The sequence below is a fragment of the Peromyscus eremicus genome, chromosome 4 (assembly GCF_949786415.1).
Source record: "Peromyscus eremicus chromosome 4, PerEre_H2_v1, whole genome shotgun sequence".
NCBI classification, from domain to species: domain Eukaryota; kingdom Metazoa; phylum Chordata; class Mammalia; order Rodentia; family Cricetidae; genus Peromyscus; species Peromyscus eremicus.
The window spans coordinates 124,428,867-124,489,814 of NC_081419.1; the positions used below are offsets into that span (position 1 = coordinate 124,428,867).

The 60,948-nt window shown below is 49.9% G+C and overlaps 3 protein-coding genes across 5 annotated transcripts in view; 2 read left to right on the forward strand and 1 right to left on the reverse strand.

Annotated features, from left to right (window-relative positions):
- Nucleotides 1-4,749, forward strand: part of Fkbp1a (FKBP prolyl isomerase 1A) — a 21,195-nt gene extending 16,446 nt beyond the window's left edge. For both annotated transcript variants that reach the window (XM_059261602.1, XM_059261601.1), the window contains 3 exons: nt 441-553; nt 2,502-2,666; nt 3,681-4,749. In XM_059261602.1, coding sequence (XP_059117585.1) covers nt 441-553; nt 2,502-2,630 — 242 coding nt within the window. In that variant the 3' untranslated portion in view covers nt 2,631-2,666; nt 3,681-4,749. The remainder of the gene's footprint in view (nt 1-440; nt 554-2,501; nt 2,667-3,680) is intronic.
- Nucleotides 4,750-24,021: 19,272 nt separating this feature from the next.
- Sdcbp2 (syndecan binding protein 2) lies at nt 24,022-40,245 on the forward strand. 2 transcript variants are annotated; one of them, XM_059259654.1, is made up of 9 exons: nt 24,022-24,231; nt 29,680-29,752; nt 29,995-30,064; nt 30,795-30,895; nt 36,233-36,391; nt 36,979-37,154; nt 37,235-37,406; nt 39,424-39,515; nt 39,775-40,245. In XM_059259654.1, the coding sequence occupies exons 1-9, from the start codon at nt 24,161-24,163 to the stop codon at nt 39,827-39,829; spliced, it is 969 nt and encodes a 322-aa protein (XP_059115637.1). In that variant the 5' UTR covers nt 24,022-24,160; the 3' UTR covers nt 39,830-40,245. The 2 variants fall into 2 exon arrangements, with proteins under 2 accessions (XP_059115637.1, XP_059115638.1); XM_059259655.1 differs by having other exon boundaries at nt 29,680-29,734.
- A 556-nt stretch (nt 40,246-40,801) lies between these two features.
- Snph (syntaphilin) lies at nt 40,802-49,406 on the reverse strand. The gene is made up of 2 exons (XM_059259656.1): nt 48,804-49,406; nt 40,802-44,812 (listed from the first exon to the last, which is right to left on the reverse strand). Exons 1-2 carry the CDS (start codon nt 48,944-48,946, stop codon nt 43,645-43,647), a joined length of 1,311 nt encoding a protein of 436 aa, XP_059115639.1. The 5' UTR covers nt 48,947-49,406; the 3' UTR covers nt 40,802-43,644.
- Between the last annotated feature and the right edge of the window lie 11,542 nt (nt 49,407-60,948).

The following is a 60,948-nucleotide window of genomic DNA, read 5'->3' on the forward strand; positions in this document are numbered from 1 at the left end:
CGTCTATAGTCGTAGACAGCCATGAGAGCAGGGTTGAGAGAACATGCTGTATACTCGTCACACGTGTACTGTGGCAAAATTGGGGACTGCTGCCTCTTCACTGGAGGCCCTTACAGAACAAAGGAAACCACATTACCAATTGTGAACGTCCATGGTGCTGGGAAGGCCATGACAGGGAGCTTATGCTCTAATTCCAGAGCAAGGTAGTAGCTGTGCCTCAGAGTGAGGTGACAGACTGCATGGCTTCAGGCCAACTACATAGCTCTCCAGTGAGGCCACAGGAAATCCTCCAGAGATAACACAGTTCTCCAGGCTAGAACCTGACCCCCAGGCACACTGGCGCTGCTGTGGGCATGGGACCTGTGTTGCTGCTTTCTGACCTGTTTTGTATCATTTCTCTTGGTTTCTTATGTTAAACTTGTATATATATTTTTTTACAGGGATGCTTGAAGATGGAAAGAAATTTGATTCCTCTCGGGACAGAAACAAGCCTTTTAAGTTTATGCTAGGCAAGCAGGAGGTGATCCGAGGCTGGGAAGAAGGGGTAGCCCAGGTATGCTCTCCTTTGCCTTGTTTCCTAGCATCTGCCTAATACCCCACAAGTAACTCTCTGTGAGGATTCATTCTTTATTTCTTTTCAAAGGTTTGTTATTTTTATCAGCATCGGGAGTGTTTGCCTACATATATGTATACCTATTGTATCTGTATCTGGTACCATCAGGTCAGAAGAGGACATTGGATTACCTGGAACTAGGATTAGAGATGGTTGTGAGCTGCCATGTGGGTGTTGGGAACAGAACCCAGGTCCTCTGCAAGAGCAGTCAGTGCTCTACTACTGAGCCATCTCTCCACTCCCATGGGGTTTCTTGCATAGTTCTGCACACTTTCCTTGCCTTTACATACACAAAATTGCCTAGAGTTTACTTTCTTCTTTCATTAACTTTGACCATACCTGAACATGACAGGACCCATACAGTTGAATGCTCTCTGGGGGACATGGGTGCTATAATTAGTTAACTAGAACTCTAATGAAGGCCATTTAAGTCTTTCCTAGTATTTTGGTAGAGTAAACAATATTGCATACCTGTCTTGCAGTTTTTGTTTCACATGTGTTCAGGTATTACTGAAGGGCAAGTTTGAGACAGTAGACTCAGTTACAGCCTTTGTAGAGTTATACATTGAAGTGTCACCAGGTAGTAAAGGTGCCATCAATCTTTAGGTCATTTGTGACAGAAGGGGTTGGGGGAGAAAAAGACAGAGTGGGTGGGGGAGGCAGATACCTTGTCTCCATTTCTTGATGCTTATTTAGCTCAATGTTTCCAGGTATAAGGTCCTGCTACAGGTGTAATTTTGGAAGATTCCCTTTTCATTTAACAATGTTTTGGCCATGTTTCCATGTTGTATCTTAAAAGCCCACTGGGATCTTTCTGATGGCTAATCTGTGATATGGGCATGTGTATGAAGTCATTATCCTTTGTCATGGGCATGTATAGGTTGTTAGCAGAATATCCAAGAAAGTAGAATTGTTGAGTCAATGGAATGATTGTTTTGAATTTTATTAGATAAAGCCATGGGCTTGAACCAGCCATGGTAGTTTATACTTTTTTGTTTGGTTTTTTGAGATAGGGTTTCTTGGTGAATCAGTCCTGGCTGTCCTGGAACTCACTCTGTGACCAGGCTGGCCTCGAACTCACAATGATCCGCCTACCTCTGCCTCCCCAGTGCTGGGATGAAAGGTGTGCACCACCACCGCCCGGCTGGTAGTTCATACTTGTAATCCCAGCACTTGGAAGGCTGAGTGAGGGAATCACCCTTGAGTTGAAGCCTGCTTTGGCTGCATAGTAAATTACAGATTAGCCAGGGCTACATTTAAAGAGTCTCACTATAAGATGATAAGTATAAATATGGTAGCAAATACCTGTAACCCTAACTTACCCTGAGGCAAGGGTATTACTGTGAGTTTGTGGCCAGCTTACACTACACTAGATTACAGAGTGAAATGCTGCCCCCTCCCCCTCAAAAAAAAGATCTAAATATAGTACAGAATGATGGACTCTCCTCAGATACTAATCTTTGTTGTTTTTAAGGTTTTTTTTTTTTTTGTTTTTTTTTTTAAATCAAAGTACAGTCAGCTCTGTGTACAGAGTTGCCACATCCGTGGATTACACCAACCATAAATGTAAAGGTTACATCTGTATAAACACATGCTGCCTTTCCCCCTTTGTTAATTATCCAGATAATACAGTATGAGAACTGTTTGTGTGACATTAGTAAGTCCTGAAAAGTCAAGAGGGGTTTTTAATTGCCATTGGGTTCCATCTAGTTTAACTGCCAGCCTCCCAAGTTTTTCACAGTATGGGTGCTGCCTGCTGGATGGGCAGCTGCAGTCACTGGAATGTCTTGGTCAACACAGTCCTGGGTAGGGACACCCAGGAACCAGCTTGGCTTGTGAAGGGATTGGGAGTTTGTCCAGCTGAATTTAATCCTTGTTTTTTTCACAGATGAGTGTGGGTCAGAGAGCCAAACTGATAATCTCCCCAGACTATGCCTATGGAGCCACTGGGCACCCAGGCATCATCCCTCCACATGCCACTCTGATCTTTGATGTGGAGCTTCTAAAACTGGAATGACAGAAGTGGCCTCCTCCCTTGGCTCCTTGCACATGGGTAAGAGTACTTAATGCTGAAGGACTCTAAGTGCCTTTGTTGTTCCCTTTTTAGGCCAGTGTTTGATAGAGGTGAGGGCAGAAAATACTACAGAGCCCCCCTCCCCTCTCTGTGACATCCCGTCATTGTTGATATTCTAAGAAAGGATGGCATGTGTTTCTGAGGAGCTCGTGGGGATGGCAACTGTTTATATGTAGCTTATTGAACTGAGGTTTTTTGAACCACAGGCCAAGTTCCTAGTGCTAGCATTTTGGACTTCTAGAAGTAAAACTTTCTGGCTTTGTTCTGCCCTGTGCTTCTAGAAGCTAGTAAGAAAAGCACTTATAGGAGCAGCATGTCAGCTTGAACAGCCTCAAGGAAGAAGCCTTGAGATCAAGCAGTCCTAGGAAGAGACCTTAGGATCCTGGGTTGTCCTTCCTAGTCACATCCATGTGGTAGCAAAGTAGATCTGAAGCCTGTTTCCTGGGTCCCCTCTTCTTTCATTCTTAGAACGTTAAGCTCAGCATCCTAGTTGTATGGCGTTTTTCTTGTGACTGTTAGAATCTCTTCACACATGAATGTCACCCTTCCAACTGGCCCAGACTTTCCTATTTGTTCTTACTCCCCCCCCCACCCCACCCCCGGAATCCAGAGGCCACAGCCAGGGGCTGAATGAGAATGCTTTTAGAAACCTGAAGCCAAGTTGGATCCTGGTGATCACTGTGTTGTCAGCAGCACTGGGGATGGGAGGCGGGTGGTAGGGGCAGCCTCCTTCTGTTCTTAGAAAGATAAACTTAATGTTAGGTTAACAAGAGAAAAGCCATATATGAACCACTCATGGCAAGTTGAGCACAAGAAGGTTACTTGCTAGGAAATGGAGTCAATCTATCAGTTTTTTCCAGCTGTAAGAAGTGGCCTGATCCCAAAAGACCTCTCAGCTGCTCAGGATGGGACTTGGCATGATGGATAATGTTGTGGTTGTCTACGAAGAGAACAATGAGTTGCTGGAACTCACAGATTTTCTGTCCCCAACAGATCTGCCATGGAGGGATCTGGTACCTCCAGACGGGTGCACATGAATCCATGTGGAGCTTTTCCTGATGTCCTACCACTCTTTGTATAGACACCTACCCGACTGAATGTGTTCCGTCACTCAGCTTTGCTTCGGACACCTCCATGTCCTCTTCCCCTTCTGTATGTGTGTTGACTTAAACTATATGCCATAAACCTCAAGTTACTTTGTTTTGGGGTGAAGATTCAGTTTCAGTCTTTCAGATCTAGGTTTCCAATGAAGTATATTGTCAAGTATTAACAGCACAAGCGATGGGTTAACTTTAGAATAGGAATTGGTGTTGGGGGTGGGGTTTGCAAGAATTTTTATTTTATTTTATTTTTTTTTTTTTGGATGAAAAATTTATCTATTATATATTAAGACATTCTTGCTGCTGTGCTGCAAAGCCATAGCAGATTCGAGATGCTGTTGAGGGCTGGATTTTTCTCCAGTGAGGGAGGTCCTGTTAAATTGAAAGCCCTATCCAAACTGAAGTGGGAAGGGAGGGAGCGAGCCTTTGCTTCTGACAGTCCTCCCACCTTCTGAAACCGTCTGCCTTTTAAAGCAGGTCCCTTTACTGCTGTGTTGGACACTACAGTAGGGTCGGTAGGGACCTCTGAAGCCTTCTTTGTGACCTGGCTTAATTTGTTTTTCATCCTATGGTTTTTCTAGTGGATTTTCAGGACTTTTGTAATCTTGTAACTATCCAAGCTCCACTTCCTAAATTTTAAGAACTTTATGGAAAGTTTAAATTGAAGGTGCTGTTTGTAGACTCACCACCCAACGGACGCCCAGTCATCACTACAAATCCTGAGTGTTCTCTAAGAAAATGATGCTGGTCATCACAGCTTCAGCATCTCCTGGGTTTTGATGCTTGGCTCTCTCTGCTAATCTCGGCTTCCCAGCTATTCCTCCTCCAGTTGCTTCTCACCCTCTGCTGTCCTGTGTAGTGATTTGGTGAGAGAAAGTACGCTTTTGTCCCCTGCCCTCTGCACCACATATGCGTTTCAAGTTTATTATTGCAATAAAAGTGCTTTATGCTGGCTTTTCTCAGCTCTGTGTCCTGGTGGTTGCTTGCACATGCCCCATACCCCTTTTAGCACAGAGATTGGTAGGTATGTAGGGTCCAAGGTTATATCTTGACAGCATAGCAGTGAGCAGCTTTTCCCCCTTGGCCATGTTGGGGTGTGTGTGTGTGGGAGCAGTAGGCTTAACTTAAAGGAACTGCCTGGGGCCAGGCTAGGGCAGTCATGGGTCCTACTCTCCTGTCTCTCACATCCCTTAACCGTTCTGGGGGCACAGAGAAAAGAAGTAGAAGATCAACCTGTTTTCAACAGGGAGTCCAGATGGAGAAGTTTTATAAGCAAATGTGTGAAGGATTGTGGATAGGATGTAATCTCTGTCCTGCATGAGATAGTATGGAAAGACTACCTTGTAATTTTCCTATCTTACCCTCTCCCCTTACCCTCCCCCATCCTGTAAGTGCCAGTAATGTTTCTCTTACTAAGAGTTAACACTGATCACCAAGATCCCTTAATACCTTGACAGACACCTTCTAAAGTTGCACTGGAGCTGGGCGTGGTGACGCACACCTTTAATTCCAGCCCTCAGAAGGCAGAGGCGGGTGGATCTCTGTGAGTTCCAGGCCAACCTGGTCTACATATTGAGACCCTGTCTCTTAAAAAAAAAAGTTTTAATAAGTCATTTTAAATACAGAGGTTGTCAAGCACTGGAATAATGGTTGATTTTTATTTTTTACGTTGATGTGGAGGTCAAAGGACAGCTTACAAAAGCCAGTTTTCCTACCGTGTGGGTCCTGGGGGTTCAGCACCTTCATCCAGAGCTATCTTGCTAGTCTGAATAATGGTTTTCAAAAGTACTTTCCTTAAATTACTTCAATTTAGACTTGTGGAGTAATAGCCTAGAATTACATTTTAATTTTCCTCAAAATTATTTTATCAGATTTGTCAAAATGATATTTTTGGCGACTACTTATTTAAAAACTGTTGGTGCTTTGGTTTTTCGAGACAGGGTTTCTCTGTGTAGCTTTGCGCCTTTCCTGGGACTCACTTGGTAGCCCAGGCTGGCCTCGAACTCATAGAGATCCGCCTGGCTCTGCCTCCCGAGTGCTGGGATTAAAGGCGTGCGCCACCACCGCCCGGCTTGTTGGTGCTTGATACATACCATCTTTTCTGTCACATTTCACTCCAGTTCCCCAAACACATATAAAGTAGAGGGCAGTATTTGTTTACATTTTTGTGCCCCATCAAGATCACTGTCAACCCAGAAAAGTCTCATGCCGTTTCCAACTCATATCCTACCATACCCCCCAGAGACTTTTTCATGTATGTTTGTGTGTGAGTGTGAGCAGCATGTGTAGATGTCCTGGAGGCCAGAATACGGTCTTGGATCCCATAGAGCTGTAGTTACAGGTGTTTAAAAGCATTGGCTGCTATTCCAGAGGACCCTAGGTTGATTGCCAGCCAACATGGTGGCTCACAAGTGTCTATAACTCCAGTTCCAGCCATTCCAGTGCCCTCTTTTGGCCTCTGTGGAGACCAGGCACCAAGTGGTGTGTAGACATATGTGCAGACAAAACACCCATAAAGGTTTTTTTAAAATGCACTAAAATTAAAGTGCCAAAGATAGCACCTGTCTTCTGCTCAGAGTGTGTGATGAGATCATCTAAGTTGCTTAGATTCCAGATGTGTGTGCCCCACGTAGCTGAGCTTTGTACCCATTGGAGGCTGGGTTTGCCCGACTGAGCTACATGGCACACACAAACCACTGTCAGCTTTTGGAAAGGTCGAAGAATATTCTGATGATGTATGTGTGGCTGATACAAGGTCAGATCTACCTACTGATGGTCAGTCTCTTAACATTAATTTCTAGTACTCCTCAAAAATGTTTGCCCAAGGTTTATTAAGGAAAGTATATCCAGTTAATTGCAGAGTGTCCTGTAATTATTATGCAGTCATGTGACCCAGTGCATGCTGGGTGCTAGGAGTGAATACAGCGTGAGACAAGACAGTGCTGCTGTAGGCTCTTAACATCTAGTGAAGAGAACCAGCAGGTGAGTAAATGGTTGCATGCACCATGAACGCAGCCGAGAGCAGGGAGTGGCCAATGGAACACCAAATACGAAGGCTCTGAGGGCTGTTGTGCTGGGTTAGCTGGTGGCAGCAGTGAGACTACAGGGACTAGCAAGGGTATGTAGGCAGTGTTATGTCACAGGTCAGTGACTTCTATAGTGGTCTTTTATGGGTTTCAGCGTATTTCCAGCTCCACTGTACATATTTTAGATTTCTTTTAAAAAGTGAGCTATAATAGAATTTTCAAAACTTAACAAAAATCTTGTACCCTAAATACTACATTTCTAAGGGGAAAAAATACTTCAGATTAGTTTTAAATTTCAACATTTTTATAGCATATTACTGTGGTAATCATGTCCCAGGCATCTGTGGCCTACCTCTCAGTAAACATGCCCAGGCTTTTGGGCCTTGTGGCCTCAAGTTCCCAAGACAAGGAGCTTCAAAGACTGTCAAAGCTGCAGAGCACACAGTGGGACTTTGGTGCTCTCTGTCAAGGTAAACTATGGCCATCCCAGGTTAGAAGGGATGAAGGAATAGAGCCTCGTCTACTGGAAGGACCAGCTATGGTAACAGGTAAAATCTCATACAGCCTTGCCATGGGTGTTTTGGTTCGCTTTTGTTACTGCCCTGGTCTCTGTGATGGATCTCCAGAACTTACATAAAAAGCTGGGCATTGTTGTGTGTGTCTGTAATCCAGTGCTAAGGAAGTAGAGACAGGCCAGTTATTTCTGGGCCTCCCTGGTGAACTAGCTTAACCTATTTGGCAAAACTTCAGAGCTATGAGAGACCCCTGTCAAGGGGCTCAGGGAACCAAGGTGGATAGAAAGGAGGAGGAACTACAGCCAAGTCTGACCTCCATCCTCCACATGCATACTCGTGTACCCACACAATTACCACACTCGGACAAAATATAACAGGCAGGAAATTACAGCCCCAACCCGTGAAATGGAAATAGTTATAGTACTAATTTATAACTGAACCTCTTTGTAGACAATTTAGCAAATGATTTGAGCTATCACCATCTTTAAGATAAGACCCAGATTTAGGCCAAATCGAAAGTGGACCCAGGAATAATGGCCTTCAAGAATGAGAACATCGGGCTGGAGAGATGGCTCAGCGGTTAAGAGCACTGGCTGTTCTTCCAGAAGTCCTGAGTTCAATTCCCAGCAACCACATGGTGGCTCCCAACCATCTGTAATGAGATCTGGCGCCCTCTTCTGGCATGTAGTCAGAACACTGTATACATAATAAATAAATCTTAAAAAAAAAAAAGAATGAGAACATCGCCGGGCAGTGGTGGCGCACGCCTTTAATCCCAGCACTCGGGAGGCAGAGCCAGGCGGATCTCTGTGAGTTCGAGGCCAGCCTGGACTACCAAGTGAGTTCCAGGAAAGGCGCAAAGCTACACAGAGAAACCCTGTCTCGAAAAAAAAAACAAAACAAAAAAAAAAACAAAAAAAAAAAAAAAAGAATGAGAACATCCCCTCAGTTGGAGAATGTTTCCTCCTTGGGGTATCCAACAAGTTGGGTGCACTAAAGCCTTTATTGACATTCCCACCCGTTAGACAAACAGCCTAGTGCCCAAAGGCAGATTCTTTATAACTACAGAGTTTGATGGGGAACCAGAACTCATTAAAGCCCAAGAATCCTTCTCTATCAAGCAGGACCCCAGACAGAGTTTCTCTGTGCCCCTGGCTGTCCTGGAACTTGCTCTGTAGTCCAGGCTGGCCTCAAACTCAGAGGTCCTCCTGCCTCTATCGCCTGAGTGCTGAGATTTAAAGGGCGTGGCATGTCTGGCAGAATTTGTTTTTTTGTTTTTTTTTTTTTTGTTTTTGGTTTTTCGAGACAGGGTTTCTCTGTGTAGCTTTGCGCCTTTCCTGGGACTCACTTGGTAGCCCAGGCTGGCCTCGAACTCACAGAGATCCTCCTGGCTCTGCCTCCCGAGTGCTGGGATTAAAGGCGTGTGCCACCACCGCCCGGCCTGGCAGAAGTTTTTTGAATGATGCTAAAGTAGAGTATTTTCAGCATCTCACCCAAAATAATGAGCTTCCTTGGAATGTCAGCATTATGATGGACAGGTCTGAAACTGGGAGGACTAGAATAAAACCTAAGGCCTACATGATATGCATGTGAGTTACACAAGATAATCCTAACTGCCTTACAGGACCAGAAACATCCATGGTGGGTTCTCCAGAGTGGGATTGTCACACAGCAATGGTGACACTTGATTGTGTTCTTGAGGGCCTAATGATCAGTGAAACCCAGGAATCAAAGTGGCAACTGTTGACCCAGGGCCTAATGAAAACATATCTTTTCTAGAGTGCCTTTGGGAGACACTGTAGAAGTGTTCTGATTCTCTCTTGGAGAAATCATCTCCAGGACAGATTTCTTACTTAATCTACTCTGAGATCAGAAGAAAATTACAAAAATTATCATTGGTTATTATTGTATATAGCAGGACCATCTGCTATATACAAGTTCTGCTTTCTGCAACCAGAATCTAGAGGAGGAAGTGGGAACACAACCCAAAGCTGGGAGAACAAGGGTATGCGGACTCACACTCAGATCAACCAGCTCTTCTACTGGGGGAAATAAACTGACAAATGCTATGTCAGATTGGTCACAGAAGGGAAACTACCCACGTCTGTCCTCTAAGACCTCTTGCCCTCAGTGTGACAAGATGACACTGAAGAGCTGACTGCTCCCAAAGACTGATGGATTTATGGTCCAGATCCCAGATGTTGTCCCTGGAATGAGAAAACCTTTGGCTCCAGTTGGCCTCTGACCCTCTCCATTAGTGTTACAGAGCCTTGGGTAAATCTTGGAGTCCCTGGTAGGACCAATAATTTTCTCCTTGTTAGTAGGGCTTTCTACTCGGTTTTTTTTTTAACTCATTTTCTAGACAATTTTGTCTCCAACTCTTGGATTATGGCCATTGGCAAGACTCCAATTGCCAAATAATTCCTTCCACCTTAATGCTGTCTAGAATATTGTATTCTTTCCAAATACTTCTGGTAATGCCTGGGTATCTTTCCCCTTAATTGGACACAGACCTAGTGACAAAAAATGGAAGTCCCACGTATCTTTAGCTCCCTACAGAATTCCACAATAACAGCTCTCACGATTCTAAAAGGACAATGATCCAGTCCTTACGGGCCTCCCCACTAGCCCCTGTGTGGACTACTGACACGTCAGACAGGGTAGTACCTAGGTATTAGCAGATTAAAGGATTCTTAGGCTTCTCTTGAACACAATACAGGAAATCTGGAGAGTCAAGTGAAAAGAAAATTAAGAATAAAGTGAAGATGAAGGCACAGCTTAGCAGGCCCTCTGGAATAGCTACAACTGTGGCAGATCCAAAAGGATCATTCATAGCTGTGAGCTTGCATTAAAGACCAGAGAAGTCAAGTGAAGGTCCTAGAGAACTAAGAATAATATAATCCAAACGTCAAACGACCAAAATGGCAAGAAATAATAAGGAACATGCAGAAATTAATGAAATGGAAACTCAAGGAATACACAGAATCAATTGAGTTGATTTTTTGAAAGAAAACAAAAACAGAAAACATTTACAAACCCTCAGCTCAACTAACCAGGAATGTTGGAAGAGATTCTTCAGGGAGAGACATGATGTAGGTAAGTGACTCAGATCCACAAAAAAGAGCATCTGACAGTGCAGTAATGGTCGATAAAATACTTTAGCACGCCTTCCTGGCCCTATAAATAATTGTTCAGAGTAGTAAAAGTGACCTCAGGAGCATATGAAGCGGGGAGGGAGGGTGTGAGCAGCTGTAAACGACTTGCACTCCAGCGAAGTGGCCCCTGTTGAGTTTTAATGATGTTAGCATATTTTAACAGTGCTTCCTGTAATACTGGAATCTATAAGAAAGCTAATGTGGCAGACTTCCTGTCTATGCTTGGCCCTAGCGTGGACAGCCTTGGACACTGGTGACGGTTTGGAGCAGCCCATTTGACTTGGCATAGTCCCCTCTTCCCTGTGCTTTCCACACCTCTGCGTTTAAGCAGCTGGAAAGCCTGCTGTCGAGGTACACGGATATAAGCAAAGCACTTGGGACGTTTAGGCAGGAGTGCTGTGAATTCAAGTCCAACCTAAACTACAAAGTGAGACACTTCTCAAGAAAAGGTGAGGAGTGATGGGTGCTAGAAAGAGGGCTCGGGTCGGGAGTGCTTGCTGCTCTAAAGAGGACCCAGTTTCAGTTTCCAGCACCCATTCACTATCATCTGTAACTCTAGTTCCAGCGGATCTGACACCTTTTTCTGGCTTGTGCAGGTTGGTGCGTGGTGCACACACATGCACATGCAAGTACACATGTGTAAAATAAAAATCTTTAAAGAACAAAAACGGGATGAAAAGAATGAGCACATGCAGTTGGGAGAGCATTTACAGCTCCAGCACTGTCCCTCTGTGTGCCAGCCACGTAGGACCTCACAGGCTCACTCTTAATGTGTTTTCTCCTCTCGTGGGGGAAACTCTATGTTACAGTACCGTGTTTATGGAGAGTGGGAGGAAGCCTCAGTTGGTCAGGTGCTTCCTGTGCAAGTATAAAGAACCTGCACTTGATCTCCAGAACCCACATGAAAAAGCTGGGCACGGTAGCATGCACACGTGTAAGTCCAGTGAGGGGAAATAAGCAGATACCTGGACTCGCTGCTGGCCAGTCTAGCCTACTTAACTAGCTCCAGACCCTGTATCAAAAAACAAGGTAGATGATACCTGATAGATAACATCCAAGGTTGATTGATCTCTGGCCTATACATGGACACACACCACAAATAATAATACTGTGTTTGTTTATTTGGTTATTTTAGACTGGCACGAAATTAGACTGAAATTCAATACAAGAAAAAAAATTCAGTCCATATTTTCTGGCCATTACTATGTTGTGTAGAGAAGAGGGGGTGAGGCTACCCTTCTCTGAAACTTAATATCAACACCATAAGGTAGATATCATAGCCTTTTTTTTTTTTTTTTACAATGGAGAGCCGTCAGTCAATAATGTGGGGGAATGGGCTAAAGGTTGCATGGCTGGGAGTGGGAGAAAGTCTGGATCTGGCTCCGAAGTCAACATCAGAAACAGCGAGCAAGTGCCAGTACTCTGCCATGAGGCACACACCCAGACCAGGTGCCTGGGAAGGGCTTTTTGGATCCAACAGGCCAGGTTAGGATGGGTGTATATGAGGAAGAACACCAAAATACGAGGGCCAGGGCTGGAGACATGGCTCTACAGTTAAGAGCACCTACTGCTCTTCTGGAGGACCTGGCTTTGGTTCCCAGGACCCACACAGTGGCTCACAACCATCAGTAACTCCAGTTCCAGGTGTTGACACACTCTTCTGGCCTCCATAGACAGCAGGCATGCACGTGGTGCACATACATACATGTAGACAAAACATACATACACATATACATACTTTGTAATAAAAGTAATAAAAAATATAAAACTATGTTAAAGTATAAGAGCCACATGAGGAGGGGGTGGGGCTGCCATTCTACCCCTGCCCCTGATGGCCATGTGCTTGGACAGTCTTCCCTCCGTGGGCCTTGTGATTCTTCTGGACTTTTTAATTTCAGAAAGAAGTTACTTGAAGTTGCTGTTAGAAAGCAGTAATGTTGAGGCTGGATAGATGGCTCAGATGTTAGGAGCACCGGGTGCTCTTCCAGAGGACCCAGGTTCAATTCCCAGCAACTGTGTGGCAGCTCACAACCGCCTGTGACTCCATTTCCAGGGGATCTGACACCTTCACACCAATGCACATAAATAAATTATATTTTTAAAAAAGCAGTGCTGTCACCAGCCTACCGTCACATCTCTGTCCTGCTGGGCTCAGTAGCTGTCTCCTGGAAAGTGAACTACTGGGTCATGACTAGTTCTTACACACTGCCTCCCAACCCCACTGTCTTTAGTATCTCTGGGATGAGGATGTGTCAGATGACTAATATCGCAGGAACATGACAGCCAGCAGGTGGAGGGTGAGTTAGGCGTCATCACTGTCAGCTCTCCAGTTTGGGGACCAAGCAGGAAACAAGCATTTCACCAGATTGGATCCCTTATAACTTCATTATCTGAAATGATGTCACATGGAAATAGAGCTTGCCAAGTGTGCAGAAGACTGATTCCCACAGCCAGGCTGTAGCCAGGCTGTACCCTTAGAAGTAGAGCTTTCAGGGATCGTTTCTATAGTTTGTGATTATAGCAAGAATTGCTAAATGAAGTTTAGATGTGAAGAACTTTGGTCACCTCACTAAGGGGACTATGAAATGCAATTTTATAAACAAAAATGAACTTTTGAATAGGGTACATCAAATTTGGTTTAAAACTTACACTATTATTAGGTAGATTTGGTATTTTTATTTAAAATTCAACTTGGTGTCATTGAATCCAGGAGAGCCAACAAAAAACAGGTGTTCTGGACACAGCCCAGAACCCCATGGTTCTGTACAAGACAGCTGAGTGGCTCTGCACTAAAGCACTTCACGCCTGTGCTGCAGGGGCTCAGCTCTCAGTGGAGGCAGGGTAGTGGTCAGTAAGTATCTACAGCCTGGAGTCCTCTGTAGTTGGAAGCTTTTAGACTTCCCTGTAGTTGGGCAGTTCTGCCTAGTACTCCAGCTTTGGGAATGAAATGCAGGGCCTGTGCTTGACCTGGTCCTTCCTTCCTCCTGGAATCAGAGGCAGAGGAGGAGAAAACTGGGACAGCCTCCACAGAGGGAAATGGGACCCCCTCTCTCACATCCCCCCCCCCAACACACACACACACACACAATAGCAGTTAAGAGCATAGGCTCTGGAACCAGACTGCCTGGATTCTCTAATCTGGCTGTCAATTCCTACCTTGGGTGTGAAACCTAAACTCTGTTCCTCAATTTCTTCATCTGTAAAGTTTGACTTACACTAGGGCTAGGGTGAAGATTCTGAGATAATCCCTTGGATCCAGGGACTCAGGTCCTGGTGTATAGCTAAGTGCTCAAAAATGGTTCATTTTACTGTTATCCCACAGGAACCTTGTTTCTCTCTCTGGTGCTGCTGGCCTGTACAGCCCCACCTTAGCTCATGAACCCTGGTTCCTTCTCCTGAAGGGACCCATTCTTCCAATCTTCAGCATGGCCTATGCAGGCCCCAAGTGGGAACTCTCAGTCCCTGCCACCTCAAGCAGCCACCTTAGGATTGTGAGTCCTGAGACCATTCTACCCATTGATCTCATTGCTAGAAACAGGAATCAAAGGAATAAATCTGACAGGCCAGGGCTTAAATGAGATGTAGGACACAAGGCTCGACCACCTAGAAACAGGAATCAAAGGAATGAATCTGACAGGCCAGGGCTTAAGTGAGATGTAGGATACAAGGCTCGACCACCTGTTAGAGTACACCTGACTTCTCTCTCAGAAGAGGAGCTGGGCCAGTACATGATCCTTGGTGTCCTCTCCTGTAGGAATACAAGTGTCCAGGGTTCCTAAGAGCATGAGTCTCATTCACAGTTGGCTCCACCTCCATGCTTAATCGTACTACAAAGCTTCATATGTCACTGGGGATTTCATCCTTGGAGCAGCAGTTGCTCTACCAACCTTGAAACCTGACATTAGGAGACATGGAGATCTGCCATTGGCAGGCATGTGCATGTGTGAGAAATGAGCTTTGTGTTTGTTACCTTAACATGGCCTTGCCTACCCTGGCTAGAACAAACTGCCAAATAGCAAAAAAAAAAAAAAAAAAAAAAAAAAAAGCACACTTTGGTGCTCACATGGGCATCTGTGGCTCCTAACAGGGAGTCAGGTGGCACTGTGTGGCCCTTTTTGGGACCTTAGCATGGGGAAGTCTGGGATAATCCACCCAAATTGTTCCTTGAACAAATGTGGAAACTGAGGCTCAGAGACCAAAGACTTGATAGTGTGCTTCTAGAGGACTCCCGAAGCAGAGCTCTCTCTGATGGGGTCAGAAATCTGTCAGTCATGATCTTCTTTTGACATATAGGAAGATGGAGGCCTGAAGAAGGATGAAACAGATTAGGAACAGTCCCCACTTGTGACTCTTCCATGCCCTTTTTTCTTTTTTTTTGGTTTTTCGAGACAAGGTTTGTCTGTGTAACAGTCCTGACTGTCCTGGAACTCACTCTGTAGACTAGGCTGGCCTTGAACTCAAAGAGATCCACCTGACTCCGCTTCCTGAGTGCTGGGATTAAAGGCATGCACCACCACCACCACCACCCAGCACCATGCCCTTTCTTGTAGCAGATGTTCTCAGGACAGTGTCTGGGAAGGACAGACAGGCACAGTGCCAGGCAGGATCAGTCAGCTCAGGCCCTATGCACACCTGGGCAAGGTGGCTAAGGCTGTTCAGTGCCTGCCTCATGCCCATGTTCCTCCCTTTGCTTTGCATTTTTCCTCCTCTTCTAATTTTTTTTTTTTTTTTTTTTTTTTGAGACGGTCTTACTATGCAGCCCTGGCTGGCCTGGAACTTGCTGTATAGACTAGACTGGCCTTGAACTTGTAGAGATCTGCCTGCCTCTGGCTCCTGAGAGCTGGTATTAAAGTCATGCACTACAATGTCTGGCCTCCCTTTTCTTGCTAAAGGAACCCCAGTGTTATTTGGTAGTAACCTAGCCAAAGGATGTCATTTCTTGGCCTCCCATGCATGTGGCCATGAAGTGAGATTCTTGCCACCCTTTAAAGCTGAAGCTGCTTAGACCTAGTGAAGTCTTCTAGGAAAAAGGCTGTATGTAGCCCAGCTGCATGGGGCTGGGAGCCAGGCAACTGCATTCTGCTGCAGCCAAGCTAGACTGTGTGCCCCAAGCAAGGTGCTACTGTCAGCCTGGAGATTTCTGAAGAACGTTGGAGACCAGCTTATGAGAGTCAAGGAGAGCACTCAGCTTATCGGAATGCCATGAAGGCACCTGGCCCACCATTACCTCCCAGCGGGACGGGTGCAGCTGTGGCACACTGGCCTGGGTTGCAAGGCTCCTTCCATGTTCCTGGGGTGGGTCAGAGGGCACAGCAGCTCCTTCCCTGTTGAGCAGCCTCTCCTTTCTTGCAGTAGAGAATGCTGTCACTGAAATCCTGGTGATCTTTTGACTTCCATTACCAGAATGCCCTTGATGTTTTTATGTCTGAAGGTTTTTTTTTTCCACTTTATGGTAAAATTTATAATTTGTATAAGGAAAAACCATTAAATCTCTAGGTACGGTAACTGGCCACTATTAAATAAACAGTAGATACAACATGCAAGGAAGGTCAGACTTCATAAACCCCTGTCTTCCCTCTGCTGTAGTCAGACAAGTTCCGAGACAAGCTCCCAAATACTAATAACCTTGAGAAAGAGAAGGCTTGGAGGCCACCATTAGACATGCTGCCCTCACTTGATTATCAAATATCGCAGTTGAAGGTGCTGTCTGGGGACAAACTGAAGGAGGCAGGACTGGTACATAGAGCTGTCAGTGTCGGGAACCCATGGTCACAGTGATGACGTGATATGGACGTTAGTCTCTTAAGCACTAGGTCACATTCTTGACACTCATGCAAGAAAAGGTCACCACACCATGAGCCACCAGCCCACAGTCCACACGACTAACAAGTTCATCCTTCCTACATTCTTCAGACTTCAGCTGAAGAACTTTCATTTTCATTTGAAATTCCAATTTTCAGCTAAAAATGTCAATCTTCAGATTTTCATAATATACTCCCTAACCATGTCTTGAGTTTAAAAGCTTAAGGCTTAGAAGGATGTTCACATAACCATTAATTTCTGAAGGGTCTCAAGTTCGCTAAAAGGCTTTTCCAAATAAAAGTAGCTCTCAGACTGGGCACGGTGGCGCACACCTTTAATCCCAGCACTCGGAAGGCAGAGGCAGGGGGATCTCTGCGAGTCCTCTGCTAGCCTAGTCTGCATAGTGATTTCCAGGCCAGCCAGGGCTACATAGTGATACCCTGCCTCAGAAAGAAAGAAAGATGGGGGAGAGGGAAGGCGAGAGGAAGGAAGGACAGAAAAAGAAAGGAAAGGCAGGGGAGGGAGAAGGGAGGGAAGTACTCTTGCATCAGTTGCCAATAGCTCCTCAGCTCTGGGTAGGGCCTCAGGTAGGTCACTCCGTGATCCATATTGGAATTTTAACTGGCTTGAATGCACGGAGGCAACCACAGCTCCGGTGGATCTGTGTGTGCAGCAGCAGTGTTCTGTCCAGAGGACAGCATTTCACAGAACTCCTCCCCATCGTCCATGTTTGCTGTTTTGAGACAGTCTTGTTATGTATCCCTGGCTGGCCTGGCATTCGCTGTAAGCCCAAGATGGTCTCCAACCCAAGGAAATCATTCTACTTTAGTTCCCAAATGCATGCACTACCATGATCAGCTTTAGGAATATTTTCAAAATTAGCTTTTTTTTTTTTTTTACAACTCTAAAGTTTATGAATAACCTGGTAAGTACAGAAATGGCCAACCTGATTCAAGAAAACTGTCCATCTTGCTGTTGCTACTTCACAATGGAATCAGTTGTACCCAACTCCATTTTCTTCATTGCCTCTTCCTACAGGTATCCTCAATATTCTTTTCTCCAACACGTCTGCCTGCAGGACACATGTAAAACTCAAGTGGTTTTGTCAGCACATGTGTGTCAAAGTGATGCTCTTCTCTAGGCATCAACCTCACCTTCATTTGTGCTGCCTTTTTTTTTTTTTTTTTGAGACAGGGTCTTTCTATTATGTGATTCTATCTGTCCTGGAACTTACTATGTAACCAGGCTGGTCTCAAACGCACAGAGATTTGCCTGCCTCTGCCTCCCGAGTGCTGGGATTAAAGACGTGCGCCACCACCGCCCCGGATACATAGAAGATTCTGAACAAGTCATGGGCTAAGAGTGAAGGTGCAGTGGCTGATTGCTCAGATCTGCCACAGTGCTGTCAGGGAGTTTCTGAATCCTGCACATTTAGCCACCAATGTTTTAAACCTATTAAAATCATTCATGCAAGTCTATAAAAAACAGAAATAAATCCTGGTCACAGCCCTGGCTCTAGTATTTATTTTGAGAACACCCTTTGTAGATCTAACATGTATGCCTTGCACTCAAGGAACCACAGGTTGAGTTTTCAGCCTTTTGGGAACGTAAGCAATACAAGATGATGATTGTCAGAGTCAGAGGTAAAAGGCTACGTGGACAGGGTGTCACCATTCCTAGGATGTGTTCCTTGTGTGGCACTCTGGGCTGAAGGCTCCCCACAGGCATGCAGTGCCTCAGGATCTGCTGTTAGTACAATCCTGCCAGGCTCATCATGGGAACTGTGAAGTGAGCCTGCCTGGCAAGCATCCCTGATACTCACCCCACCCCGAGTAGGTAGATGCACTGCGTCATTCCTTAGGGGATTGCCTAGCACATGACTCCTAGGTCCCTCCCTAGACAACATCCAACTATACCCACCAGGAATTCCTCCTCCTCTTCTGTTTAACTTGACTTTCATATGATTATTTAGTGGGATAAACATACATTTCAAAATTTCAAAGGCACAAAGGACTGGATATGGTGGCACAAACCTTAAACACAGCACTTGGGAGGCAGAGGCAGGCAGAGCTCTATGATTGGTCTACATAGTCAGTTCCCAGGCCAGCCAAGACTATATAGAGACCCTGTGTCAAAAAAAAAAAAAAAAAAAAAAAAAAGCAAAGTGACAAAGGAAAAGAAAGACAGGAAGAAACTCTGTCCTACCCGAACACTACCCCAACACTGTTCCTTAATTCCCTTCCAGGAGACAACCAATTAAAAAAACCAAAACCATGTGTTCTGCTCTCAAGAAAATCATAAGCAAGGCTGGCTGGCTGGCTCAGAGGGTAATAAGGACCCCACCACCCATGTGAAAGCTGTGAACAGCAGCACACATCTGTAACCCCAGCACTAGGGGTGCAGAGATAGATCCCAGGAGCTTGCTGGACAGCCAGTCTACCCCAAATGGGGAGCACTAGGTTCAGTCAGAGACTTTGTCTCAAAAACTAAGGTGGAGAGGAAGATGGCGGTGTCAATCTCTGGCCTCTACATGCACACACAGGCTAGTAGCTGCACACCCCCCCATTCTCATTGGAACCCATACAGAAGTACAAACTGAAAAGCCCACCGGGGGCCGGGGACTGGAGATATCAGGCTAGCATTTGCTTGATCCCTAGCATCTCAGAGAATGGGTGAACAAGAGAAAGGAAAAAAAGTTCAACCTCAGCTCCCATCCAGAGCCACTCAGCATTTAAATACATCTTCTTCCTCTGCTGCAGGAAAACAAACTTCTGACAACTAAACCAGACGGGAGGACCCCAACGGTGATTTTCACAGTCTCACTAGTATCGTAGTCCCATTTCCTCTGGCACCTTCCTTAAGTGATTTAATAATTTTGTCATCTTCTATAGATTGGTGACTCGTTTAACCAATGTCAGGCATCTGGGGATTTCCAGAAACACAGTGATGGATCCAGAGACTTCATTGTAATACATTTCTAAGAAATATACTAGGTTACAAAATATGGACTTTAAAAAACCCAGGGCATCTATCTCACTGCTCTCCCGTCAGCTGACTTTCCCCATCAGTGGAGTGAGGCCTCCACAGCCGGTGCTGACTTCCTCATAGGGCCAAGTAGCCCTGGTTTGTTCCCATCTCTCCAACAGCTCATATCATCTGTGTGTCCTTAACCCCACCTCTGAATCTAGACTAAGGCAAAGGCCTCATGTGGGCCTGGTGACTGCTCTGTTTACCTAGTCATACAGCCTAACCTGGGCCCATCCCAGTTTATTGTGAGTCAGCTGAACAAGGGGCGGGCACCACCCTTCCCGGAGCAGGGATCCAACTGGCACACAGGCCACCAGCACATCCCAAGAGACTCTGCAGTGGCCGGAGACGGATACAGAGCATCTGGCCAGCAGGTAAGAACAGAATATTGGCTGGGACAGATATAAACTAGACCTGCTCACAACCATTTCTTTGCCTCTGTTGTCCTGTCTTCTAGGACTTCCTGGGCAGTCCTTTCAAAAACTCGCTTCTCTCTTGGGATGAAATGGGAACGAAGCTTTCCTTTCCTGACCCCAGGCCCTGGCAGGGTCTGAAGGATGAATGCTTTTCTGCACTGTTCTGTTCCTCTCCCCTTACTCTAATCTATCCCACAGCCCTTAGCCACGGGGTGCCAAAGGTGGCTCTCTGATGCTCAGACTTCCCTAGTGGTTCTCTCTCAAGAAAGGCCCAAATCCTCACCGAGACCTTCAAGCCCTCCAGGACCTGGACTTCTCCCCACTTCTCTGGTTTCCTCCCATAGAGTCCTTTGAACAGCTAACTTCAGTCTTGGGGGGTCAGGTGTCCCTAAACGGAGGGCACTCTTACCTCAGGGTCTGTGCAGTGGCACTGGCTCCCTGGAGTGTTCTTGCCCAGCCAGTCAGCCCTTTAATCTTCTGCTCAGGTGTCTCTCACCCCACAGCAAGGCTCCCCTGCTTGTACTGCCACTCTGCTCTCTCTCCATCCCACTTCGTATTCCTCCCCAGTTCTTCCCACCACCCGACACAGCCTGCAAGGTTTAATCCAGCTGTTCAATACGAAGCCCCTACCTCAAAGAGTGATGATTTTGCTTTTTCCGGAGCTGAGGACCGAACCCAGGGCCTTGCGCTTGCTAGGCAAGCGCTCTACCACTGAGCTAAATCCCCAACCCCTGCTCACTTCTTACTGCTGGCATCCCAAAGAGTACCTGGACTTATGAGGTGCTAATAAATGCATGTGGGATGAGCAGAAAGCTATTATGGAGTTGCCCATTTGTGCTAGGTACTGTGCTAAATGTCCTCTATGTGCATCTCTTTTAAATAATCGTCTAATGCCTGGATAACTGTGGTGAAGTGTTATTACTGTTATTACAAAAGAAATGACGTAGGCCCTTGCCCGGTCTTTGCTCTCACAGCCAGAGCAGGTAGTAGATTGAGCCTCTCTCTAAAGTCCAAGCTTCTGCTCTGCCTCCCCTAGCCCTTCACTGGGGGAACAGCAGTTTCTGAGTCCAGTTCCCTCTGGCACAGTACAGTCCTGAAAGAAGAGGGCACATGCTTGCGGCTTAGCAACAGCCTCCTCCTTGCCGATTCACCAGATCCCTGGGCTAATTTGGCCTTACAGGAGCTATTACTCCACCGCATTAACCCACGCTTCTGTTTTCTGAAGGATGGATGAGTTGTCCACAGGAACAAGTGGGAGTCCCTGAGCTCCAGCAGTTTGGAACAAAATGTTCTCATTCTTTAAGTTCAAAGATGGGGGCCGATGGGCTGATTCCACAGGGCCTGCTGATAGGCTGTGGGCGTTATTATTGCTTACAATATGAAGAGGTGTAGAAAGTTTTGGGATGGAAATCTGAAAGGTGGTAGTCCCTCCAGGAGCAAGGACTGGATGGGTTCCCTTCAAAGACGACAACAACTTGTAGGCACTGAACAAACCCTTCCATTGTCACACTGCTGTGTGTGTACCTCATGGGGGCTGCAGTTTCCCTTTCTACACCCAGTTAGTCTCCCAAGGACTGTCTACAGGTGGTAATTGGAAGAATGTTTATCTAGGTGTCAGGTGACATTTCTGGGGAGACGTGAACAAACATTTGTTCACCTTAGAACCAATGACAGAGCAACTAAAAGATGCCATCTCTCCGTGGTAAACCAAGGCGTTTAGTGGGGTTGGAGAAGCCTAGGACTCAAAGGCAGCTGCATCACAGAAGAGCCCACCCCAGCAAGGGCAATGGCTGCAGATTTCTCCTCTGGCAATTGTTTGGTGCTTATAGAACCATGGGGGGTGAGGAGGGCTTTGTGAATCCCAGCTCTCTGAGCTTCTTGGAGTCCTGATGCTTCCTTAGGTTCCCGAGTCCTCTCACTCCCCTCCAGGAGGGAATGTTGTTTCAGTTGAGAGGAAATGGCTACCCACTAGGTTTCAGAATTCTCTTCCCTGTCTGCTTTTCTCTTGTAACTTTATGAGGTCCTGGGAATTCACACTGGCTAGTGAGGATACAGGCAAACAAACACAGCATGGTGGAATTTCAATCCAGGAAATTCGAAAGGCCTAGCTTCATGCTTCCTAAACATTTGGGGAATGAATAATGACTAGGGAATACATGAGATGCTGTGGTCTAGGCAGAAGAATGATGATCCTTGGGGGTTGTGTGGGTGTAGGGTTTAGAGGCAGGCTTAGAACTGAACACTTCACCACATGAACTGTGGAGGGCATTCAAGACAGAGGGAACGGTAGTGCCAAAGCATGGAGGCATGGGTTAGCAGGCTGAGTTTCAGAACCAGCAAATCGTTTGAAATGATCTGTTGAAGGTAAGAAATATCCAAACAGCAGGTGGAACTCAGGCCTGGGCCTCCCTATCCAGGAATAGCCCACTCTACTTTCACTGGCTTAAACTTTCCATCCTTCATGGTCGTAGGCAGGTCTCCTGCACCCCATGGAGTCCATTGCCTAGGTCCCTTACAAAGGGCGATCAGTCTGATTTTCCGTGGAAAGTGATCCCTCAGCCAAAGTCCACTTCCCTGGGCAGCAGATGTCCAATGGTTCCATCACTGATGGTTGGGGCCTGTGGGTGGGTGGTGGGGGTGCATTTTTAAGCAGGGCAGGTCGAGTCAGGGCCATGCCAGAATCCCGAGAGCGTGGGAGAGAGAGCGACATCAGAAGCAACACCTAGGGTTTTGAAGGCGCTTCTAAATTAAAGGGAGAGGAAATCTCCTTTTCGGAACGAGCAGCGGAGCGCGTGTGAACTCTGCTCTCCCATCTATCGCTGCCTTAGTGCCGAGTAAGTCAAACCGGGTGACGAGCTACGACCCCAACAAGGGGCTCTCGCGAGAACCACCGGCTCAGTCTCTTTGGGTACACGTGAGGAGGGCTGAGAGCCCGGGTAGTCTTCCCCACCCGTACTCCTTTGCTGCATTGCTGGACTCTGGATACGGGAGCCTGAAGGAAACCCGAAGCAGGGTGCACTCTAATAGCACACACCATCCGCAACACGGCGACAACAGGACACCCTGCTAGCTCCGCAGCCGCGGGGCATCCTGGGAGCCTACTGCGAGCAGGCTGGGTGCGCGTGCGCTGTAGGCACCGCACGTGGGCAAGCCGGATCTCTGTGCAGGAGTTGTAGCCGACAGGGGAGACGCAGCTTCCGGCCGGGCTCCGAGCCTTAGAATAGCAGTGTGTAGGCGGCTTGTGGGGGCGGGTCGGGTCGGGTCGGGTCATGGACCCCTGTGACGTAGGGGCGTACAGAGGATGTCCCCTGGATAGTTGGGACTCTCCCGGCTACTCAGTGCGTGAAGTGTGCGGAGTCTGTGTCTACTTGCTCCTATTTCTAAAGAGAAGGGACGGGTTACAGGGTTCGCCTTGAGTTACTGCCCAGGCAAGGACGCCATGTAGTGAGGGGAAGAACAGCAGCCTGCAATAGAAGAATATGCACCGCCCCTTGTAAGGCCAGTGCTGAAAGGGATTTAGTCTGGAAGCAGTTTCCAGGAAGTGGGTCTCTGGGCCTGTTTTCTCTCAGAGGGCAGCTGCAGAACGCATCTCTTCTATTGCTGTACTGTTAGAAAAAGGTAGACAGGGTGGTCTCTTACGTTTGTATATGCGCAGTGCATACTCTTGGTGGCAAAGCATAATTTGGTATATGGTAACTGCTGAGCGTTATTTCGGGGCTAAAAGCCACCTGGAGGGTGCACTGTAGGGCAGGTCCCAGGTGAAGGGGTCTCCTCCCTTAGCTGATCTAAAAGGTTAGAATCATACTCGCCCTTCCTCTTGGGAATTCTCGTCTTAGGATAGTCATTTTTGCCCTGAAGACTACCCTAGGACCGAGAACTCTAGCCGTCTCTGTAGCTTGAGTTTTCCTGCCTGGCCCACAGTCAGGACAAATCTCTATCACCTGCCAGTTCCACAGCCTCAGACCCAACCAAGTAAACACAGAGACTTATATTGGTTACAAACTGTATGGCCATGGCAGGCTTCTTGCTAACTGTTCTTACAGCTTAAATTAATCCATTTCTATAAATCTATACCTTGCCACATGGCTCGTGGCTTACCGGCATCTTCATATGCTGTTTGTCATCATGGCGGCTGGCAGTGTCTCTGACTCAGCCTTCCACTTCCCAGCTTTATTCTCCTCCTTGTCCCGCCTACACTTCCTGCCTAGCCAATGGCCAATCAGTGTTTTATTTATTGACTAATCAGAAACACATTTGACATACAGAACATCCCACAGCATGTCTCCTCCAGCAGCCAGGCAGGCAACACAAAATCAGCAAAGGGCTGGTTGGGTACTTGAGCCGCAGGGAAGCTGGTACAGCCCATCTACGAAGGAGTCCTGGCTATGTGACTTACCTTGTCAATTTTTATATTTTTCAGTACAAATTAGCAATGAACTTCCTATTTTCAGATTTTGTAATGCTAGCACAGGTTCATGTCAGAGAAGAGCTGCAAGCAGATGGGTGAGTGGGGCGGGGGCGGTGTTGATTGGTTGGGTTTGGAAAGAAGCCTACACAAAAATACCCTTCAGGGATGAGCTTTGTTAGGAGAAAGATCCTTGAGACCATAGGAGCCATGATCAGGCCTTGACGAGGGAGAGCATTAAGAAGGAATGATGTTTTCTATCAGAGACAATGTGATTAAGGACAGGAGAGGCTTCCCCTCAAAATCTGGAGAGGAGGAACTGCGTTAAGAGAGAGAGAGCTTAGAGCGACCGCTGTCATAGACAGAACGGGGGAGGTGTGAGCCATGGGAAAGTCTTTGAGTTTTATATCCTTTTGGGGAATGGCAGAAAGGCCACACCACATGATTTAGTCTAGGAGAGACATGTGACAAGTAGCATGGAGGAACCAGGTTCGGGATCTGGTCCCCTAGAGTGATCATCTTAAAGTTCCTTAAATTCAGATTTAAGGAACTACACAGGATTAAGATACACAAGGTGGGGACTGGGGAGATGGCTCAGTGGTCAAGAGCACTGGCTGTTTCTTCCAGAGGACCCGTGTTCCATTCCCAGCTCTCACATGGCAGCTCATAACTGTCTGTAACTCCAGTTCCAGGGTACCTGACACCCTCATACATACAGACATGCTGGCAAAACACCAATGCACATTAAAAACAAAAACCAAATCAACTCACAAGGTGCATTTAGACCTCTGGTTCTTGGTTCCATTTCTAAGAAGGGCATAATATTGAAATACCAGAACTCTGCTTTACAAGGGGAAGGATGGAAGGACCAAATATATTGCCTCTGGCATATTATTGCATTATCCTCTGTGCACAGGGTTTGAGAGGCTCTGCAGCCAATGAGAAGGCCCTCCTGGGACTCCCAGTCTAATAAGACAGCAGGACAAGGAGAGTGAACTACAAGACTAGTTAATCAACAGGAGTAAGGACATGGGGGAGCACTGTAATGTGCACCCATCCAAAGCAGGCTTCCTATGAGAAAGATCTTATGGTTTTTAGACTTCAGTATTATTAGGAATGAGCTGGGCAAGGACCAGGGGTTGTGATCCAGACAGTATGCCAGACAGGGGGACTACCACTCTAAGGCTGAGAGACAAGAGAGAGACATCCATTCCAGTATCTGAATGTATTTCCTTGTTGCAGTGGTTGAAAGTAGGGGTGGGGGAAAGGCACATGGAAAGATGTGGAACTGGGGAGTAAGGTCAAAATGGTAAGCAATCTGTTGGAACTCAATGCCAATGACTAGAGTGGCCTGGGTGTAAGAGACAGTGGAGAGTGGTAGGGCCGTGCACACTGGAGTCTGTGGGTGTTTAGTTGACACTTTTGGGTGCCAAAGCTTCCCCCTTTTCCGGGATCAGTCAGAATCTGTTTAGTGTAGCATCTGCAAACAAATTGTTAAGTATTCTGCAAGGTCAAATACAATTTCTTTACATCTGGCCCTTGGGCCACCAGTTCATTCCAGGGAAGATTCAAGAAGCCCGTGGGGGCCATTTTAGGAAATACAGGCTAGGTTCCAGGGGGGCTACTGGGGCGTGTGTGTGTGTGTGTGTGTGTGTGTGTGTGTGCTGGCAACTTGACACAAGCTAGGGTCATCTGAGAGGAGGGAACTTCTGCTGAGAAAATGCCTCCATAAGATCTGACTGAAGGCAAGCCTGTGGGGTATTTTCTTTCTTAATTAGTGGTTGGTTTCGGAGGGCTCAGCCCATTGTGGGTAGGGCCACTCCTGGGCTGGTGGTCCTGGGTTCTATAAGAAAGCAGGCTGAGCAAGCCATGAGGAGCAAGCCAGTAAGCAGTACTCCTCCATGGCCTCTGCATCAGCTCCTGCCTCTAGGTTCCCATTCAGTTTCAGTTCCTGCCTTGGCCTCCTTCAGTGGACTGTGATTCAGAATATGTAAGTCAGAGAAACCCTCTCCTCCCCAAGTTGATTTTGGTCACAGTGTTTCATGACAGCAATAATAAACCTAACTAAGGCAGAAATTGGTCCCTTAGGATATTGCTGTGATCTACCTCACCATGTTGTTTGGGGGAGGATTGTGGAAGGGCTTTGGCACTTTGGGTTGGAGAAGCCATTGAGTGTTCAAAGCTTGGTGAGCTGTTGTGAGAACTTGGAAGATTAGAAGGTAGTGCCAAAAGCAGTGTAGATGATGGAGGCCTGGCTTGGGAAGTTTCAGAGAGAAGCAAAGGCCCAGTTGGGGCCGTTTGATACTTTGAATTAAGAATCTGCGGTTCTGGTCCGCTGGGGCTGAGGACTCAGCTGTGATTAGTAAGAGAGCAGCACCACTGAAGTAAAACCATCACTTTACGGGGACAATAGATGCTGGTCAGCTGGGGCTGCGAAACTAATGGTGATTAAAAAAGACCAGCACTAGTCAGGTGACGTCTGGGAAGTGTCTCCTGAGAGTCGGCACCCAGCGCTGTGTTCTAGACTCAGCCCGCGTGGTGCCATGTGCTGGCAGCTGGACGGCAGTGTAAGAGTCACCCAGGTGGTACTGGTTTTGAAGGTAGGAGGGGGTCATGGAGAGCAGCAGAGAGCAGCATCCCTCCACAGCCTCTGCATCAGCTCCTGCCTCCAAGGTGGGCGGGGGGTGGTGGTGGTGGTGGTGGTGGTGGTGGTGGTGGTGCGGCTTTAAGCAAAGCCACAACATCCTAGCCTCATGCGTAAAAGGCCTGGTGGCTACCGTCTGGGGAGCAGAGAAAAAGAAGTCCATGGCCTACTTAGGGGATGCTGTGGCACTAATGAGGGACAGAACAGTGAAAGAGGTCTGTATGGCAGGGATATGGGTGAGAGGTGACTTGATAACACACGAGAAGGATGGTGGGGGTGGTAGTTAAGGACATGGGTTGGGGCAGCAAGTACAGAGGGAGAAGTGACTCATGAGAATGCCCTCAGTGCCTGTGGGTCATACAGGGTCATGGGGCTGGTTTCACACATCATGGTACAGCCTAATCAGTTCCCTGTGTCACCTCTGACATTCCTGTTACATGTGGGCAAGAAGGACATACCTTGACCATTCATAGTGGCAGTGAGCTGGAAAGTCATGGGGTAACTGCAAAGTTCAAGGTGGCTGTATAGCTCAGAGCCTGCCCTGGTGACAGGGCCCAGTGTGACAGGGCAGTGACCTTTACCCTAGAAGGCGGGTCCAGCAAGGGGGAGGTGACAGGGAGGTAGGGTGGGGTATCTAGCTGGAGTGGCCTGCCTCGCAGAGGGCAGGAAGTATGACAGAGCCAGGAGTTACTGTGAAGGGAAGAACCCAGAAGGGCAAATTCCCCCTGGACAGTTCACCTAGGGAGGGAATGGCGTGTTTTTAAGAGGTTGATAGTCTGAGCTGCTTTGAACACCTCGCTTAGAGGTGCTGCAGATTCTCAGGCGGGATGATGAAGTGTGTGTGTGTGCAGTACCCCTGTACCATCTGTTCCTCCTCCCTGTGGAGCAGGGTTATACTAAGTGCCCCAAGTTTGTGTGTTTGTAGGGGAGAGGACTGTGGTGCCAGAGTGGAACCCAGGGCCTCCAGTGTGCCATGCAATAGCACCACCACTCAGCTCTTCTCTGTGGAGTAAGGAAGGATCTAACTTGTTTTTGATGCTACAAGAGCCCACAGCTGAGAGACTTTGAATTTCTAACGAGATTTTGGATTTTTAAAGAGACTGAACTTTTAAAGTGTTTGGATTTGTAAAGACTGATTGTAGTATTAATATTAATTAATGAGGACAACAAGAAAGGAGTTGGGGCTATCATGGTATGGACACTGGGGTCAGGCTCACTCTCCTGAAGGTGGGGGTGCAGAAGCCATCGGGGTCAACAGAGTGGGCATCCCAGGTGAAGTTCTGGCCTGGGCCTGAGAAAGAACACAGAGTGTTGCTTACTAAGTGATGTGTTTGTGTGTCAAGTTGTCAAGGGGTCAATTGTACTACCTAGTTTTTATGTCAACCTGACACAAGCCAGAGTAGAAGGAACCTCAATTGAGGAAATGCCTCCATAAGATCCAGTCATAGGCAGGGCCGTGGGGCATATTCTTAATTGATGTAGGTTCTGCCACCCCTCAGTTGGTGGTTCTGGATTCTACAAGAAAGCAGGCTGAGCATGCCATGGGGAGCAAGCCAATAAGCAGCACTCCTCCATAGCTTCTGCCTCAGCTCCTGCCTCCAAGTTCCTGTCCTGTTTGAGTTCCTTTTGGTGATGAACAGTTATATGGAAGTGTGAGCGAAGTATACCCGTTTCCTCCCAGGTTGCTTTGGTCCCGGTGTTTCATCACAGCAACAATAACCCTAAGACAGCTGGTGGACTGTGGAGCTGAAATACTCAGGATGAAAGGAATTGGGAGGGTTTCTAGAGTCTCCTGCCTTTCTGTTTAAATGCTAAGTCCCAACCTGCTTATAGTTGTGAGTGATGCTGTGCCAGCTCCCAGCCTTACCTGGTATGCAGCAGCTGCTCCATGTGCACCTGCTGAACCAGATGAGGAAACCTCATAGTTCATCTGACCTTTGACACATGGCCCTTGACCCTGTCTGTTCTAGTAGGTACATCCTGGATGGCCCACTAGGTTTGGTTTCTAAGGTCCAGGGTCAGTCAGATGTGGAATTTTGTGGGTGGAGATTGAGCTTGAAACAGACAGACTGGTGTAAATCCTGGCTCTTCATCTCTGAAATGGGATGGTAACTCCTGCTGCTGATCGTAGAGTGCTGTGGGGCACAGGGGCAGGAGCAGCTGTCCTACCGTTTTTCAGAAAGATAGGTGTAGGAAGTTTCTGTCCCGCTTGGTCCCGCAGCCATTCAGTCCCAAACAAACACACAGAGGCTTGTATTGATTGTAAACTGTTTGGCCTGTTGCCCAGGCATATAACTAAGTAGCTCTTATGCTTAAATTAACCCATACTTCTTGTCTGTGTTTAGCCATGTGGCTTGGTACCTTTTCTTAGTGCAGCATTCTCATCTTGCTTATTTCCTCGGTGTCTGGCTGGAGACTCTGCCTCTCCCTTCCTCTTCCCAGCCTTCTCCTAGTCTGGTCGCCCCACCTACACTTTCTGCCTGGCTACTGGCCAATCAGCATCTTATTAAACCAATAGGAGTGACAAATCTTTACAGTGTACATGAGCATTATCCCACAGCATTTCCCCTTTTTTCTTTTCAAAATAACCCTAAATCTAATCTTCCTTTGTTTAGCTTTTTTCCTGACCATTATCCACAACAATTTGTAACCAACATTCTAAACAAAGACAAACATCCATAATCCATTTTTTGGGAATTCGAGCATAGTTTTTTAGGCTACTTCCTGCTGATTGGGGGCACTGGTAATCTTATAGGGACCCAAAGAAAATTTAGGATTTTGTGGTCAAGTCCTGACTGGAGTAGTCTGTGAGGCTGGATCATCTCAGCCAGCACCCTTGAAGCCTTTCTGGATGCAGATAGGAGCAGCATCCTCATCCTTCCTCACCCTCTCTGCTCTGCAGGGTGCTTCAAGGAGCAGTTATGTCTGTCCTATACCCATCTCTGGAGGACCTGAAGGTGAGCCAAGTCATCCAGGTAAGGAACTAGTCTCCATCTGCCTAGAGTCCCTTATCGTGACCTTGGGAATTAACCTTAGTAACTAAGGCTTGTCTTGGGGGATGCTGGGTACTGGAAGTCCTTGGGAATTCCTTGGAAGCCCTGGGACACAGTGCAGAGGCTGATGCAGTGGCTCTCAACTTGTGGGTGGCGACCCCTTTGGGGATTGAACGATCCAAGAGTCCCAGCTACAGCTGAGCAACATTTCACATTCTTTTTAGGCCCAAGCCAGAGCCTCACCCAGGATGCTCACTCCGTCAGCCCCGATGGCTTCTGCACCCCCACTTTCAGGTGAGTGAACCTGACCCCAGCATCATGACAGCTCCGTCACACAGCCCAGCATTGCTGGGTCTCTCACCATGGAAGGCAACGTGAGGCCCCTGACCCCGGGCAGGCCCGCCTCTCCTGGGTGTGCCATGTACTGACTCTGAGAACGTGGCCCAGCATTCTGGCCACATCTCGATGCCCGCTTCTCACCTGTCACTTTGTGGGACTCATGTATAATTAACCTTCCCCCTTTGAGGAAACATTGACGTGTGAGGCAGAAATTGCCTGATTTGGTGCCACCATAGGCAGACCGTCTGGGGAGACCAGATTTTGAGGTAGCCCTTAGAGAAGCCCATAGCAATCTTGAGCCAGTCCTGTGAGAGAAGCTTAAACTAGGGCCCACGGTTCCCCCTTCGGTGCTCTGCGGTCTCCCCGAGTTGCCATCCACCATGGCCTGTGGTCTCTGGTAGTCCCGCACCTCCTCTGGCTTTGTGTCAGCTGTCAAAGCAGTTGAACTGAGTGCCTCAGGGTATAGGAGAGACTCAGTGTCTGAGGCTACTGCGAGACGAAGGTGCTTCGAACCTTGGGCAGAGCTGGCCCGTGCCACTGGCAAGCATCCCCGGGACACACAGCATGGTCAGGGGATCAGGGTGTGGTTGAAGTTTCCAGGTTCACGGAAAATGCGTGGCCCTGGGCCAGCCAAGGTGGCTCTGCACAAGCCCCTGAGTGACTCTTGTCTCTTCTTTGCCATCAGAGTTGTACCCAAACTTGGCGGAACTGGAGAGTTATATGGGGCTGTCCCTCTCTAGCCAAGAAGTCCAGGAGAGCCTGCCTCAGATTCCAGATGGCGACAATGTAGGTATTTGTCCCCTGCCTCAGGTGGCCACTAAACATCCTACCTCTTGGTCTTGCCATTTAAAAAGGTGTGTGTGTGTGTGTGTGTGTGTGTGTGTGTGTGTGTGTGTGTGTATGGATATATTGTCAACCCAGTCATTCTTTATAACAGCAATTGGGACCCAAATGCACTCACCCTAAATTATGATGAGTGTCTTTTTTTTTTTCTCTTTGACATGGGGTCTCACTATGTAGCCTTGGCTGGCCTGGAACTGACTATGTAGACCAGGTGGCTACAAACTCATAGAGATAGATACCTGCCTCTGCCTTCCAAGTGCTGGAACTAAAGACATGCACCACTACTCCTGGATTTTTTGTTGTTGTTGCTGTTGGTTTTCTTATAACAGGGTTTCTCTGTATAGCTCTGACTGTCCTGGATAGTTCCTAGTGCTCTGTAGACCACACTCTGTAGACACACTGCCCCTGCCTCCTGAGTGCTCTGATTAAAGGCATGAGCCACCACCACCCGGCTTCTTGAATGTTTTTGAAAAAGATTTATTTTATTTTTATGTATATTCTTGTTTTGCCTGTATGTATGTGCACTACATGTGTGGTTGGTACCTGAAGAAGCCAGAAGGGGGTGTCAGATCCCTAGAACTGGTGTTATAGAAGGTTGTAAACCTCCATGTAGGTGCTGGGAATCAAACCTGGGTCCTCTGCAAGAGCAACAAGTGCTCTTAATTGCTGAGCCAGCTCCAAACTCAACAATTTTTGTTATTGTAATTACTTTCAGTGTTCTCAACTTTTTTGTGTTTAAATAGTAGGGCTCCCGGTAACTTGCACAGACAGGAAGTCTATTTTACCAGTATTGCCTCCATAACCACAGAACAGTAGCAGGACGAATAATTTACGCTAGTGGAGTGTCTATAGCTCTGGGCAGGACCATCCCTCCCCAGGAAGCTCTCCCACCCCTTCGTGGTCACACCTGCTCCCTCCTCCAGCCCTCCCCAGTCCCTGGTAACCTTCTCCTCTTTTTCTTTCTTCCATTGCTTACCCTTCCTCCCCCCTTTCTTTTTACTTCTTTGGCAGTATTAGGGACCTCATGGGTGTTAGCTTGTTCCACCACTGTGTCACACTCCCAGCCTTGGTTTCTGTCTGTAGAATTTTACTTTAGAATGTTGTATAAATGGAAACCAGAAAGTATGACTCTTTTAGGGTGTTCTATGCATGTGTTAGTTGTATGTCTGGGGTGTGTGTGTGTTTGTGTGTGTGTGTGTGTGTGTGTGTGTGTGTGTGTGTGTGTGTGTGTGTAGACTAGGGTTGATGTCTTGCTCTATCCCTCCCCACCTTATTTTTTGAGACATGGTCTCTCACTGAACCTGAAGCTCCCTGGTTGAGCCAGGCTGGGTAATGAATGGCAGGGATCCTCCTGTCTCTGTCTCCCCAGCTCCCCAGCACCGGGATGACAGATGCGTGGTCACATACCCAGCTTTGTATGTGGGTTCTGAGAATCTGAATTCAGGATCTCATGTGTGCATAGCTGCCACTTCTTACCTGCCAAGGGTAATTTTAGTTTCTTACTATTACACACAGAGCTCTTGTGTAAAGGCTTTTGTATGGATACAAATTTCCTTTTTGGCATAACGGGCTGGAATTTGCAGTTGTTACACAATGTGATAAATCTGCATTTGTAGGCAGCTGTCAGGCTATTTTCTGGAGGGGTTGTGCATTCATCTCTCCTGACAATGGTGCCAAATGCCTGGTGTCTTCACCAGCACTCAGTGTCATCACTAGTTATGACAAGTCTTCATCTGCATTTTCCTAATGGCTAGTAGTGTGGTATATCTTATTATGTCCCCACCACCTGAGACAAGATCTGGCCCTATCTGTCCTCAAACTCAGTATAGCTGAGGGTGGCTTTGAACTTCTGACACCCCCCCACCCCCACCCTGCTTCCATGTCTCAAGTGCTGGGGTTACAGATGTGTGCCACTGCACCTGGTTTGTGTGGTGTTAGGGATCAAACCCAGGGCCTTAGCATGCTAGGCAGGCACCCTCCTGACTAAGCCACATCACGGGCCTCATTTCGTGCATATTAATTAGACTTTTAAAGGTCGAGTTTAGTGACTACACTTTATAATCTGAGATCATCATCAGATAACATGGGTTGTAAATACCATCTCCCAGTCCTCCTCGGCTTAGCTCTTTATCTCCTTGACAGAGTCTTTAGCAGAGGAAATGCCTCTAGTTTTGATGAGGTCAAGTATATTTTTTCATATTTTCCTCTTTCTTTTCTTGGATTTCCTGTCTAAAGAATTTTCCTACAGCCGGGCAGTGGTGGCGCACGCCTTTAATCCCAGCACTCGGGAGGCAGAGCCAGGCGGATCTCTGTGAGTTCGAGGCCAGCCTGGTCTCCAAAGCGAGTTCCAGGAAAAGCGCAAAGCTACACAGAGAAACCCTGTCTCGAAAAACCAAAAAAAAAAAAAAAAAAAAAAAAAAGAATTTTCCTTCAAGCCCTAGGTCCTAAAGATTTTCTCTTTTACATTCTTCTGAAATTGCTATAGTTTTGTTTTACATTTGACTTTTTTTTTTGGTTTTTCGAGACAGGGTTTCTCTGTGTAGCTTTGCGCCTTTCCTGGGACTCACTTGGTAGTCCAGGCTGGCCTCGAACTCACAGAGATCCGCCTGGCTCTGCCTCCCGAGTGCTGGGATTAAAGGCGTGCGCCACCACCGCCCGGCTACATTTGACTTTTGTACACACTGGTTTTGTGTCAACTTGACACAAGCTAGAGTCATCAGAAAGGAAGGAGCCTCAGTTGAGGAAATGCCTCTATGAGATCCATCTATAAGGTGTTTTCTCAATTAGTGATCAATGGGGAGGGCCCAGCCCATGGTAGGTGGTGCCATCCCTGGGCAGGTGGTCCTGGGTTCTATAAGAAAGCAGGCTGAGCAAACCCTGTGAAACAAGCCAGTAAGCAGCACCCCTCCATTAGTTTATACCTCCAGGATCCTGCCTTGTTTGGGTTCCTGTCTTGACTTCCTTTGATAATAGGTGATGAACAGCTATATGGAAGTGTAAGCAGAGTGAACCCTTTCCTCCCCAACTTTCTTTTTGGTCATAGTGTTTTGTCACAGCAATAGAAACCCTCACTAAGACAACTTTATAATTAAACTTGAATAGATTTTTGGAAAAATATTGCTGCCTGGGGGAACCAGCCTCCAGCAGCACAGGGTTCAAAGGGAAATCCACAGATTCGGCACGTACTAGACTTTTTTTTATCTGAGGGGGTTAGGGAAAAGGACACTCACACTCTCTCTTGATGGTATCCTTCTTTATTTTTCTGTGTTCTTTATTCTGTGTTGTATATTCTTTTTTCTTATCTCTATCCAGAAATGTCCCTTCTGTCTCTCTTGATGTTTTCCTTCTCCTTCTAACTCTCTTGATGTTCTCCTCCTAATTCTCTTGATTCTTGTTTTTTTCACCTCAAAGCTATTTGACAAAACATCTTAGTCTAACTTTGAGTTATTTTCAAAGCTTTGTTTCACCCATGATGCACTCTAAAACCTGAACACATCTCCTAACACTAAGATTAAAAGAATTTAAACTAGCTGGCCTACTGGGACTCAATTGTTTTTCTTAATCATTAACCTAAGCCACAGTCTATACAGCTCCTTCATGTGTTCTAGCTGTGTGACACTTCCTTGTTTTATTTTTTTATCATCAAAACTCTATTTAAACTAACATTATTATTAATAATTAGACAGTACAGCTTAGGAAGAAATCATCTTCATAATAATCCACAGGTAAAAATACTCAGTAGTACGGGATGTTTCCATGATATAAGCACACTACATTACAGGCAGTGGGGATCTCCCCACCCCCATTCATACCATGCCAGATACCAAAGAAAGAGCATCAGCAAACAGGTAAAGGCACAGCAGAAGCAAAAGACATTCTGGGGCCTGTGATCTTGGGACCTTGCCTATCCGAGATTCAGCCATCAGGGAGTTTCCTGCTGGTGGGCTGACACCTGAACTTCAATTGCCACCTGCTGCTCCTCTGCCATGGCCACCAGCAGAGAAGGTTCCTACGTCATAGTTCCTATTTTTCCCCCAGCCATCAATTGCTGCAGTGAATCTTGTTGAGATAGCCCCATATCCCGACTGATCTTGAGCTCTGCCACAAAGCAATTGTCCTCTCCATGGTAAGGTTCTCTCTGGAGTTCCTAGTTGGCTGTTGACTGAGGTGTCCAGTACCTATTGCCTTGGGTACTGTGGCAAGAGAAACCTTGATGTGTCTGTGCAGTTCCTCACATTTTGTTCTTTTTGTCGGAATCAGTTTCACTATTCACATCCCATTGCCTTTCTACCTTAAGCTAGATTATCCCACCTGCATTACCAAAACAGCTTGGAGGATGTTGATAGAAATGTGCTGTGTCTGTGCACTGGCCTGAGGAGTCAACAGCTTTGCTAGCTCTTCCAGGGTGTGCATACTGGAAAGCTATTTGCTTAGGTCTTTGTGGATGTTTATCAGGATTTTTCTCACACAATTTCTGCACATGTCTTGTTAGATTCATACATATCTCATTTCTCCTGCTCCCCTCCATTTTTTTTTTTTTTTTTTTTTTTTTTTTGGTCAGAGTGTAGATAAACACAGTTGTGTCTTGCTCAGAGTGACTTCCAGCTCTTGGGTTCAAGTTATCCTCTTGCCTCAGCCTTATTGGTAGCTAAGACTACAGATGCCCAGCACAGTTGATTTCTATATGCTGACATTGAATTCTAGGACCTCGAATGTTTGTATGTATTTACTTATAGGTAGCAATTTGTTTTTTAGATTTCTGTGGATATTCTAGTAGACCATCATGCCATTTATCAACAGGAGTAATTATATCTCCTTCCTGTCCTGTGTGCCTTTTTCTATTTTCTTGCCTCACTGTCCTGTGCCTGAGACTGGACGTCCTTCTCTTCTGTCTCCCAGGAGAAATCATTTGTTAATTTTTATTCTTGGTTCCAGACAAAGTCAAAACTAGCCTTTCATTTCCCATGGCTCATTACTTGCTGTGAAATGTCTTTGTTTTAAGTGGATCTCTTCTTGACATTCATTTCCTTTGGAAAATAAAGGGACCCCTTCCTAAGCCTGGCTTCCTTTCCCTTTCCTCTCGAGTTTTGGGGTATGGATTTTGACGCCCTCTAGTGGCATCATCGAGCTCCATTCCCGCTCAGCCTCTGCCAAGAGTGTTTGTGTGTGGAACCCAGGGACTGTTCCATCCTCTTACTCATCCCTTCCTAGAACCCAGAGACCCTGGAGGCTTGGGCCCCAGGTGCCTGGCTGACCACCCTCCCCCGCCTGTGTTTGCAGATGGTGGTCACTAGCCCTGGGCCTGGCCAGGTGGCAGCACCAGTCTCTGGGAACAACCTGGGTGTGCTGCGTGCAGAGATCAAGCCTGGCATGCGTGAGATCCACCTGTGCAAGGACGAGCGTGGCAAGACTGGACTGCGCCTGCAGGCTGTTGACAAGGTAAGCAAGATCGGTGGCGGACCCCAGGAGGACAGCGTGCCTCTCTGGTGCTAAATAGCACTTGTCACAGCCCCAGGGATCCAAGCTCCCTTTTGGGACAGTTGCCCGGCAGTCTGAGATGACGTAGAGTTTAAGGGCCTCCCCTTCCAGGGCTCAGGGAGTCTCTGTACACAGTAAGGAAGGTTCCAAGCAGGCACCATAATACCCGAGGCCTCAAGGCTGTGCCTAGTTGCAGCAGGATCCTCTTTAAGTCCCATACAAGGCTCCTTCTACTCAGAGCCCCTGTTTCCTATACCCCAACGCCCTTGGGTCTGGCTTCCTGATGACTGTAGAGAAAGCCAGCCAGATGATGCCCTTGGGAAGGGTGATACAGGAGAATTGATTGTGATGCTGAAATCCTGATTCAGTGGACTCTGTGTGGTCTGGTGTGTTTCCTCCTCCAGGAAAATAGGGGTAACCTGTGTATCCCCCTGCAGACCTTAGGTCCCACTACACTCTAAGCTCACAGGGTAGGGGAAATGAACATCTGAAAGGAGGGGCCTGGGACAGGCAGCCAGGGGTGCTGACTCTGGAGTCTTGTTTCCCAGGGGCTCTTTGTGCAGCTGGTCCAGGCCAACACCCCTGCATCCCTCGTGGGGCTGCGCTTTGGGGACCAGATCCTGCAGATTGACGGGTGTGACTGTGCTGGGTGGAGCACATACAAAGCTCACAAAGCACTGAAGAAGGCATCCGCGGAGAAGATTGTCATGATTGTTCGGGACAGGTCAGTAGCCAGGTCCCAGCATCCTCCCTGCTTGGCCCCAGCCACACCCACAAGCCCAGCTTACCGTCACTCTCTACCAGGCCGTTCCAGCGGACTGTCACCATGCACAAGGACAGCTCAGGCCAAGTTGGATTTTTCATCAAGAAGGGGAAGATTGTATCCGTGGTAAAGGGAAGCTCCGCAGCCCGTAATGGACTTCTCACCAACCACTACGTGTGTGAGGTGAACGGACAGAACATCATTGGGCTAAAGGTAGGCAGTGGCGTAGCTCTGCCAGGAAATGCGGGCATTGTGGAGATGGTGTGGGGGTGGGATGGCTCCTGTCTGCATAGGCTGTAGAACCTGCCAGAGCCTCAACACCCCCATCCTAAGGTAGACGGGGACTTCAGTATGACGTGTTTGTGGAGCTCTGAGCAGTTGTCAATCAGAATGAGTAAGTGCCCAGTAAGAATTCGCTAACATGCAAGATGTGCCAGAGGGGTATCATAATGTGCGAGGACACGGGATCCCCAGATGGCTGCTGGCCAGAGGGACACCTCCTCCTCTGTGTGGCGCTTCTCTTTGGATGCTAATCACGTTCAGTAATGAGGCTCCCTTTAGAAAACTGTGACTTGGAAATCCATTGCTGGCCTTGGCTTATTTAGGGAGGGTAGGTAAATCCTCTATTTACAAACCAAGAAGGTACACAGCGGCTTTAGGCCCATGCTGTAGATGTGGGAAGAGGGGTGTCTTCTGGGAATGGGCAGTAAGGAGCTGTGGTTTGAGACTTGAACAAGTGAGAGCAACTCAGTCCTGATTCATGCTGCTACCGTGGGAGTGCCTCTCCACCCATTAGTGCTCATGGGGCAGGTGGTGGCATCTCACTCCACAGTGGGCATTGTAGACGAATTTCTAAGTGGTCTTATTAAATAAAAAACACGGAGCCAAATATAGGAGTGAAAGCCTTACAGATCGGAGAAGCCACCAGCCAACCTTAACTCACCAACTCTGCAGCTTCCAAATGTGTGTTACTTCCTGTCTACCCACACCTTTATTGCCTTGCTGTTCTGCCCTCTCATTGACTACCTCACTTCCTTGTCACTGCCTGTCTATACAGACCTCCAGGTCTCTATGGTTTTTACTAATAGTGGCTGCTGACCTTTATCCTCTGATTCTCAGATAAATTTTATTGGGGGACACAGATAAATGATCACCACAGGGCATAAGCCACTCCAGTCACGTGTCTGCTTCCTTGTCCCTGGCAGTCTCCCTTCACCTTCTGGGGAGACGTATTCTGGTGGCTGTACTACTGTGATCAGGAAGTTCTTCCTGTGTCTGAGATCCCTCCTGGTGAATCCTCTCCCATTTCTCTGTGGTCAAGCATACCGGGCAAAAGGCCACCACAGTCTATGCTTGAAAAGCTGAGTGCAGTAATGCCACTCCTGAGCAGCTAGGGATTGCTTCTTTGAAAAGACGACAGTCCATTCCTAACTCTAAGAGTAGCCATGCTTGGATGTGGTTCACATAGCTGCACAGATGGCCCAAGGCATCACCGACCTTACAGGTTACTCCACCTAGCTATGGCACCATGAGACCCTCAGGTACTAGGTCTGTGCTCTTGAGCAGTGCCTAGTAGTTACTCTTTCTGAAGTCAGGTATCTTTCAAAGTTTGCGGCCATCACTAGTCCTATGGGACATCTCTTCTCCCATTTATTCTGGAACAACTAAGAAAGCACAGAACCAGATTCTGTACATATGCAAAACGATGGTCACCAGGAGCTGAGCAGGGACCAGAGGCCCTTTCTCACAACGGTAGTCATTCAACTGGTGGACACCGTCCGCATGGAGCTTGTCTGTTCTCTTCAGGATCTAAGCAGTTTCTACAAGCTTTTCTTACTAGTCGGTGAGCTGTGGGAGAGGACTCATGTGGCTGGCTCCGGCTGGTGAGCCAGCGGGAGTCTGAGGACCCAGGTGGACCCAGTGTCTCCCACAGGAGCCTCAGTGTAACTGGGGCCAGCGAAGTTGGCAGAGACAGGAGAATCACATTCGTGGGGCAGTGCTGTAAGGCCCACAAGGCTGGCCTGCAAGAATGGGAGGCCAGTGCCATGCTCCTGTGACCCTGCCAATCTCAAATGAGAGCAACAATACCCCACCTGAGATGTCCAGGGTCCTGCAGCCAGCCGCTGCGGGCAGGTGTGAGGTGTAGGTGGTGTCCTCTAGCAACAGCCGCGCTGAGGTGGCAGTGCTATTCCTGTTCCTCAAGACGACCAGTCACTCTCCTCCTCTTTAGGACAAAAAGATTACAGAGATTCTGACCACAGCCGGAAATGTCGTCACACTGACCATCATCCCCACTGTGATCTACGAGCATATGGTCAAAAAGTAAGGCTGTTAACCCGACCCCTGCACTCTGCTTCCTGTCCACCTCCTGCGCCCTGGCAGCCTCAGTGCTGACCCAGAGCACGGGTCTGGTCTGCTCTATCTTCGACTTTTCTCCAGTTCATGGTGGCCAGTGGCGTCTCATGGCTTGAAGTCCTTAGAAGTGGGGGCTGAACGCAGCCCCTGTGGGGTGCACAGACTGGGGTGGGACGAAGGACGAACAGGGGCCAGTTTCAGCCACTGTCACTGTTGCTCTCTCTAGGTTGTCCCCACTGCTGCTTCACCACACCATGGACCACTCCATTCCAGACATCTGAAGTCACGGGCAGCCCAGACCTCCCGCCATCCTGCAGCAGACAGCAGTCCTCAGCTGGCTTGCTGCCTGGGTCTGGGTACTGCAGGGGTCATGTCCCAGGTGGACGCATATTGGATGAGTCTGTCATTGCTGTTTCCAGGCCTCCTTGGATCCTGACTCCTCGCTATGCTGAGGTACAGGAGGGACTGAGGTTCTCTGTACCCTAGCTGCTGGGCACTTAGGCAGAACGGCAGAATGTCCCTGAAGGCAGCTGGGTTCCTCTGCAGACTTTTGCCTCTTCTAGAAAGTCAGCCACCTGACTTGACAGAGGAATTCCTCATGTGTTCTTTTCCTTCACTGATCTTTGTCACAGATTGTATATAGATTACTTGTGTAACCCTTTACTGTCTTTTGAATAAAGAGTGGATTTTAAACACAGCCCCTTCTATGAAAGTTCCTGGAAATTCCAGAATCACTGGACCCATGACATGCCAGGGCTGCTTTTGCTTTTGGACAGAGACCAGGCCAAGGCCTTATATGCATGCCTCTGAGAGCAGCGGTCTGTCTGTGTATCGTGGGCTGCTTGCCAGTCTGTCATAGGAATAGTGGCACTGAGGGTCATGTGGCTGTGGGATGGCAGGAATAGGAGAGGAGACTCCGCATTGGCTTTGGGACCCCGGCTTGAGTGGTCGTGGCCATTTTTGTAGCTACAGAATGGGCCAAAGAAGCCATTTCAGGACTACTGGGAAGAACTGGAATATTCTCCCCACGCTAGGCAGGATGTGACTGGGATCCAGGTGGGGATTCTAGATCCCGTACCTGATCCCAGACGGGCAGAGAGGCCCCAGCCCTACACAGCAGGGCCTGGTGGGGCTGAACCAGCCAGTGGCTGGTTCCATCTGTGTTGGGTGCCATGGTGAGTTCTCACCGACCCCAACACACTTAAAGAAATGACACAGTACAAAGACGCCAGGCCGAGGGGCTGCGTGTGTGTTCATGCTTTAATTCAGAGCTGTCTGCTACAGGCACAACTCTGTCCGAACAAAAAGACAAAGGAGAGTCAAGACCCCTCCCCCGGCCCCCCTCCTGTGTCCCCTGAAGTTTCTGTCAAGGGAATAGCCTGATGTGAGAGTGCACGGTGGCCTATTCGTGTTGTCACCTAGTTCAGAGGGGCTGTGAGTGCCCTGGATGGAGGCCCTCAACAGCCTCTGGCCCTCGAGCCTGGGATCTGCTGTCCGATGCCTGTGCAGGTGGGAAGGGGTCTCAGTGAAGAGCTATGTATGCTACCTGCTTGAAGACATTGGTTGTGAACTCTGCTCAAGGCTGCCTCTGTTTACAAGTCCTCACTGAGCCCTGACAGAGGGCTCCAGAACTAAGGAGCTACTACTTCAAGCCACTGCACTCCAAGGGTTCAGTAGCTATAGAAGGTAGTTCCCGGGGACACTTCCTCAAGACCTTGTTAGCTCTGACTGGAGGCGGGGAAAGGAGCACCCTAAACATTTCTGCTCCAGGAGCCAAGGGCAAGAGGGCAAATTGCAGCCTATGGGGGCTGGCCAAATGGGAGGAAAGGGGGAGCTTTGGGGATGAGCATCAAAGGGGGAGCCTGGCCCAGTCCCACCTTGTTCTCAGCCTCCTCCTCCAGATCTGGAACCAGCAGGCTGCTGAAGTGTCTACGTCCAAGCCCACTTCCTGGGATTGCGCAGGCATCACAACCCCTCTGCACGGGTACGGGACTCTGGGCTTATATACACTTAGGAGCAGGACCTGTACCCCAGCCTGCAGGGATCCAGGGTCATCCAAGGGCTGGGTAATGACCTGCTCACTCCACTGGCAAGGAGCAGAGCCCTTCTGATAGGCAGAACTCACAAAAGAGGACCCCTGCTGTAGGCGAGGCAGGGCAAGGGTCAGAGCAGGAGCAGGGTGAATGGTCAGCTTCACTTACTGCCTCCACAGACCTGGACGCTTTACAATGGCTTCTCCAGCAGCAGGAGCAGAGCGGACCACAGTCCTAGCCCTGCCCAAGTCCACCAAAACACGAGACACGACAAGAAGGCCCAGACAGCAAGACATGGAACAGAGGGGCTGCGAAGTTGGACTAAATGCCAATGGTGAAAAATATATGGATTTTATGTTGTCAAATATAGTTCATACATTTATTTTCTCAGCAGAGCTTCGACTGTTGCTAAGGAGACATATGGAGCTCCATGAGTGCACGGCGCAGGAGGCTGGGTCCGTGGCCAGTCCTGGCTTCACTTTGGATCAGTTTTATCCCCTGTCTCTCCATGGCACCACCCCAGTGTCCTATGGGGCAGCCCCAGCGAGGCCTCAGGCATTTGGGTTTGGTTCAGCTGGGGTAGGGGTGCTCCACCAAGGATGGCTGGTCTGAGGCCCCAGCCAAGGTGGGGGAGTTTTGGAGGCACAAAGCGCGTGGCAGAGGGCTCTTGCCCTGATGGCTAGGCTGGCTGCCCACTCCCAGTGCATGCAGGTGCCCTTGGGGAGGGCACAGAGTGGAGGGGCAGAACTCAGGAGTCAAGTAGTGGCTACCGGGGCATCGGTGAGGGCAAGCGACCTTAGCAGAGAACCAGAGAGGCTCCTATGCCAGAGAGTGAGATGCAGGCTTCTACCAACTCCCTGGGTGTGGGCCAGTCAGGTAGGTATGACCTCTCTGGGAAGAGGGAGGTGAGGATCAGGGCATCTTCCCAGGCTGACTGGACCAGGAGCAGCCCAGGCAGGCTCCCACCGCCTGGCCATGCCCCTGATTAGGAAGCACATTCAGGGGACCCTGCTTTGGCATGGATAGGCAGATACTGTGGCTTCAGAACCCTATCTGGAGATTCCTCCAGATGGCCACCTTCCTCTGGAGACAGCTGGGTCAGAGATTCAGAAGTCCTCATCCCAGAGAGCAAGCAGCCTGGGGGTTCTGGGATGGGCAGGAAACCAAGACCCTAAGGGAACCAAGAGCAAACATAGGCAGGGTCTGAGGACGAAGGGCCTGGGGCAAGTGGCCTCTGACCTTCCCAACTCGCTGAGGCACCTCTAGGCTACAGATGAGATGGACTCATCTCAGGAGGCAAAGGGCTCTCCCAGAGCTGCTGGCCTGGCCTTCTCTGTACTGGCGCTCCCTCCCAATCCCATGATTAGTGTGTCAGGAGTGGTGATGGGCACTGGACAGCTCATGAAGATCTAACACACCCAGAAGCCAAAAGGAAAACAGACTGTGGGGGAGGCCTGGAGGACAGACAGACAGACAAAGAACCTACCCTGCCCTCTGCCCCTCCTGCCTGAGCTGGTCATGCCAGCTGAATCACACTTTGCATCCCAGGGCAAGGGAGGAGGAGAGGCCTGGAGCTTCAGTGGGACCCGGGCAGCCAGACCCTGCTTGGAGTGCTTCTCTGCATTTGGGGTCCTGGCTGCCTCCATTTGAGGAGGTAATACTGGTCCAGGAGCCTGAGGAGGGCACAAGGGGTGGCGTGGGAGAGAAGACATGGAGGTGGACTGGGTGCTGGAAAGGATGCAAGGAAAAGGAGGATCCCCAGATCAACACAGCCCGGAGACTCTCTGAGCAAGCAGGGCCTGCCTTGTCTGAAGTCCCGGCGGCCAGAGGGGCCAGAGGGGAGCTCTTCCCAGTTTCTCCCTCTTCAACTGGCCACCTTTACCTTTTCTCTTGAAGCTTTGGGATGCCTTTCTGAATCCCTGACACTATTAACATCTGGGGTGGGGGCACTATTCCAGACCTGAAAGTAAGTAAGAGGATGCCCATGGGGATCTGAGGGGGGCAGCAAATGGCATCCTACAATCAGTGGTCGGGCTGCCAAAAGTGGAGAGCTGGCAGCCTCCTCAGAGCTGGGAGCCGCCTGCTGAGCTGGAGCTGGGCTGGCTCAGCGAGCGGCAGCTGATCCTACGGATGGAGTGCAAGGCCACTGTGCAGCAGCCCCGCAGCAGGGAGCTGATGTTGTAAATGGGCTGGCCCTGGCGCCGCTGGGAGCGGCAGAGCCAGGCCACTGTTGGCACAGCGGGCACTACCACAGCCAGCAGATCCACAATGTAGTGGCGGCTCCAGTAACTCTTGGGTTCCTTTTCGGTGGCAGCTGCCTCCTCCTCCTCTTCCACAGGACACACCACACTCACTGGCAGTCCCGGGTTGGAGTTGGCCGCAGGCCGGTGTGTAGCTGGCCCACAGGTGATGGGCTCTGGGGCCTCAGGTTCATCACCCACTGTCACCACCACTGCTGAGTTGGGGTCTCTGGGCCCTGAGGGGTAGGGGTCCAGCTCTGAGTGCCTGTCCTTGGGGACTGTCCCACACACCTGAGCCTGGCCTACTTTCTCCAGGATGGTGTCCAGGTCAGGCTGGTACTGCACGAAGTCTGTCTGGATGGCCCGCTCCTGCATGCAGCTGGCTTGCACGCCAGCCTCCATGCCGCACAGCAGCTTCTCGTAGGTGTTGCTGGCAGGGAAGCGGGGGCCCAGATTGAAGGAGCTGTGCAGTGAGGCTTCCTCGAGGCCACAGTCCACTCCGGATGACAGCAGGCTACTGGCCTCCAGGGCGTCCGTCCGACTCAGTGTGTCGTCAGCGGCCACGAATCCACTGTCGGCTCCATCCTCAGCAGAGGCGCTGGAGGGATCCCCTGGCTGGCGGTCACCACAGACAGCTGGGTCACTCAGCTTGGTGTAGGTGGAGCTGCGGGTGAGGGAGCGTGCAGGGGACCCGCCGGCCGACTCCCCAGTTCCTTCCTCCTTGGCTACTCCATTCTGGGCAACCTCCATGCTGTGCAGCAGCGTCTCCAGCTTCTTGTTCTGGATATTGATGTCCACGAAGTACTTCTGCAGCCCCTTGTCCTTGTCAATCAGGTTGTTCTTGACAGTGTCGATGACCTGCTTCAGCTGCCTGATCTCCTTGCGGGCCTCCTTCAGAGCCAGCTGGGCTTCCACTCGGTGACACTCCTCCTCAATCCAGTCCTCCTGCATGCGGGACAGCTGCGTCTTCAGGTCATCAATCTCCGTGTCCCTGTGAGCAAAGGAAACACACTTGCTCTGCGGCCCTGTCCTCCCACCCGTCAGTGCCGCTGTGGAGAGGCCAGGGGGTGTCACCAAACACAGATGGCCCCAGAGAGGGTGGCTCAACGCTAGAGATGACCGTAGGAGGATTCAAAGCCTCTTCTGCCTCTCATCCCTCAGGGAGGAGGAAGGGTGGGTGGGGCCAGGGGCCAAGACAGGAGAGGCTCCCTTGAGAGGGAGAAGGAATGGCAGCCGGAGCCACATCCCCATCTCACCGCTAAGCCACGCCCTTCACGTCATCACCTCCAGAAGACACTACCCAGATTCTTAATTGATGAGCCCACTGCTATAAAAATGTAATAAACTCCTGCCGGGCGGTGGTGGCGCACGCCTTTAATCCCAGCACTCGGGAGGCAGAGGCAGGCGGATCTCTGTGAGTTCGAGGCCAGCCTGGTCTACAGAGCGAGTTCCAGGAAAGGCGCAAAGCTACACAGTGAAACCCTGTCTCGAAAAACCAAAATAAATAAATAATGTAATAAACTCCTAATGCAAAGCAGCGAACGTGAGAGAGAGATATGATTTCCTACTGAAGCAGCTTGTGAGTGTTTTAAGTGGAGAGACATTTGTCCCCAGACCCCCAGGGAGAGAGAGGACAGTGACGAGAGAAACTACAGCCTTTGGTGTTGGTGGGGGAGCGGATGACTTTAGTGTTCCTCTTGCAGGAAGACCAGAAGTGAAAGGAGCCAGAGGAGGGCGAGGAGGACTGGGTGGCTCTCTTGTATGCATGCTAGAAGCTTCTTTGTATTTACTGTCAAGAGGAAAGGCTGAAGAGATGGATGGGAAATGCAGTTACCGCGAGAAGGGTTGCTCCAGCAACAGAACAGCAGCGAGACTTCCACCCAGAAAGGCTAAAGCCTTTCAGGTCCCTGAGTCCCAGATGGACCCGGGGGTGAAGATGGAGGTGGTTAGGGACCCACGCCGCAGTGGCCAAAGGGAAAGTCAGGGCGAGACTCAGTGGATACTGATGGCAAGCAGTGGGAAAGGCGGACACTCACGAGGCTTACCATCCTGTCCAGGCACTCTTACTCAGGACCATCTTAGCGATGGGATCCACATAGGACATCTCAGCTGGAAGCCTGGCTTATGTGAATAAACTACCAATGGCATGGCTACCACTAGGGGGGTTCTGAGCCTAGCAGAGTGACTGTACCACATAAGGAACCACAGATTTTCCAAAGTTAGATTGGAAATCCCACTCGGTAATAGGCTCCAGAGGTTGAGGAATATCCTCTAGGAGGGTCTGACCACGGTATAATTCAGCAATGGGCTAGAGGAGGGCAGTGAACTAGAGCTACCTAAGTGGCATCAGCAGGCAGATAACAGGCATGGGGTCCTTGATCTCCCTCCTCTTCCTCAGGGTGGAGCATCTCCACTTCCCACTGGTGCCCCCCCCCTCCCCCCCCCGCCAGGTGAGTCTGTAAGAAGGAGCTGGGCATGCTCAGCTTAGCGGCCCCTGTGCTTCTCTCCTTGGAGCTAGCTAGACCTCAGGGACAATGGCATCCCCGTCCTGAGCTGGCCTGCAGCTATAGGAATAACATGTGAACCGTATCTTGCAGCAAGGATGCAAGATGGAAGAAAAAAACCACCTCAAAGTGTGGGAACACAGTGTCCACAAGCACAGAGGGGGTTGTCGAAGCACATGGTGGCTGAGAAGTAGAGGGAAGGCTAGCATAGGAAGTATGGATATTAAATAACACCTGGAGGGTGGGAGGAGAGAGGCCTTATGGCAAGGACAGGCCTGCTGAGGGCCTTTCAAAGGTAACAGTGGTGGGGATGAGAGGACATTCTGCCAAAACCAGGTAGATGCCTACACGACACTGCTGGCTGGTCCAGAGAAGAAGCTGGGAGGTGAGCTTCTGGCCCCTCATGGACATCAGTGCCAAAGGGCAATCAGACCCTGAGCATCACTGGGAAGACGGCAGGAACCCGAAAGGAAAACCTTAAATCAAGGATGGTGGAGCCCACAGACCACCCCGACCTCTGAAACCACAACAGACCCAGTCTGGACTGGTACAGTCCGGTCATGCATGCTGCACTATAACATGTCCCGAGATCGAGGAAGACAAGAAGACCAGTGGGGCCAGGAGCTGGGCGACTGGAGAGGATGGGGAATGACTGCTACGGGGAACAGGGTGGTAAAAGGAGGTATCAGAGCGCAGAAGTTGTGGGAGTGACCAACCGATGACTGGCGCAGCCTGAGACTCATGAGAGGGAGCTCACCCCTGAGGGCCAGGACCCAGAGCGGGGATACCCGAAAGACCTAGGATAGAACCAAATATGACTGGCAGGAAAACAAAAAAACAAGTCAATGAAACGATTTCTAATGATATTCTGCTGCACTCATAGACTGATGCCCGGCCCAACTGCCATCAGAGAGGCCACTCAGCCACTGATGGAAACAGATGCAGAGACCCACAGCCAAACATTAGGCTAAGCTTGGGGAATTCTGCAGAAGAAGGGGAGGAGAGATGGAAGGAGCCAGTGGGGTCAAGGGCACCACAAGAAAACCCATAGAACCTACTAACCTGGGCTCACAGGGGCTCACAAAGACTGAATTGACAACCAGGGAACCTGCATGGGACTGACCTTGGCCCTCCGCTTATGTTACAGCTGTGTGACTTGGTCTTCTTGTGGGACCTCTAACAGCGGGAGCAGGGGCTGTCTCTAACTCTGTGGCTTGCTTTGGGGACCCATTCCTCCTACTGGATTGCCTCATCCAGCCTTAAGAGAGGAGATGGTGCCTCGTCTCACTGCAACTTGATATACCATGGCTGGCCAATAACCATGGGAGGGTCTGAAGAGAAACAGAGGAGGAGGAGGAGTGGGTGTGCTGAGGGAAGAGGGGGAGTGGGGCGAGGGGAAGAGGGGGAGTGAGAGGAGGGGCATGAGGAGGGAGGGGAAACTTTGGTTGCGATGTAAAAACAAACCAACAAAAATAAACAACAACAACAAAGAGATATCGGATTGTGGAAACTGAGAACTCTGTGAGGGCACTACACCATCCAGTGGTTAGAAGGGCCAGTTCTGTGGCACGTAGAATAACTTCCGGTGGGTATAAAAGCTGCTGTAGAAGCAAAGAAAAGGTACTGTGGGGACGCCTGCCCTGAGCTCTAGTGCCCCGCATAGCTTGGTCCAGCTCAGAACAGACATGGCTCAGAGGAGGCTGGCGAAGGTGATCAGAGGTGAGGATCCCACCCTAATACAGGGTTTTTGTTGTGTGTTGTGACAAGGCCTCACTATGCACTCCAAGCTGTCCTCAAACTTACTACAATCCTTCCTCAGCCTACTGGGTGCTGGGGTGACACACATGTGCCATAAGCTCAACCCTTTGAAGTGTGGCTCTTAAAGATGAAACCACCAGGAGGGGCAGCACCAAGTGTCTACTAGGACCTGAGAATGAGCATAGCTGGACCTGAGCTCCTGGAAGACCCCCAGGCTGAGCCGGACCTCAGCCATAGCATCTCCTGATCTTATATCTTCTATAGGAAGGAAGCAGACATGGAGGAAGACTTATAGGCCTGGTCTGATGGGCTGAGACCTCTGTGTAGAAACATGGGAGGGTTAAAGGTCTATTTCTCACCCCCAGGGATAAGGGAGCCAGAGAGATGCTCCAGCTCCCTGAGAAGACAGGATCCAGGGGAGAAGCTGCCATCAAATGAGGTGCAGGGCTCTGGTCGTAGAGGATCGCAGAAGGAAAGTGACTGGCAGTCCTTACAGGGACCCTTTCCCACTGGCCCCAAGCACCTGCCTAAAGTAGTCAAGGGGTGTCAGGGGCTGGAGCCTCTACAAATGGGCCCAAGTGAGACTTTGCCGAGAGGAGAGTTCAGGTAGATGGCAGTGAGGCCCATCCCTCCTCTTTGCCAGGGGATGGTCCAGGACCCTGGCTCTGCTGAGACTGTAGCTAGTTGGTGTTCCCAGGGCTTTCCTTGGTTGCCACTCACCGGTCCTGGAGCCGGTCCTGTGTGTCCTTGAGCCGGGCCTTCAGATGCCGGATGCAGACTTCCTTCTGCTGCAGTGGAGTCAGGTACTGCTCTGGGGTCGGGGGCTTGATACCGTGGTTGTCGCTGCATAGTGTATACTTCATGGAGCGCCTGCAACAGTGGGTCCATCAGAGGCGGGGGACGAGGAGGGCAGGCCGGATACAGAGCTGGGCCAGGGAGCAGCCTAACTATCTTCAGCTCAGCCTGTGCCACCAGACCTCCTGGGCAGGCCTTGTGGGCATGGCACAAAGACAGCCAGCCTTCTGTGAGGTGAGGGGACTCAAGACACCTCTGCTTGGGGAAGAGGGGACCTCAGGAGGCTCGTGTGTGCTCTGTGCCTTATGACAGCGTGTGTGGATCCTCACTGCAGCAGGGGTGCAGGGAAGCCTTTGTCCTACGGACATACACTTTCTTCAGAGAGGGTGGCTCAACCAGCTTCCATGTAGTCTGTGCTTCCTGAACCCCGGCTGCCTGTCTTCAACAGAAGTGTGAGTAGGGAGCAAGGGCAGGTTCCAAGTGGGCCTGGAGGATAAGGACTCACCTGCAGAGGAGGTGACATCTTCCTGGGAGGGAGACACTCTCCTCCCTGCAGCTGAAAGCCTATCTAGCCTAGGGACAGGAATGGGGGGCACAGACACAGGTGTGAAGCCACGGCTGTCTCTGCAGATAGCATGATGCACTCTCCTCACCCACCTCGAGGAACATACAGGACAGGTCTACATTACATGTACACACTGGGAGGCCTGGCCACTCCTTCCTCTCAGGAAATTCATGATGTCTCCAGCCATGTGCACCTGCACGTCCCCATGGGTGTACATACAGCATTTCCATGCTGACTTCATAGGTAATTGCCTGGTCCAGGACACCAGCCATGTTTACGTACCCATGCTCTGGGACATGTGTGAGCACACAAATGGACACTTGCTAGGTGTGGACAGTTAGCAGCAGGGGCCTGAGTAGCAGCTGGCTGGACGCCTTCTGCAACCAATACAGTGTGTCATACCACACCGTTGTGGAGGAGCCTCCGCCCGGAGGGCCACTGGGTTCAGGGTGGAGGGCTGGCCAAGGCTTTCCTAGGAAGGAGAACTCCCTGATTCCACAACAGACTATGGTTCAGATGGTTCCACCCACAGCTTCCTGGCTGCAGGATCTGTTCTTAAGAACCTTGCTCGGATCTTGGTTTTAAACCCCGGGAGTGTTCCCACACAGTGGAGACTGGGGCCTGCCGTTGTATCACTGCTGCTCCAGGGACTGGGGACACTTAGCCTCACATAGACGCTGCATAGGGCTGGGAGAGACAGGTCCTGTGGAGGCCCACTGCGGAAGTGGCCAGGTTCAAGGCAGATTTAAAGTTTCGTGGAAGCTGTGTCATGTTTACTGCAGACTGTGACGCGTTAGAGAGAAGGTGGCCGGGGGGTGGGGTGGGGTGGGGGAGGGTAGGGGAAAGGCAGATCACACAGCCTCTCTTCTACCTTGCAAGGGTCGAGGGGTGGCGTGGTGGTTGCCCGGGCTTTCACACCCTGCTCTAAGATCCCCCTAAAGGAGAAGCAGCCATACAGCCTCCTCCATTCGGACCTTGTCCTGCCCTGCAAGGGATCTGGCAGGAGAACACAGACCTGTGTCAGTGAGGAGTTCTCAGCCGGGCATGAGGCAAGAGGGAGAAAAGCCAATGCTGAAGTAGTGAGAACCAGGGCTAGAGTGAACGTTCTCATGTGCTTTCACGGGCGTTGTTTCCAAGATAACAGTTAACACATGTTTATAGTCACTAGTAGCCTCCCGCCCCACGTGTGTGATGTTAAAAAACAGAAATGTGATCAGACACATCTTAGCAGAGACAGAGGCTGCAGTGAGGCCCTTAGACGGTACTCCCCTGCCCCTCTCCAGGGGTAGCAGGTCTCCTGTTGGGCAGCAGGACTTCTCTACAGGTGCTCAACTTGCAGTTCGGGAGATGTATTACAAAACTGTTACTAATAGAAGAGTCTGGATGCTTCCCATTCCATGCTTTTCAAGATATAAATCGGTTAGAAAAGCTGGGCACAGGTCCTGCATATGACTGTTACCCACCATCCACACCTTGTTGGAAAAAACTGAGATCTGTAGCTTTAATGGCTCTGGACATCACTGAACACAGACGACATCTCTGCTGAGAGGAGCAGGACACGGCTTGCAGGGAGGAGCTTGACTGTGGGTCTGCAGTTAGGATTCACCCCCTGTCCATAACCCTCAAGCCTCACTATGGTCCAGGACATACAGGCAGTGCGCAGAGCAACTCGCTGGCATCTGTGTTATTAGCTCCATTTTATGGACAGGAAGCCCGAAGCTCCCCATACCCCCCTAGTGCCCACATGTATTCCAGCACCCAGGAAACAGGATGCCACACCAGCACCCTGACTCTAACATCCTGGATAGAATCAAGGACCCACAGCTCTTCTTTACCTGCCCCCCCCCCCCCCCAGTGTGACCCTGCATTTCAGGTCTCTGTCTGCTGTTCCTAGACCATAAGTTAGCACATGCCACACCTGCAGCACATCACCACCTCTGCGACTCGCAGTGTCTGAGACAAATGCCCCACATCCATCTAGCCCTTTCCTCTTTGTTTGGGGTGGCGCCACTGGGAGGAAAACACTAATCCTCTCTGAATTAACTGGATAGGTTGCTAGTAAGTCACGTGACCCGATTCTGACCAATGAAGTCTGGGCAAAATTTCACAGGGCAAGTGTCCCTTCTCAGAGCCACCAACACAAGGGGGTATCTTCTTCCCTGCTGATGGGATGGCTGGTGGCCCAGGAGCCATCTTGGAATAATTAGGACAAAAGGTGTTCACATGGATGGTGACCAGGAACAGGTGGGATCTGTGATGTTTCGGGAGTTGCCTGTCTCTGTCCCTGACATCTCATCGCCAGTGCTCATGTCCATCTTACAGAGAGGAGCCAAAGCTCAGAGGGGCGCCGTGACATGTTCTAGGCCACAGTCAGTCAGAATGCTGGAGTTAGGACATCAGAACATGGTGCTGCTCCCCCCATCTCCTGGGCACCAGGTTCCCAGGCGGCTGGGCCTGGCTGGGAGGAGGAGCGGGTTACCTCGGTGTGGGGCTGCTGTCGCTGCCCTTGCAGGAGCCAGAGTTGCTGCTGCTGCTGAGGGAAGAGGTGCCGTAGGCGTCCCGCACACTCACAGGTGGAGAAGTACGCCTGGAGGCGGGGAGAAGAGGCAGCTGCTCATTCTGGCTGGCGGGCAGCTGTGGGCACTGGGCGAACACTGCCAGGCCACTACGGCCTAAAGTGCCCCCGCTTCGGGTTCATCGCAGGGAAGGAAGGCGGCGGGGAGGGGACACACACATACACAGACAAGGGTGACAGAACACAGTAGAAATCAAGATAGAAACCGGAAGGTGGTTGACCCTCCTAGCTCCCCAGGGCCAAGAACAGAGGCTAGACATGGCTGTGGACAAACAGCGGGCCCCGGGGTCTCTTAGTCCCGGGAAGGATATCCATGCATGAACGGAAACAGAGGGGATAGTGTGGAGCAGACAGGGGGTGACTGGAGGAGGGACCCACAGGGTGACAGTCCAAGGAGATCTACTGCAGGGACCGTAATGGCAGGGCTGGTGCTGATGGGAACCTTCAGATAACTGTTACATCCACCGTGTCATTCAGGTCCTTAAATAGTTCCTGGAGGTGGCATGGATCAACCAGCCTATTTTAAGGATAGGGAAACCGAGGGCGCGATTTGCTTAAAGGCACACTGCAAGTCTGCTGCCAATGAAGACAAAGCCGAGCCTCTGAAGCTCAGGCTCTAGACAAGGGAGAGACTCACTCACCTGCGAGATCCAGCAGAGGCCCGTCTACTTCCTGGCAGGGACATGGCCATGAGGCTGCGGGTCCTGGTTAGCGGTGGGATGGGCGGTGTTCCCGGGGCTGAGGAGAGAGGGCGGGTTGTGGGGGGCGTAGGGAGGGCAGGGCCGGGCCATGTCATCCTCTCACCGGGGCCACTGCCTGGCATGGCTTCTCCTCTTGCCCTTCGGCACGACACCCCAGAATCAAGCGAGGACCTGTGGGCTAGGCTGCGGGCGGCTGCCTCCGCCAATAAATTCAGTGGGGCTTGGCACGGACTGCTAAGCCCGGTTTAAAGTCTCAGTTAGTTTTCAGAGCCTCATGGGTGGCTAGAAGTCATCAGTCCAACCCCAGATCTTCCAGGTCATGTGAAGGCACCCAGCGGGTGAAGAGCCCACCACGGTCACGGGGACAGCAGGACAAGGGTTTCCTGTCCACCAGTGCAGCAAAAGGGTCTTCTACTCTACCAGCAAAACCTGCTTCTCCCCAGGCCCCTGCCCCTCAGAGCCCGCCTCCCACATCCAGGCCTCCCTCTGTGGCAAGGGCTGCAGGTCGGAGGACTCCTGGTGCAGGAGTAGGTGCCCCAGATTAGGCCGGGCTGGTCTCGCTGACCATCACCTTCCCAGTTGGCACGTGGTTCAGGGCTTCCTGGCTACAAAGGAGACAAGACAGACGGACATACCAGCACACGTGTAGAAAGATCAATGGATACAGACAAAATAGGTCATTCCAAGATGTGTCACACACAGGTCCATGTACATGCTCAAGCGCCTGCTCCCAAGGCAGGACAAAGCAGCCAGGCCCTCTGACTCTCATGCTGCATACATGCATGCAGGCTAGACTCTTGTCATATAAACGTGCACGTTTATTTTAGCACATCCCAGGAAAGTGAGCACAGGCTTGATGCACAGGAGGCCAAGGTCAAGAGAGCAGAAGCCCTCCCTAGTTGCTGAGTGTCCTGCGGTGGGTGGGTCTAGCAAGTGGCATTCACATGCCCCTGAGACTTGAGAAGGGGGCTGGGTGGACTCAGGCCCACTGACTCCTGCGCTGGGTCCTTAGGATGTTCTTCTGAGCAGGGACTTTAGTGTCAAGGACAGCTCTGCAGGATGTCTTCAGGGATGTGGGGGAGGGAGAGGCCCCATGCGGAGGGTGTAGCCGTCTGGGATCAGGGCTATACTAGACATCAGCCCAGAGCTCCCTTGGATCAATGGAGAGAAACCTAGGTTTTCTACAGCCAGTCGGTAGTTTTGAACCAGCTCTAGAGGTCATAGGCCCTGACTCCACGTTCGGAGAAGGAACTGTGGACGATAGCCTGGGAAAGCTTAGTTGAGAATGCCATGCCCTGGACTTCTGCTCATGCTGGGGGAGAAGCAGCCGCCAAGCTAAGCCCCACTGCACACCGGCCCGTGCTACACGGTTACGTACATTACGCCATTGACTTCTCCCAACAACCCTATGAGGAAGGGCTGAGATTAGTCCCCCCTTATACATAAGGAATTAGGGCCACCATGAGCCAAAGGACTTGCCCAAGTCACACCCCAGTTGTGTGGCAGGACCAGCATTTGAACCAGACCAGCATCGGATACTGAGATCTCAAACCCCAGAGTTCCTGACCTAGGGACTACCTCCTTCCCACGCAGGGTCCCCAGGAGCTTGCTCTTGGACAGTAGTGGGGCCATCTCCTGAGTGGACAAAAGCACTTCTCAGATGGACAGTTTCCTGGCTGCGACACAGAACACAGCCCGTCCCCCTAGAGGGCCTGGACACAGGCCGCATTGTCTGCCCAGAGGTGTCAGGTACTGGGCTGTAAGAGCCGCTGACACTATGCCCGTCACCTGAGCTGCCCAACCAGCCTGGCACCACTTCTCCTCCACCAGTCTCAGTCACCCAAGAAAAGCCTCTGGAAACAACATCAGGGCCAGACCCACAGTGGAGGCTGTGGGCAAGTACAGGGTGGGCATCTGTGGACTGCATACCTGTCCAGAGAGGTACACAGGGTCCCTGCCTCATGGGAGGCACAGGAGGGTCTTGTGGGAGCAGCTGGAGTGGGGTAGGGAGGGGGCAGTGGCCTTTGCTCGTGCGTGGACAAATCTTGGAGGACAACCTGCCGCACAGCGAACTCCTCTGAGGTCAGGTGGCCTGCTAGCAGCTTTCTTTCATTTGGGCCCTTGCTAGTCCATGTCACCCTGGCTTCACTGGCCACGCTCCCATCACTGCCTGCCTCTTGGCTTTAGGCTGGCTCTAACCCCTTCAACAGGCCTCACCTCCCAGATAGCGTCTCTACCACAGCCAGCTTGGGTGAGTATGGCTGAAGAGCTGGCGGAGGCTAGGTCTTGGGAGGCAGGTGAGAAAGGCTAGATGGGAACCCCATGTGGCCCCGGCACAATGCGAGCTTTGTCCCTGCTGTCCCCGCTACTACCTTGCTTGGCAGCCCCCTTCACCCCCCTCTTGCGTTCTCTGTTCCTTCCTCCCTGGCTGTGGGTGGGAATGGGGTGGTATTTGTACCCGGACACAGCTGACAGTCTCCTGGGAGACCAGAACCAGCCATTAATTCAGGCCAGAAGTGGAAGTGCCATTTCCCCTGCTGGGATGGGACCTCACAGGCAGGGGCCCTCTTGGGAAGGCAGAAGCCACCCAGGCCCACAGGGCACCTCCTCTGCAGGATCCTGCTCAGAGGCCCCAGTGTGTGCCCTGTGCCCTCTTGGCTCCACCCTCTCATCATAGCCCTACAGAGGAGGCATGTTGCCATGGCATTTATCGCCATGCCGCCTGTTCAGCCTGGAGTCCCACAGGCCTGTCCCCAGGCAGCCACTTGGAAAAGAAGCTGAAAGGAAATCCTAAGCCACGGGAGCAGGGCCAACAATCTCTCATCCCTTCAACCCCAAGGAAACCTGTCCCTCTCACACCAGTTCCCTCTGTTCCCCCATTGTGCACACTCCATAGTAACCACACAAACATCTGCCTCTTGGATTGGTCGTTCCCATGCTCAGTGCTGCCTAAGGGCCTAAAATGGGGAAGGAGAGCTGAAAGGATGCAGAAATGGGGTCCAACAGACCTGGGATTCAATTCTGGTTCTTGTACTCTTTGACTGCATGCCTCAGCAAGTCTGGCTACTGCTGAACTGCAGCCTTTCCTCTGCCCTGGGCTGCGCCTCCCCTCTGGGTGCTGTGAGAGTAACATGCAGCAGAGCATGGGCATGGCTTGGATGGGTGCTCTGTCACACAAGAGACGCTAAACAAACAGGAACAGACAGTGTTCTGGAAGTAAACAAGTGAAGTGTGAGATGACCTTCAAGAAGGAAACACAAGACATTTTGGTGGCCTCGGGAAGGCTAAGAAAAGCCTCTTCCAACCAGAACCTTGTGTTGGGTCTGGAAGGATGAGTAGGAGACCGCCAGTGGGAAGGCAGGGGCAGCATGGCCAGAGGCTGTAAATAACTCATAAATAACTCAACAGTGGCTTGGACGCTTGGTGCCTGGTGAGGAACAGTGGGGGTGAGGCTGAAAGCGGAGATGGGGCCAGGCCACATACAACCTGATAAGCCAGCGTCTTGTCCAGTGGGCCACAGGGAGCCACAGAACTGTTCCACAAAGGAGAGGAGCACATGTGAGAGAGCCCTGGGTGGGGAACCCTCTAGAGTGTGTTGGGAAAGGACAGGACCAGAGGGAAGGAGACCAAGCTGGGTCTTCCAGGGGTGAATTTAGGAGGGCATGGGTCTCGGCAGCATCAGGAATAACAGAGAAAGGACCTGGACCCTGTTTGGAATCTATCAGAAGCTCATGAGAGAATAAAGGGAAAACACTTATTAATCTGGTGATCAAGTCCTTGCCACTTACAACAGTCTCCTCCTCCTCCTCCTCTTTTTCTTCTCCCTCCCCCTCTGCACGTGCTTGCTTGCACACATATGTTTGTGTGTGTATGCACGTGTGTGTATGTGTGCATGCATGCAATGAGAGCTCTGCTTGAAAAAGCACCACCATCTCTCTGCTTAAGCTATCTGCCAGCCTACAGCATCCCCAGGACTGTGTGTGTTCGGGGTGTGCTCTGCAGCCTTCCTTCAGGGACCAGCCCCCATCCCTTCTTGTCTTAACCCCTTAGCTGAAGCTTCCTGGTGTATTCCATAGGAGCAAACACAATTAACGCACAATGGTTCATAATACAATGGCTTAAAAACCTGTGCTAGATCACGGAGCTAGACTAGATGGTCTCTGAGGAACTCTGGGTCCCACATTCTGATTCTAGGGCTGTTTATGAAACAAGGGACTTGCAAATGATGCTTTCTTCTTCAATGACTAGGCTCCTGGGTAGCAGTTTCCCCAGCTATAAGATTAGGAAGCTGCATATCTCTGGGGAGATCCTGGCATCTTACTCAACAGGGGAGCAGCCAGGTGGTCAGGTCAACCCAGTATTCTAAGGGAAAGTCCCAGAATATACCTTTGAAGGTCTTTTTCAAAGCATTAGCTATCAACAAAAGAAAAAAGCAGCCCTGAAATCCCAGAGAACAGAACAGGCTGAGCTGATGACTCAGCCCCCAACAGCTGTGCAAAGCAGAGCATGGCAACCAGAGTTTGGGAGGGATCATGTCTCTGCCAAGACAGCAGCAGAACCTGGAACATTCTTCCTAGGCAAACACAGCAACTTGTGCTTCTTGAATGCTAATGCAGAGATGGGAATGGAAACGGGCCAGGACATTTGCCAGCAGCCACCCTCCAACCTTAGACCACTAGGGCAACTCCACTGAGACGATGGGAAAACTCTGCAGCCTTCAGGTCGGCCTCATCTTCCCCCACCAGCACGCTCAAGCCCAGCCTTCCTGTACTTGGGGTGGGGGCACTTCTCCAGCTCACTTCCTGTCTCTGGCACAAGCCACTCCCTGGATTGAAACCACTCAACGGAGCCATTGAATTCTATGTTCTCACTGTGGCAACCCCAGTACAGTGGCAGGGCTGTTCCATAACTTGGCCAAATGCTCAAGGGGTTCCCAAGGCAACCAGGAAAGGCTGGAGGGCTGAGGCAGCTCCACAGGAAGCCTTCAGTGACAAGTCTCAGATGCCTCAGCACTGGTCTCAAGCCCTGGTCTACACATCACCTAAAGGAACTTAGCTCTGGACTGCTGAGCAGGGTCTGCATTTCAGCCAATGGGATGCTCGTATCTGTTCTACTTGTGTGCTGATTAATCTTGACTGTCAGCAGGGAGGATGAGGAAAGCACCCCCATCCCAGAGGCAGGGCCCCAGGGCAGAAGAAAAGGGAACAGAATCCGTATAGATGGGTATCCTCTCGTTCTGCCTGTCAGCTTGTCTTTCTCTCCCTCTCTTCCCCTGTCTGGCTGCATGAGGTGAACAGTGGTGGCTTCATGCCCTCCCTTGCCCGATAGGTTAACACTGCTTAAGCTGGGCACAAAATGAATCCCGTCCCCACCTCTCATTTTGCTGAGATGTTTAGCCACAGGGACAAAAACTGACCATCAGAAAGTTTGAAGACTTTTTCCCCGTGTGTGTGTGTGTGTGTGTGTGTGTGTGTGTGTGTGTGTGTGTGTGTCTTCTTCAATGACTCCACCTTATTTTTTGAGACAGGGTTTCTCACCAAATTTGAAGCTCTCCAGTTCATTCAGACTGGCTGGCCAGCAAACCCCAAAAATCCTTCCATTTCAGCCTCCCAGGGGCTGGGATTACAGTGTACACCATGCCCAGCTGGGAGTCCAAACTCAGGTTCCCAGGCTTACATGGCAAGGGCTTTACTGACTGGGCCATTTCCCCAGGGCAGAAGACCATTTTGGTTTTGTTTGTTTTAGAATTCTTTACCTTTTTTAATTGAAAGAAATTTATTTTTATTATGTGTATGAGTTTTTACATATATATGCATCATATGTGTGCCTGGTGCCCATGGAGGCCAGAAGAGGGCATTGGATCCCCTAGAATGTAGTTACAAATGGTTGTGAACCACATGTGGGTGCTGGGAACCAAACCCAGAGTAAGATCATATTTTAAAGAAGGATTTGGGGGCTGAGGATGTAACTTAACAGCAGAGGGCGTTCCGAGTATGTGGGAGGCCCTGGGTTAAACCCCAAGCACTGCCTACCCCCCAAACAAGAGGGGTGACTGCAGGTTAAAAATTTGAAAGACAACTTCATATCCATTAGGATGGCTATCAGAAGACAGGGGACAAATGTGGAGAAACTCTCCCGCACAGCTGGTGGGGATGCACAATGGTGATACTGCCACGGAAAACAGCCTGGGAGTCCCCCACAATGCTAAACAGGATGGCCTTGGAGTCTGCAACTCCACTCCTAGATAGATTTCCCGAGGAACGAAACGGGCATTGACACACTGCACAGGGTTGATACGAACACTAGTCCCAGCAGCCGAGGGTGGGGAGCACCTAGTGGTCGTCAGCAGGTGGGAATGGGTGCTGCACAGGACACCCGTGCACCAGGATTTCAGCCACAGAAGAAATGAAGTAGTGACATGTGCCACAACATGGGTGAGCCTGGAAGACACTGACTTAAGGGAAAGAAGTCAGATGCAAACACCAAGTGCTGAATGACTCGGTTTACACAAAATACCACCACGGGCAAATCCATAGAGACAGGAGCCACTTGGTGGTTGTCAAGATGGAGGGAAGAAGAAACAGAAGCAGCAGCCGACAGGATGGGGATTCTTAAGGGGATGATGCAGATGCTTGGGGATTAGACAATGGGGTTGGCTACACAATTTTGTGCATGTACTACAAATCTGGGGGGTGGTATATTTTCAAAGGTTGAATTTTACGGTCTGTGAACTGAATCCCAATTTTTAAAAACCCAGTCAAAACAAATCCACATAATCTCTATTTTTAATGAATAGTCGCTAAAGGATCGGCATGGTCCATAAGGGAGGGAATGGTCCAGAACGCTCAGCAGTGGCAGCAGGACAAGATGGAAAGCCAGCTCTGTGCCCTCCCCTGAGACCAGAGGCAAGGGCAGCATCTAGGCTGCTCCCAAGGAATTCTTCCTGCGCCTTCTCTCTAGCCTGAGTAGGACTGCTCCTGCTCTTGTAGACAAAGCAAAGTCCTATCCAGAGACTTCTGCTCTTGCGTCTCCCAACTGTCTCTCCTTTCTACAGCCTAGGCACCGGGCAAGCAGTGCCCTGAACCCTCGGCAGCTCAGAGTCACATCACATGATCACTGGTGGCGATCTGGGGCCTCTCTTCTCTCAAGTACAGCGACTTCAAGCCCTTGCGGTAACCTCTTGTCTGTGACCCAACCATGATAATAAGGGGAGAGATAGACAATTCTTGGAAAATCAGAATGCTTCATCATATTCATTGTTGCCTCTTAAAGGGATCTGCTCTTTTTTTATGGTATATACCTGTATATACACCTGTATGCCTCTCAGAGTCTGAGAAGGCTCGAGCTGATGCTGAAGTTACAGGTACCCTCTTCCAGGCTGGCTGCCCAAGGACATCTAGCAGGGGCAGGGAGCAGTAGGGGAACCCTGGATCTAGTCCTTCCAATGCCAGTTGTTCCAGGATAGTCTCTCTGCAGACACCAGGGAGAGGTGAGGGAACAGGGAGGCCATGGTGCCAACTTCAGCTTGGTAGCCAACTTGGCAAATGACTCCTGGCAGATGGAGGCCCCCAGCAGCCCTGGCCACAGCATATGTTTCCCTGGGCCTCCTCACTGATAGAGCTGTCAATCTCTGCAGCTCCTCCCTTGCCCCTCCTCCTCCCAAGCAGCGCAGGAAGAGGATGATGGTGGACCTCCATCTCTATGGCTTCTCTCTGCTCTTTGGGCCTTGGCTCTTGGGAGCCTGGGTTCTCACTGCTCCTATGCCAACACCCATCCCAAGTACCGACAGGAGCTAATGTGGTCTCAGAAGCCTAGGATGGAAGACACCTCAGGGAGAATTTGTCACCATTTTATCCACAGAGAAATTAAAATCCAGCAAGGGCAGGTAATTTGTTTGTGGTTGACCAGCAAATGGGAGACAGAGTCTGGGCTGATAGCTGGATTCCAGGGAAAGGCCTTCTGCCCATCCCCCACCCATCCCCATTTAAAAGTAAGCCTGAGTTCAATGAGAACAAAGGAGAGATTTTCCAAAGGAAGAAAAAGCTGAGGCCGTAAAACAAGTGCTCTACCAACTTTAAGGCAGGTCACACATCACTAGAAGGTGAGACTGAGACCCAAGGAAGAAGGGACCACCACACAGGACCATGAGTACAAATGGGGTGGTTTAATCCCAAGCATCCTGCCCACTGATTTAAACAGGGAACTTATGATCAGTCTTCTTATGGTCAA

Bases quoted from the DNA above. Each gene is read 5' to 3' on its own strand.
- Sdcbp2 (XM_059259654.1), top strand. From the start codon at position 24,161: ATGAACTTCCTATTTTCAGATTTTGTAATGCTAGCACAGGTTCATGTC. The intron at 29,753-29,994 runs GTAAGGAACTAG...CATTCTTTTTAG, and splicing joins AGGTGAGCCAAGTCATCCAG to GCCCAAGCCAGAGCCTCACC. The intron at 37,407-39,423 runs GTAGGCAGTGGC...CCTCCTCTTTAG, and splicing joins AGAACATCATTGGGCTAAAG to GACAAAAAGATTACAGAGAT.
- Snph (XM_059259656.1), bottom strand. From the start codon at position 48,946: ATGAAGTATACACTATGCAGCGACAACCACGGTATCAAGCCCCCGACC. The intron at 44,813-48,803 runs GTGAGTGGCAAC...CTTTGCTCACAG, and splicing joins CAGGACCGGCTCCAGGACCG to GGACACGGAGATTGATGACC.